The sequence below is a fragment of the Haemaphysalis longicornis genome, unplaced genomic scaffold (genome assembly GCF_048455015.1).
Source record: "Haemaphysalis longicornis isolate Haplotype H1 unplaced genomic scaffold, Haemaphysalis longicornis Haplotype H1 scaffold_2, whole genome shotgun sequence".
In the NCBI taxonomy this organism is placed as follows: Eukaryota; Metazoa; Arthropoda; class Arachnida; order Ixodida; family Ixodidae; genus Haemaphysalis; species Haemaphysalis longicornis.
In genome coordinates, this window is record NW_027526295.1 from 65,348,298 (window position 1) to 65,409,245 (window position 60,948).

A 60,948-nucleotide genomic window follows, 5' to 3' on the forward strand; every position below is an offset into this window, starting at 1 on the left:
CTGACGTTTCTTGTCTGTCCAAATGCGTCGCTGTGTTCTCGAGGCAATCGAATGTGAGAGGGTTGCCGCATCCTTTCTTGTAAAAGGAACGGGCAGCGGTGGACCGAAGAGGCTGTGGGCCGATGAGGCTGCAGAATCAGCTGCAACATTTCCGGGGACTCCGCAGTAAGCAGGAAGCCATTGCAGTTCGACGCTGTGCCGCTGTTGTGTTGCTTGGAGGTGCAGATGATGTACCGGTAGTGATCCTAAGTATACTAGAGCGGCCCGGGAATCAGTTAAAAAAGCGCATTTAGTGGGTGACTGCTTTAAGATGTAGTGAAAAGCAGCCCGCAGCCCAGTGAGTTCGGTAGCCATCGTTGACATCTTGTGGCTAAGTGGAACGCGAATGGTGGTTCGCGACGAGAGAATCCAAATCCCAATCGCCGAAGAGGTACCCGTCATTGATCCATCCGTGTACACATGCGTATGGGCTCTATAGTAATAATTAGTGAGCTCCAAGGCAAAACAATTCAAAGCTGGGGCCGGCATGGGTGCTTTTCGCTTGAAACCAGGAACAGTGGTTCTGATTTCCATGGCAGGGAACATCCACGGTGGGTGAAAAGGGGCTGGGGCCTCGAAATGTGAAGGTAGGACCTCCTGCGCCCTAGACGAATAGACCGCTGCTAGTGGATGCCCACGCTGTCTAGCTACAATGCGCAGTTGCGTCCGACATAGCTCCAGTGCCTGCAGAGTAGGAAACGCGAGACGTCTAATTTCTGTCATGGTTCCCACAGTGGATGTGGTCTTCGGAACCCCAAAGCAGATTCGTAGTATTTTGGCCTGTAGGCCTTCTAGCCCTCTACAATTCCCTTTGGAGAGTGGGGTCAGTGCTGGGAGGCTCAAGCGGAGGAGGCCTTCACAGAAAGGTGTCATATAGCCTTAAAAGACAGCTGACACTGCGTCCACCAGCGCTGTTGGAGAGCATACCAATAATGTGCGCAAATGATGTCAGCTTCTGCTTTAAGCTGCGAACGTGTCCATGTGAGATGACGGCCAAAGGTGACACCAAGAAATTTGTGGAGATCGACAAATGGTAATGGCACGCTAGCGGCCATTAAATGGCACTTGGATACATCCCGTTTAGTGAAGGCCATTGCGGCGCACTTGGCGGGTGATATCTCAAGGCTGCGTATCGTGACAAACTTCGCAACAGAGTTAATAGCGCGCTGCAATCTCGCTCGAATCACACGCCGGTTGTGGCTTGAGAACCAAATGCATATATCGTCTGCGTACATTGAGATTTTCACCGATTGCGGCAGGCATCTCTCAGACCGACGAAGGAGAAGTTAAAAAGAGTTGGGCTTAGGACGCCGCCCTGGGGGACACCGCGGGTCCCCCAGGGCAGCGTAATCACCGGTAATCACCGATCCAATCGTACATGCGTCCCGAAATACCTGCAGACATCATAGTTGTGCAGATAGCTCCATTGCGTACGCAGTCATAAGCCGATTTTATGTCAATGAAGACTAGGATGGTTCACTGCCATCGAGCCTTTGCCTGCTTAACATGTGTTGCAATGGTAATCACGTTATCGATGCTACTCCGACCCTTGCGGAAGCCTGACATCTGCGAAGTATATATACCTATCACAGTGACATCCTAGTTTAAGCGCTGCAGTACCATCTTCTCCATCAGTTTACCAATGCAGCGGAGGAGCGCAATTGGCCTATACGAGTCAATGTGCGTGAGCACCTTGCCAGGCTTTAAGACTGGTACAATGCGGGCGCGCTTCCACTATGGTTAAAGGTGGCCGGTTTCCCAAGAATGGTTAAACACTGAGAAAAGCCACCCCTTCGCATTAGCACCAAGATGACTCGGAACCACGTAGCTAATGCCGTCAGGACCTGGGGAAGAAGCTTTCTGAACTGAGGCCAGGGCGGCCTCGAGTTCCGCCACACAAAAGGGTGTGTCCAGGTAAGATGTGTTCGCCGATGGGGGGCTCAGTGTTCCTACGATGCTTGTAGGAAGTGACCCTTGCGTGGCGGTGATTTTGGCACAGAAGGCTTCAGCTACGTCCAGGTCAGTTGTCTTCATTCTCAAGGCAATTGAGGCGAAGGGATGTCACTGAGCCCGTGCACGGTGCACGAAGACCCCGAACTAGACTCCATATCCTCGTGAGGGGCTTCCTGGGATCCGATTTGGAGGAAAACGACATCCATTCAGGCTTGGCGAGCTATTCCAAATGTCTCGGAATGAGCTTTCGCGTGCGTCTGGCTGCTCGTACGTCTTCGATCGCTAAGGTTTGACACGCACGTCTTTCCGCCCTTCTACGGATCGCCAGAAGATTGTCATATTCAGCGTCAGCCACAGTATCCTGCTTTGGAAGCAAAAAGTTTAACTTCTTTACGCATCGGCCGAAAGGCTAAGCTGTCTAGTTTTTTTTGGCTTGTTTACCAGGGGTTCCTGAACCGTTCGAACCCAGCTCATTGCGCCAGAAAGCAACCTTTTCAAAATACTGTTTCGTAAAGTGCGCCGAAAAATGAAAATTTGTAAAAAAGGGCCACCTTTCGGCGGCATTTAAAAAAACGTTTATCAATTTTCGCGATTACATGAAATGACACTCAATAAAAGAGCATTTTAGAGAGTATGTATTGCAATATTTATCTTGGAACTTGAAGAAATAAGGTTACATTCAGCACATTTTTTGTCCGATCAACATTTGAATGGCAGTACGCAGTTAACAAAGGTAAATAATTATGTCTGTTTGTACAGATTTTAGAAAAATAAAGCACCTGATATAAAGAAAAAAAATTAAACTGATCACAGTTGTCATTTTTACCCATTGTTCAACTTGGTGGTTGCGGAAGTTAGTTGTTCTGCACAAACCCACAGGGGAATTGAAGAAATACGAACAAATGCCTTCGACGCATACTGCACAGTCTGGCGCAGTTCCTTAACAGCGTTTGAGTACGGCCTGCTCTTACGATGGGAAATGCTCGATCAAAAATGGACGCCGGTCATTTATTCTGATGCAGCTTTTAACGCTCTGCCACCATTGAGCGGTATGGGAGTACGTGCCTGTTATCTACTATATACAGTAGCAGACAGATTTTTCGGACCTGGAGGGAAACGAAAAATAGTCCGAATAAAAGCTAGAAACCCGAACAATCCGTGAGTCATTACTACTTTGGGACAACTGGCGGTTCCTCGGGAAAGTCCGAAATATCCAGCAAACCCGAATTTTCAGAGTCCGAAAAATACTGTATTGAGGAGCCAAGTGCAAAGATGGCTGATTGCAGCTAGCATGACGCCCTTCAATGTTCAGTCCGCTCTGGGCGGCGTAGCGTGAAAAGGCGCCTCAAAGGAAATGACCGGCGTCCCTTGCCGATCAAACACTTGCAATGAAAACGGGCCACACTCTCAAACGCTCTCGGAGAATTGCGCATGCGCGAAGTTTACTCACTTTGCAGCCAGATGGTGCGGCATGCATCAGAGGCTGTGCGCTTCGTTGTTCGTATTTATTTTAATCCTCCTTGTATAACTCTCTGACGCACACGCAAAAACGGGTGTACATAGACGTACCCGATTCCACACACACGTACCCATTAATGACGCCTACGCATACATTCGATATAGATACGTCCGCCGTGGTTTCAACACAAAGATATGTACGCATGAGCGCGTATACGTATCTCCGTCCGTGCGTGCAAACGGACTAACGTGCGGATCTGTTTTTTGAAAAGGGCAACCTCTGAATCTGTGCGTCGGTCTGTCCTCACACGCGCATGTATAACACACCTTCACCATACGATTTTGTCGAGGCCCTGATGCTAATTAGAACTTTCGCGCGTTTCTTTCATCACTCGAAATGTCATGATGAGTATGGTGGCTCTGTGCGTCTGCAGAACAAATGACGAATAAAGAAAGCGTCCCTCAGCCTCAACACCTGATTAACGTTATAAGAGTCATTTCTGCGTATACAACAAAATGTTCAGAACGGTGGACTGAGATGGGTCTCAGTCACTGGCTGACTTCGGGACCGAGAAGCACTCCACGTCAGAATCGTCTCGAGACGCGGGTGCTTTCGCTCCCCCACAACGCGTCGCGAGCGATGTGCCAGTGCGGACGTGGGCTGAGAGACGCATCAGCCCAAAAGGGTGTCCGCCCTCTGGACCGAAAAATACCCCGCGTCAGAATCGTCTCGAGACGCGGGTGCTTTCGCTCCCTGGCGACGCGTCGCGAATTGTGCGCCAGTGCGAACGCCACTGCAGTGTAGAGTTATACGGCTGTTATCTGGCGTTGGTAGTGGTAAACATTTTTTTTTTTTTGCCTCAGGGAGGCCAGCGGGTTTTCAATAAATTCAGTTGAGAGTCAGCAGCTGTCTTGGGGTTATTCTTCTGTCTGTCTCGTATTTTGCGCGGTGATTAGTTACAAAAGATGGAGAAGGTCCCTCTCGAGATTGCATTCAGGCAGTCAGAGCTCCGCGTGGCTCCAAAGGGGGCTCGTTTTGTCGCGAGGTGATCGGCAGTCTTTGTAAGAAACGGACGACAGGTGACTATCACCGGACAGCCGCGCCCGTAAGCCGTGTGTAACGTGGTGCACGCTGGCCTTACGACAGCCGGCATTACTCTGACCATTATTGTGTCTGCGAGCGGCATACGTGCGCGCACGCACGTAAGCCGCTCGTGTTGCGGTTGGAACCGGCTATTGTGCAGCTAATATTGCTGCGAGTGAGTTGAAGGAGCCCTGCCTGCTTGACGCTAACGCAGCTTTGCCGAGTAGCGCACACAGGCAAAGAAAATTCGATTTGGAAGGCAACACCCGTATTAAGTAAGACGAGCTGCTTCCCGCCAGTGACAGGAGTTGGCGGGAATCCGCTGCTCCCTTCACTCGCATCGGATGGTGAGAGCAAAACCCTCCGCACACGGACGGCACGGTACGTGGTCACGCCAGTTGCCAGTCGTCACCGCCATGGACAGCGACGACGGACCAGCTGAGCCACCCGGCGGGGCCGGCCAGGGGTGCCGCAGCGTGTTCAGCTGTCGCCAGTTGCTGCACCCTCCCCTCCGGGGGCCACGGCCTGCGGGGTAACCCACAGAGAGGACCAGCCGCCGAGGCAGCCACGGAACCCAGGAGGTGGAGGCACCCGCCATGCATTGGAGAGGACTCCTCGAGCTGGGAGCGGAGGTCGCGTCAACATGCGATTTCCGCATTCTTCGTTTGCGGCTCCTGGCTTCTCCTGTTCCTGCCAACCTGCTGTGCTTCGCAACCGTGACACTAGAGCCAGTGCACCGCGTTTGTAGACGCATCAGGCGAGCTTCGCGGATACGGCATCATAGGGCGAACATTTGGGGTGAACTGGGATGGGGGTGACATTTGTTGGTGTGTTTCGTAACTTGAGGTTTGGGACCAACTCTTGGGCAGCGCAGCGCCGTTTGAATTCATGTGGCGTCCAGTATTCAAGGAGGAGGAGCGTGGGAATTGTGGTGGGAGCTAGGAGCTGGAGGTGGATCAGCGCCAGGCCACCCGCCTTTGCCTGGGCCCTGCGAGCACATCCTCGGTGGCGGCGAACTACACGGAGGCAGGTTCCTGGCCTATCCAGATGCGGGCCCTGCAGGTGGGGCTCCACCACATCCACCGCCTGCAGGGCACACCGGACGGCGCGGCACTCCCCCAGCGCTACCGCAGCCGGCCCAACTCTCGGATGGGCATGCTCATCAGTACCTACGAGAGCCTCATCGCGTTGACGCAGCGGCCCCGCCTGGAGCCCCCAGTCCCAGGCACGGGGCAGGCTCTACGCATCGCCACCACATTGCCGGATGTCCGTAGCAATTAAGAGGTCCAATCCACCCTATGGCATCCGCCAAGAGGTGGACGCCCTGCAGGACGGCGCTGCTGGACTTCTGCAGGTAGACAGGGATGGCTCAGTTCAACGTCGACGGCCAGGTCCGGAGCCTCCTGCACGTCCCTGGCACTCGGCACCAGCTTGGTGTGCAGCCTGCCCTCCACTTGGCTGTGGATCTTCTTCTAGAGCAGGGCACCCTGGTCCGGGGGGCCGTCATCCTGACTGACTCCCGGTATGCCCTATTCCGGCTGCGCACCGCCGACCAGCCAGCCAGCTCCAGCGGCTACGTAAAGCCGTCGCTGGTGGCCAAGCTCCATGCGATGGAGTCCTAGGGGTGTCCACTACGACTTCACTGGCTGCCATCGCACGTGGGAATCATGGACAACGAGGCTGCAGACGCCTTGGCCAAAGGTGCTGCTCGCCAGGCAGGAGTCCAAGCCTCCTGGGATGTGGTGTCATTCAACGCTACGAGGACTATCCTGGCCCGAGTGGCCGGTGGAGGCCATGCATCCAGATGCCCGAGCGATCAGTGGCCACGCCCCACGGATCCTGCCCGGCCGGACGCATCAGCAGAGACGCCCGGGCGCTCCTGCTTCGCCTGCGACTTAATTGCTGCAATGCGGGAGCCCGCCTGCACCAACAGGGCCGCCGGGCGTCCCCCACCTGCACCGACTACCCAGAATCCAAGATGCTCGAGCACTTACTGTGCTCTTGCCGCCAGCATGACACAGCGAGGGCGGAACTCCGGGCCCCACTCCAGCGACTCGGTGCGCCAAGCCACAAGCTGGAAGACTTAATTCCTATTCCCCACGGGACCGGATACCTAACGACTGGAGGTCTTACAGCACTTATTTAACTTCCTGGTCGTGGCAGGACTAGAGCAGCGTTTGTAGCCGTCGAGCCATGGACTTGACGAATGCGACATAGACTGTCTCCCACTCTCCTTCCCTCTCTTCATATCTTTTGAAACCCCCCTCCCCTTCTTTGGACTGGGTTGTATGCGTATGAACTCCACGTTGAGTTCAAAAATATCGCCCGTTTTTTTTCTCTTCCCTTTCTAAATAAACCACCACCACCACCGCGATCCCGAGTCGGTACGCGGTATATAGCAGACGAGGCGCGTGAGGCGCTCCGAAACGACACCAGCTAGGCGCGCATCGAGGCACCCTAGCACCAGCCTTGTCGGAAAGTAGTGGCAATAGGGTGGCAACTACGGCGGCGTTCGCTTGCGTCCCGTGAGATGACGCCGTCGCATCGGCGCGAGCGCGCAGCTCAAGGGATGCGCCGGCATGGAGAAGAGACTTCAAGTGGCTGCTGCGATCGGAGCAACATGTGCCTGCACCAAGTGGGACGTTACGGCGTCCGGTCGTCCGGTGGCGTAGCAACGTACCCGGCTGCATTCTATTGCGCCTGCAGCCGACCATCGTCTACAGGTCGCCGGAGTCGAACAAGCGACGCCGGAGCGCTGCGATGGTTTGGGGATCACCGCGTTTGGCGTCGGTTGCCTTTGTCTTGCCTGCCTCCAACGCCGGCGCCGTAGACGCGGCAGCCGCGTGTAGAGGATCATCTGAGTCAGAACCGTACCCATAAGTTTCCTCACCTCCACAGCAGTTCTCTGTTTACATTGTCATGTGCCCCCAAGCAACCACGGACGTCCGTGGGACGTCCGAAATACAGCCGGACATCCAAGGCCAGTTTGGACGGCCACTGTAGGTCTATTTTCGGACGTACAGTGGACATCCAGAAACGGATGTACAAGTCCGAATGACATCCGCGAACAGACGTAAAAAGTTATCATGAAGCATCAAATAACGGCGTAAATTGAATATAAAAGCAAAAACGAAAAAGCTACTGTGCTTTTCAATTAAAAAGATTTTGTACATCAACACCCTGCCTTGTAGGTTTCAAGTTTCATCTGCATAATTCTAATATTAAGCCTAATTTTTTAATTGTTCTGAAACACTTCACCAACTCCAACGACGATCTCTTTGGCGAAGGATATATAAGAATTGAGAACCGCTAACGAAACGTGAAGCAATTTCACTGTGTTCATGCATGCCGTCTGCCTGGTAGTGCATTAGCCTTGCGCGGTGTACTGTACTATTCATTGTAAGAGCATTAGCTTGTTGTTATGTGATTCTGGAAATTTTTACAGAACATCCAAAATACAGCCAATTTCGGACGTCCTACTGGTCGTACGGAAGTGTTAAAACCGGACGTCCAGCGGACGTACATGGTACGTCCATCGACCCTGAAACGGACGTCATACGGACGTCCGGTAGAGCCGGAATGGACGGACGGCCGACGGACGTCCGGCGGTTGTTTGGGCCCTTTAATTTCCAAAAACGTAACCCACAATGGTCTATTCCAAGCTTTCGCAATTTCTATGCACTGTGTTATCACGGACAAATTATCATCAAAGCACCTGAATCCATTCTGCGGTTCCCCTAGGATTTTATTTTCTTCCATCCATGCTTGAATTTCTGATTTTATCGCCTGCAATACGAATCTATACATCACTGATATGTTACTGTTAATGGTCTGTACTGTTACGATTGAGCCCGCCATTGGGCTTCGTTTCAATACTCCTCGGCTGTGCGGCGAAGCCTCCACTACGTTCGCCTTTCAGACAAGCCCCACCGTGTCGGTGACTCATGTTTTTTACGTCTGGACAAGCCCGGGTCAGACGCTTCGCTTCTGGCGCATTTCAAACTTCGACGGTTACCGACGAAGCACGTCTCAACGCGCTTCAAGGACACAAAGGCCCCGCGATCGCAACGGAGTCCTCCTCTCTCCCCTCTCTCGGGCTCAGCGCGCGCTGCTGCTACCCACTGCTCAGGAACTCTGGAAAGAGTGTGGTGTGTCTGTAACGTTCGTGGCATGTGTACAATCTAGAGGGAACGCTGTTTTGACCGTTGACGCATTTGGGTATAAATACGACCCCCGAAAGCGCTATAACCAATTCCTGTTTGAGCAGGGAATCAATGCTGTCACTCTGCTCGAGTCCTGTACTGTTACCTCGCCCGTCGGGACATTGTTCTTTGGCTTCGGCTCACCTCTCGCTATGAAGTAAACAGTTACGCTAGCCTACGGCTTCTGGACTTCTTCACGGCTGCAACAGCGGCTGGCCGCTCTCTTCACACCACGCTACCACACGTATGTCGGAGGTGACGGAGCTCGGCTCGGGTCGGCCCTCCCGGTCGCAACAGTACCAATACCGGATTTGCTGCCTCTGCCTTTATATATTAAATTCATCCTAGTTTCCAGCCGACCTTATTTATTGCCCTTATCAATGATGCCTTACTTTTTGGTTCAAGCAGGTTTGTCAGCTGCCTTGGCATTCCGTCCGGGCCCACTGCTGTTTGGGGGGAAACCTTTCGCTCTGCTTTTTCCAATCAAGGTTTCCAAATTTATTTCCCTTTACACCGTCTCCTGTGGCGCTGTTGTCATCGGTGTAGGCTTCACTTCCTCTATTTCCCTAAACTTATCACTAATCACTCGATCAATATGCGTCAATGCCTGCTCTTGTCAAAATGTTTACCCTCATCATCCATCAATAATTTTTGATGGACATCGCTTTTTGAGCCTAGTGCTTTTACATGATGCCGAAACTACTTGGATGCGCTTTTGACCTCCTTTCCTGTTTCTGCCATCCCTTGGTCACTTTTTGCTTGATCTTTGCTTGCGCCATTTTTTGCACTTGCAGTTTGCTGGCCGTAATGTGTACGGTGTCATCAAAAAACCCTGGTTATAGTTACTCCGGCCGTTTACCGCGCATGTGAGCACGCGTTTTATGAGGGGCACCAGGCGTCGTCCAGACTTGCACATAGCGCTCGCAAAAAATAGCAAGAAAACAGTCCACGTGCACCCGATCGTCACGGGGGGTATACAAGAGAGGATCGTGCTACAGACGCCCAGTTCGTGAAAAAGGTTGCCGCCGGTATTAGTGCATGCTGTCGCGTTCCACTATGGAAGAAATGTGAAAGCCTGCGGACAAAACGATCCGGGCCCGCCAGTCATGCATGATGAAGAGGACGATATAGATGGATATGACAATGACTAGTATCACAGTGAAAAGCGACGACGGCACGTGTAAATAAACAATTTCAAACGTAATGCAATGCATGGCGGTGTGTCCCTCAGTGCTTACATAGAAATAAATCCTGCAGCTCGTAATCTTTCTTTCACTACCTCCAGTTCCATACCAGTTCTAATCGCTTATGTTCCCTCGAAGCTTTTCTCCGCTGGTCAATCGCCTTTTATTTCATTATTCCACCAGCTTCTCGACTTTCTCTTCCCTTTAGATCGGTTGCATTGCTTGACTTCCTACATCCGATGCTTTGAGCCTACCATCATCATCATCAGCAGCAGCAGCAGCCTATCTACGCCCACTGCAGGGCAAAGGCCTCTCCCATTATTCTCCAATTACCTCGGTCCTGTGCCAACTGTGACCAATTTATCCCCGCAAACTTCTTAATCTCATCTGCCCATCTAACTTTCTGCCGCCCACCGCAACGCTTGCCTTCTCTAGGGAGCCCTACCATTTCGTCGTAACGCCAATTTTTGTCTGCGTGCTGATTGATTTCACCTTCCATCATAGCGATTATGCGCTCATTGCTCAAATTAGCTCCTCCGGCTGTGAGCAAGGCATCCCGAGCGCCACCTTGCGGCTCCCAAATCCCTAGAACCGTCAGGCGCTGCTCCAACAGATGTGCGAGCATGTTGTTGTTGTTGTTGTTGTAGTCCTTTATTAGGCGAGGGAAGGCCATGCGGCCAAAATAGGGGTAGGGGAAGGAGGGTAAGGGAGGAGTAGCCCAGTTAAAAAGATGATGCGTCCATGAAGACGGCACAGGGGTTCCCTTCAGACCGCGGAGGTCAGGCTAAGGTGTAGATCTACCACTAGGGGATTTTCACGACCGGAGTAGGCCCGATTCTACACTAATCTTGAAAGACCACTCTCTACGCCGAACAGCCCAAGGGCTCTGATAAAATTCGGATCATCAAATGGAGGATCATCTTCTGAGGTATCGGGAGGCATAGCATTGGTGAGGATAGGCCGGTACAGCAAAAATGCGGAGCAGCGCCAGATTAGGTGGTCAAGGGTGGCGAATACGGTCATTCGGCAGTGGGGACAGTAAGGAGGTGGAGACCCCGTTGGGTAAATCCATTTTCTTGTGATGTGGGGTGTGAGAGCTGCGTTGGCTCTAGCTTTGTTGACGAATACTTCCGCAGAGCGAGGCATCGGGGGAGCCAGAGCCAGGTAGCCAGGAGGGGTGACGGAAGAAAGACGGCACTTCCGTGCCTGGCGTGCGTGATCAAGTTGAAGGCGAGGGCAGGGGGAGGAGGGCGACGCGTTGTCAACCAGGGGAGGTGTACTATCAAGGCATGAGCAAAATACCAGATGGTGAGGCTTTGGCCAGCCGTTGGGCTTAGTTCCCAATTTGGCGCCACTTCTGTTACCATTGATTTTGTGCAAATACCCTGGCAGCATATTATGCGCCCTTTGGTTTCCGCCTTCTCTATATGTGTGCGCAGGAGTCCAGATCACCCACGTATCTTGGATCTACTGAGTGAGGCCTCCAATTTTGCAAAGAATGTCGGTGGCCATAGAATTGGGCGAGGAGGTCCTGTTCAGTCTTCTCAGAGCAGCCTGGGAGTGTGTGATGAAGTGGAATTCGTGGGCAGTGGTAGATGAGGACACATTTTGTATGGTCTGAATAGCGCCAGGGTGCGGCATTTGATGGACAGATTTATTCCATGGTTGCGCAGTGGAATGCCAATCGCGGCAGCCGTGTAATTTGTCTTCTTCCGCGATAGATGCCGCTAGCTTGACCTGCGCCAAGTGCTTGCGACGTAATGAGAAGCGAAGTTTCCACTACCCTTACCACAGCTCGAGGGTTTTAAGAGTTGCCTCTTCTCTGCCTGGATACATTGGTGGTCGGCGCTTTCGGTCGCTGGGAGAGGAGTCAGTGGCCTCATTATGGTCTGTTTACCTTCTTTCTCCAGTTTTCTTTTCTTTTTTTTTTTCTTTTTTTTGCTGCACCTGTGCTCTTTGGCTACAGCCTGGTTTGAGCATCCGAAAATGGTGGCAGGTGGTCTGGGTTTTGTACCTTTTCAAGCGAAGCGTGTATTGGCTGACTTGCGCAGTCAGTGGTGGTTCAACGCCTTGCGGCAAAGGCAACTTTACCCACGTACTCTAACGGCGATGACGACGCCCTTGAAGTGATTTGAACGGTACATACCTGTGGTGTCGCAATGGCGACGGCCCCGAAGGCCGATGAAGAGACGTACATCGCTCACGTTGAAGCGGTAGGACCAGAGAGTTTATTCAAAATGGCATTACCTTTTATAGCTTTGGCATAGCCCCCTGGTGGTAAATAACCGAAGTGCCGAGATACAAAAACCTCGATACTTCAGTACCAAATCTGGGGGAGATGGTTGGCAGGGATAAAGTGTTGGAGCTCGCCGTTTGCAGCGGGCGTGTGCGCAACAGGGTCGTGCTATATTATGCCGCAACAAGAACCAATCAGCATCGTCGCTCACAGCACGCCACATTGGAGGTGAGGTCGATCACGATGGGCAGTTAACCTTCTAGTGCGGCATGGGTAGGCCACACGTGGTTTTCTCTGCGGAAGAGCGAGGTGCCAGCAAAGAATGTAAAAGTTCCCAATAATCGCCGGAGAATAATCTACAATAATGTATGTATAACAAACATTTCCATTCACGTAAAGCTCAGTGAAACGAAAGGGTTTTGTTAGCTCAATCGGTGGTTTAGCATTTTCATTTCAGTCATTGTGTTTTCATTTTGGCAAAAGTGTTTACGTCTTCGTTTTGGGGACACTGCATTTCGATTTTGGTTGTTTTCGTTTTCACTGAGGTCAAGCTTCGCATGCACCTTTGTTTCCGGAGGGAAGGCACTCGCTTTCTTCTTTTTTTTTGTTCCCCTTTTGCAGCCACTCTCTTGGCTCAGTCCCCAGTCCAGTTTTTACCAGCGCCAGGTGCCACACTACACACCACTGCCTGCCATGAACGAGCCTACATTGTGGGCGGCTGCAACATCAACACATGACGGTACCACGGCACTTGCCGCTGGCAACTTCGAGGTGGCCTACCCTGAGCCACAAGGCCATCTGCAGCATGCCTGGGCACTCTAGTTGCACCACCCTGGTGCCTCTTTTCCACCACAAAGTCACCACCGCTTTCGCCAACTACGATGGCCTGCCCCTGCAACAGCCCACCGGGCCCCTGACTGCCAGCTTCCCCACAACTGCCCTCGCTCAAACACCTTGCATGTTCCTACCCTGCGGCCTGGTCACTTCGGTTTCAGTGATTGAAGTGGCGTGTAGAACTTGCAAAGGACAAGTCTTCGTGTGTGTGTGTGTGTGTGTGTGTGTGTGTGTGTGTGTGTGTGTGTGTGTGCGTGCGTGCGTGCGTGCGTGCGTGCGCGCGCGCGCGTGTAGGCGTAAGATTGTGTCACGAGCAAACTCTCACACGGACTTCTCGGACTGGGGACCTGTTATAGCCTTGTAGGGTATGTGCTGTACTTTGACCTGTTGGTTATTTTACACAGGGAGTGCTCTGCCTTCGAGAGGGGGAAGCTGGGTGAGGGAACTGCGTGTGTCCCCGGGCCAGCACTGCCTTTGGCTGCAAGAAGCGCGCCGCATATTGGAGACTATCGCTCAGCAGGTGACGCGTGTTCTCCGCTGGCCGACGTGGCGGCCGGTCCCATCAGCCTGCTGCTCCTCCAAGCACCCTCATCTCCCCGAAGACCCTTCTCTCCCACTACCCATAGCATTGAGCTCCGTGGGGTGGTTCCCTTGGGGCTTTTCTCCGCAGATGGTCTAACCACACAGTGGCCCAGAAACAAGATGTTCCCGACCACAAAACTACGCGAGTCTCCGCTTAGAAGATTCCACTCCCACACACACACACACAGCCACTCCCCTCGAACATACAGAGAGTACATTTTGAACAACTGCACATTAAAGCTCGCTCTGTCGACTTCGTCCGCTTTCAAGCGCATCCTTGGCACCTTCCCGTGACTGAATCGATCCTTCTGCGCCGCCCTGGTGATGCCGCATTGTGGATTGCAGCCTCAGTTCTCATGCTCTTGCTTGGTAGCCAGGCATTACTGCCTCTTTACAGTCGCAGTCCCCATAGCTGCAGTGTGAGAGCATCACATAAGCCAAGTGTGGGGTGCTGCACAAAAATAAGGCCAATGGTGGAACTACAAAAAAGAACCTCTGCTTTTGCTCTTAAAAATGGGTGTCAGAACGAACAGCACCTGCTCTATTTCACCCAACTCTCTGCGTCACTTCCAAACCATCCTGTGATCTGGAAGGCACCTAGATGCATGTGCTTTAGCCCGTAGATATCACGTTACTCCTGTGGACATTTTAAAAGCACTGCGCCAAATTGTAGCAAGAAGATGCAGGCTGTATAAACAATGATAACGCAAACCAAGGTTTTAGTGCCACTCTACAAAGTAAAGAAATTCCGCAGCACATAGACAGGACACGAGAGCAGTGAGCTCTCATACCAAAACCAACCGTGTAAGCATAATTCGCTCGCTCTTGGCTTACATGCTGCAACTTCCTTCAAGGTCTCTTTTTTTTGCCTGCTCAAAGCAGCTCTAAGCAGCTTCAAACAGCGCAAAACTGCTCCCACCATAAATCTTCTATGGGAAAATAAAATACGGAGCTGCTTGGAGCTGCCTTGAGCAGGCAAAAAAAAGACTATCAAATTGTTGCCAGGTGAAAGCGTTTCACATGGGCGTGTGAAGGCCACAATACTGCCTTTTTTCCTCCAATAAATGGCCAAGCTCTTGGCACTAAATCAAAAGCAACCTGTTAACACCTCCAATCTCAGTGCTACCTGCAGCCCGCCACTGGATCTCAATCCTGTTCGAGACACTGGTCAGGGGGCATCCATTTTTTTATTCCGCTCTAGTCATCATCATCATCGTCATCCTCTTCCTCCTCGTCACTTTCCTCTTCCGCTTCCTGGAGCCACTGGACAAACTTTGCCGCCTGCATGGAGAAGGGAGAGGACCATCACCCAGTTGTAGGCAGAGGTTTAAATACCGTTTCGATCTTCCCAGGCACAACTGCAAGTAATTTTAATTTGTTATCGGTATAGGTGTGTAGGCTGTGAGTCGAATCTTTTCGAATATTTGCTCAAAAGCTTCTGAACGTAGCCATAAAAAAAAGTGGGGGAATTTGGGCAGCCAGAGCTTCACACAACTGTGCATACATGTGCTAGTGCTCGATAAGGAGAACGGATATTAATAATCAAGAACAGCAAAACAATGCAGGAAAACATGTTGGCAGACACTGTCATGAAGAAGAATTCCCCAATGTGCTCTCCCCAACAGGGAATGTCTGACAGGTGGCAGACCCTCCAGTGACTACTGTACTCGCACGTTTCTAATGCGCACCTTTTTTTTTGCTAAAAGTAGCCCTCAAATTTGTGTGTGTCACAATCAGGCTAAAAACTGAAATTGGCTTCACGCAAGTGGCCACAAGCACAGCCGCGGACACAAACTCTCTGCAAAATCCAACTCAACCCAATGCAAAACTATACGTCAGCATCGTTAGTGAATTTTGGGCGTACGTTAGCCAGCTGCTGCATGTATTTCAGGTATTGCAACCAGCACCTCGTTTCAGTCATTACGGCTATGCATAAATACCACTAACTCTAATCCCACTACAACGTATTCCACTTCAACGAAATATTTCCTATTCCCCGTCAGTTAGCCATAGAAGTCAATGCAACAAAGTCCTCACTACAACAAACCATTTGTCTGGCTTGCATTCGCTTCAACGAAATTTTCGATGATCTGGGCTGGATTTGAACAATTATTTTACAATAAAATAAGCATAGCGCCAGCTATCTGCAACTTTTTATACATTCAGGACGCTTAGTTTCACCGAAAACCTGCGCGGTGCGCCCAGATGGCCACCCAAAACAAAACCATTGTTTGATGGTGATAACGATGAGGCGATCCCTCGTTACATGAGGCGCAAGCCGGGTTCGCCAAGCTGGAGCTATAGCCAGTCCGTATCCAGTTGAAATCGCGCAAATATGGCGCAGCACCGTCATGTATGTGTTGTGAGCAGCTGTCCTTGCAGTGTTCCTTCTACAATTCTTCAAAGTTACAAGCAAAAATAATGTTTTCGTGTTTAGTCTTGAACCCGCGTCATCCTATCCTATCTTAGCCAGTCTTAGTCACGAGCGCGCGGTCGCCTTAAATGCAAGCGTGCGCGGCTTGCCTGCCAAGGTCAGTTGCTGCCGTGCCTAGTCAGAGGATAAAATAACGGCGCCCTTCTTGCCACAAGCGAGAGGGGGGCTTCCAACCGCATAGCAGCTATCTGCGAGTCATCAGCTCAGTGGAAACGCCTTGTTGTACAGCAATACACTTTGTACCTGCATTTCGTCATTTCTTCACCTCTCCCCTCCTCCTCGGTATCGCGCTCTTTGTGTGCTGGTAAAAAAACAGATAACCATTGGCATGTTTGTTATCTAAAAAAACACGGCGTTACTGCGCATCACTCCTTTTTCTAAACATTGTATTATGCTGCCAATGATGCGGAAATATCCAGGGCCATTTTTCTTGCCCTTTCGTGCTGTGTTGGAGCAGATTTCGACTCAACGAATTTTCGCTTTAACGAAATTTTTGGCACGTCCCGTCAATTTCGTTGTAGCGGGATTCGACTGTATAGAGCGTCCATCAAGCGCAATGTAATGTCCCCTGCCGAAAGTGAGGGAACCAAGCAGCACCACCTTGATTGATTGATTGATTGATTGTAGGGTTTAACACGCCGATGCAACGCAGACGATGAGGCGCGCCGTAGTGGAGGGCTCCGGATCAATTTTGACCACCTGGGGATCTTTAACGTGTGCCGAAATCTCGCACACACGGGCGTTTTCGCTTTTCGCCTCCATCAGAAAAGTGGCCGCCGTGGCCGGGAATCGAACCCGCGACCTCGTGCTCAGCAGCGCAACGTCTTAGCCACTGAGCCACCGCGGCGGGTACCACCTAAATTGGGCATCCCGGAGACATGAGCGCAACATTGATGTAAACACTGCACACCGATATTTTCATGCAAGGCAAGAACTAGAAGACAAGGTGTGAATTAATAAACTAGCAGCAAATGAACCAACTGCCGTCATGAGAAGGTCAAGGCACTTGAAATTGCAAGCACTTTGTTCCCCGCTACAGTTGGATATTCAAGTTTAAGATGCACAGAGGATTTTTGCTGCCACAGTTGCATGCATCAAATAAAGTGTCTTCTGCCAGGCACTTAGTGCCGCGGCTTTTACATCTGTGCAGAGAATCGGCGTCGCGTATTTTTTTCAAATTTTGCTGCAAAAACTTACCTGCGCGTTACAATTGGGGGTGCATTAAAATCGTGCACACAGTAATACGGTAGAAAAGAGGCGCTTGTTAGACATGGTACCAGCTGGTAGGAGCGGGTATGTTTTAGCAAGGATAGCCAGAAGCATAGTCACTCTCACCACTATGGACAAATATATCACCTTTCAGCCTTTAAATCGGAGCCCGCTTGCTCGTACACACGTGCTTATTGAAAGTCTTATTGGCAGGCTAGTCTTATTCTCGGACTACAATAAGCCTGCAGATAAGATTCGGGCTAGTGCGCTTTCCTGAAACCACACAGGATACGTAACAGAGCCGTCTTATTCAAGGGAAGCGCATACCTAGACACTACAGAAAAGCGGGGACCGGTATAATTGGAGATCCATGGGAAAGGCCTTTGCCCTGCAGCAGGCATAGATGATGATGATGATAATGACAAATCCGCTATAATGACCCGCCATCCTTGGTAGGCCACCTCCCGCAGCCGGGCAGCCGTGTTTTGGTTGCCCTGATCACTGTTGTGAGTCAGAAACAAAGACGGTCTGCTACATGGCATGCGCCCGAGACACCCACTACGCTGACGCATGAATAACTCACAGTGTGCGTACAATTACTCATGAGGAGGCCAGAATAACGTAATGCTGTAGGAGTGACATCGAAGTCATGCTTTTCGTCTGGCCATGAATTGGCTTCAGGATCATCGTAGCTGACTTGGATGCAACGACCAATCGAGGGCCTGGCTGCCAGCTATGTTAAAACTCATGCTGCTGGGAATGACAACACACCCGCGAGAACCGTGAATTGCAAGCCCACGTCGTAAATACTATTGAACGATACAAAGGCGTAGAGTTTTCATTTTCCCAGAGGGGTCAGGAACACGGTGAGCAATTTATATCTACACGACTTTCTCCGGACTGTGAAAAAGCGTCGTAAAACCCAAACAACAACAATTATGCCTATAAAAAGTGTCGCGCGACGGATTCGCCAGAAACTTCAATGTACCATACTTACCCGATTCTAACGCGCACCTTTTTTCCGCAAAAATAGGCCGAAAAATCGCATGCGCGTTAGAATCGGATACGAAACCGAAACTGCCAAAACAGCTGAAATTTTGTTCCACCCATCGCCATCACCATCTCAAAATGGCGCCAAAGCTTTTAGCAACAATTTTTCGGATCTAGGTGCCTAGGCTTCTCTTTCGGCGTTCACACAAATCGTCAACTTATTCCACTTGCGTGCTTGATAACAGCAATGGCAGCAGCAGCAGCAACGAAGGTGCGCCGCTTCCGCGGCTTCCGAGTGGCTCCCACACGTTCATAACGAGCGGTTGGCTGAAGCGTATGCCTCTGGAGAAGGTCGCGGGATGGGCATGCGAGGCGTGGGCCACGATTCCATCGAACATGGTTGAACGTTCGTTCAGAAGTGTGGCATCGCGAACGCCCGTGACGGCACCGAGGACGAGATGTTGCGGTCAGCAAAAGGCGACAAGGAGCTCTCGGAGAGCGACGAGGAGTGAGATGAGTGAGATTACTTTGGGGAATAAATCGCCCGTTTATCTTGCTCACAAAGTTCCTTGCGCGTTACAAACGGAGGTGCAAGTTTTTTCAGTTTTTTGCCTAGAAAATCGGGTGCGCGTTAGAATCGGGTAATTACGGTAAACTACAAACTACTGGTGTACTGGGCTCAGACACCCAAATCACCAGGGAAAAGGATAATGCAGTGCAGGTGCCAGTCCCGCTGTATTAAAACAACCCTTGTAGCGCACTTCACTGCCGCAATTTCTGCCAACCAGCGCAAACCATGACACACAATCACGACAAACACATGCGGAGGCCAAACCCTGGCAGCGTAACCCCGTTGACGATTCACTGGTAAGTGGGTAAAATGAAAGCCTGTACACTGCTCCCACAACCGCTGAGCAATAAGAGGAGACGCGAGTGAGGAGAGCGGGAAAGCGATTCTGCAGAGGAGCGAACAACTGCTGGTGGGGAGAGACCAGTTGCTACTAGCATCGAACACTGCTGGTTCCAGCCCCTACTGGTTAGACCCTACTGGTCTCAGTAGTACTGGTTTGCCTCTGCTAGTTCCAGTTCTACTTCTTTGCCCCTACTGGTTCCAGTAGCTACTGGTTTGGTCCTACTGGTTTTTAGTAGCTTCTGGTTTCATCTGGGAATAGTCCAATAAACCAGTATTGCACAACTGGTATGGACAGGTACCGCATACAAAAGAGCTGGTCCCGGTACACAGTCCAATGATGCTAACGGCTTAGGCTATTTTGGAGCAGCTTTCGGAGCAGGCGAAAATGCGTTTCAGAGCAGCAAAACCAGCTTTCGGAGCAGGTGTTGATAGAAGCAATTTTAAGACACGTATTGCATTCATGATAGATAATCACTAAAAGAACTCCCTTCAACGATAATAAAAAATTAAAAGAACCCTGCACAAGGATATTTTGTCCCCATTTTCATCAGTCTCCTGAAGAATGTCTGCACTGGGCTTTGTGCAGCGGCATGCACAACAAAAATTAAAAAAAAAAACGCTCTCATTTTTACACAATAGAAGATTGATTATGAGCAAACTAAAAATTGCTCGTCACAATATGTAAAATCGAGCACGATTGGAAGGCTACGTGGGAGCACTGACCAATAACATCAGTAGCGCCACGGCTTTGACTGCATAATTGAACATCGCGCTCCTCCTTGTGTTGCAGATGCATCACTATTTAGCAGCGTCAGCGCTGCCACCGTAAGGGTCTAAAATGACATGCCGCCGATAGCAGCGCTATTGTTTACAAAAGGCAGTGGGCAGCCACTTCTGTCAACCAACATGCAGAACCAGGCCAACCAGGTCAACCAACATGCAGAACCTTCATGACACGTTTGCCGCAAGCAACCAAAACGCCTCCGTTAACGACAAGGTAGCCCACTAGTCCCCCCCACCCCCTACCCCGAGACCATCTTAATTTCCTGCGAGGCCACATGCGCGCATTTCACCTTCAATTTCCACGTATGTGAATTCTATGCCTCTATGAACTCTTACGTGAAATCGAAGATGGGCGTCGTCATATGCGTGCCGCACTCGTTAAGCTCGAACACAGTGTCAGGCGTCGTGAAATTGCCGTACTCGCTCACCGGCGCGCGGCCTGAACTATGTAACCGTTTCCTGCCCTTGCATACTATTTTCTCCCTCCTGCACTTTGTAAATTCTCATCTGTTTACAGTAAAATCTCGATGATACGAATCTCGCAGCACCGCGAAAAATATTCGTATCATCCGAAATCCGTGTGAACAACACAGACCAAAAAAGCACTAAAACAAGTTTTCAATTATTTCTTTTCTTTACTTTCGCGTGACGAAATCCGTGACGTTTTTCTGCTTTTTTTTAACCTCCATGTCACCGAGCGGTTCTTTCTGGACTTCCGTCTCCTCACTCGCAGTGCCCAAGCTCACTCACTACAGGAGCGTTTTTGCACGCGATGCGTGCACGTCGGCGTTGTGCATGCGACATTTTCACGCACGCGTCGGCGATTTGGCGCCCGTGGTCAGAAAATTACGCGCGACGCGCATGGCAGTGGGAGGAGAATGACGACTTGCGCCAATGGAAAGGCGTGCGCCTCATGGCGGCAGTTACAAAGCGCTCGAGACAGCCGGCTGGCTCCGCCGGAGATGTTTAGGCTTAGCACCCTGACAGATATTTCATGGGCGCTTTCACTAGCGGCGCGGATGATGTTTTATAGCACCGTTTTCGCTCACATTATTAGCTCATTCACCGCACAAGGAACTTCGTGTATGCTTTGAGTGGCATTTTAAAGAGTGGTTACAAGCAGACTCTTGAGCGTCCCGCACCACTTCGCCACCGAAACCTCCACCATATTGCTGCGGCCGGCCACGCCCCGTGCAGCGTGCGGGCGGTTTCGCGGCGGTGTCAGCGTGCCTGTGGAATGTGCGGCGCGTTTTCGCGAGCAGAAAACAGAAAGAGCGACGAAGAGGGCAGACAGCCCGTATGTCGCCGTAGCTTGCTCGCTCGGCAGCCGGGCACCTCCCCGACTCCTCCTTATCATCCGCCGGGCACCGCAGGTCCATTCGTAAGAGCCAAAGTTTTTCCCATTTCAAACAGTGCGATTTCGCCTGAACTTTTCAGAAATTCGTATCATCCAGATTTCACTGTAACTACAACTCCTGCATCCTCATCTCTTGCCTACTTTTCTTCCAGCACAACTCCGCAGGCACTGGTCGACGCGTACGCTGTCTGGGCGCGTTGGTGAGCGAGTACGGCAATTTCGCGACGCCCGACGTTGTTGCCGAACTTCACGAGTACGGCACGCATGTCACAACGCATATCTCGGCCTGAAGACCGCGAGGCAGACGGTCACGACGGCGGCAGCCGGTCTCGCGAGTCCAATAGGTGCGAGGCTCACTGCACGGAATTTATAGTCTCGTGTGGGGGGGGGGATTTCACAATGCCTATGAGGCGCCAGCCGTAAAACGCATCATTGCCGTTATTGCAACAAGGGCCAGTTTGCCTTGGCTTGGCTCGGATTGCGTCCTGAAAACAGGTGCACCGCGATGTCACTTTCAATGGGGAAACTCAAGTAGTTAGTTTCGTTTCTGAAAGTCGGCGTACACCCTTGGGCACAGGTTGGGCGCAGAATCGCCAAATTTATAGGAAATGTAGCAGGATGTAGCAGCCAGAGCACTTGGGCGCAGTTTGGCGCAATCGGCGCAGCGGTAGCATCACTGCACAGTCTGGTAATCAATCGATGACACTCCTACACACGAACAGTCCCGCACTACCGCATACTGCACCAGAGCCGATTCTCTGGTCTGCTCTAACCTTCCACAGGCCTGCACACTTTCCAGGCAATCAGTAAGCGAAAGTCGGAGGATTTGCCGATCTGCTTGAACTTTACGGGCAATAACAGGGCCTGCTTTCTGGCGAGCCAAATTTGAGCAAAAGTCGACAAGCGAGCAAGCGACTTGTTGGGCAGGGCACGCACCGCTTTCCTGGCCAGTCCAGCCGCTGGGGAGGCGCTCGGGTCCTGCTTGTGGAACCAGTGGATGATGGTGTCCTCAGCGAGCACCTCCTGGTCGTACAGCCACTTGAGGATGAAGCCCGTGGCTGACGTGTATCGCTCATAGCTCGTCACAAACTCCTGCAACGACAGCGGAGAAGTGGTGGCGCGGTAAGTGCAGTGTTTTTACAGCACTGCCGCATAAGTCTAATCCCCCCCCCTCCCCTGTTCTCGTGCCCGCGTGGAATGAAAACTTGACATGTGGAAGGAAAACTCGGGAAACTGTTGTACAGAGTACGAAAAAATTTGTGTTTGAAGGTGAAGCTGACTTTACGGAGACCTACGTGGTCTTTGTAAGCTGGCTTTTCCACGTTGCGTGTTGCGCAGTGAAATATGGCTATTTACGGAGAAGAGAGTAAAGTTACACCCCACTGCATACTCCTTCTCCTCTCCACCCCTGCTGCCTTCTTGTTTTAAGAGTGAAGCCCCTTAGAGGCTGGGGCTGTTGGTGTCACCTGTCGTCATCGTCGTAATCATTGTCGTAATCGTCGTTTCATGTAGTCATGGTACTAAAACGCCGGGAAACTCGTTGACACCTCGCGTTGGAACGTAACGTGTGCCACAGAAACACTGGGACACTCGTTTACGCCTCATACTAGAGAGTTTCATAACACGTACTAAAAAAACACTGGGACACTCGTTTACGTCTCGCACTAGAGAGCTTGGTGCTTCAAAGACAAGAGACAGCAAAGTTGCATACCTCTACCCCCCAACGGTTTCATCATCTCCGTGGGCAAAAACACCAAGGCGCCAAGAATACGCTTATACCCTGCATGCTTCACCCCTCCCCAGGTTTCACGTTAGTGAAGATGGCCCGGGATTTTTTCTTTGCACAATCTGCAGCAATCGTTGGAAAATCCCAAACAACAAATTTCAGGTGCAGGTTGTGCACAAATTCTGCCCCACAGTTTTACTCCCCTGTAATGCAAGCCACGCCCATTAGGGCGCGTCATCAAAGCAGCCATTGAATTTTTCCTGCTGTTCTATTCTAGCCAGATTATTGTCAGAGGCTAAAAGCAAGTTTTGCTGTCGATAGTTGGACAACGGCGTCGCTGTATCATTGTCGGAGGCATGCTGGCCATTCCAAGGTCCTGTCCCAATGTGTGTGGTAGTGAGAGCATCCGAGGGGGTCAGATAGCAGGCGCCAACCTTGAGATCAAGAGGGTCGGGAGCTTCTTACAACCTAGCAGCTATCTACGAGTAATGAGCTCAGTGTCTTGCCGTATGAAAATATAATTTTGTTTGCATTTCGTTGCTGCAAAAGTAAGTGAAAAAAAGGCAGGAGAAGGGGCTGGCTGGCACACTTTCCCGCAAGCCAAAAAATAAAAAGTGTGGCGACCACTAGACTAACCTCGTTATTACGAAGTAGTATCGGAGCAGTAAGTTAGTTCGTTATATCCGATATTCGTTGTAACAACAGAGATAAAAATTGGCTCTAACAAATCGACAATCTGGCTCATGCAAAAATCCCAGATAAGAAGCGCATTATTGTAGGCTTCGAACCCGCTATACAAGAGGTAGGTAATCCTTAGCTGTCCCGTTTTGGCATTTCAAACTACCGTATTTACCCGATTCTAACGCGCACTTTTTTTCCGATAAAATAGGCCGAAAAATCGCATGCGCGTTAGAATCGGATACAAAACCAAAACTGCCGAAACAGCGGAAATTTCGTCAGACCCATCGCCATCGCCATCTCAAGTTGGCTACAAAGCTTTTAGCAAAGATTTTTCGGACGCAGGAAGCCTAGGCGCCTAGGCCTTTCTATCGGCGTTCGCACAAATCGTCAAATCGTTTCACTTGCGCGCTTGATAACAGCAATGGCAGCTGCGGCTCCCACGCGTTCAAAACGAGCGGTCGGCTGAAGCGTGCACCTCTGGAGAAGCTCTCGGGATGGGCGTGCGAGGTGTGGGCCACGATCCCATAGACCATGGTTGAACGTTCGTCCAGAAGTGTGGCATCGCGAACGCGCTTGAGGGCACCGAGGCTGAGATGTTGTGGTCAGCGGACAGCGACCAGGAGTGAGATGAGTGAGATTACTTCGGGAAATAAATCGCCCGTTTCTCTCGCATTCGTTTGTCTGGGTCACAAAGTCCCGTGCGCGTTACAATCGGAGGTGCAAGTTTTTTCGTTTTTTTTTGCCAGGAAAATCGGGTGCGCGTTAGAATCGGGGGCGCGTTAGAATCGGGTAAATACGGTAAATGAACTGGAACGTGGCAACATGAAATCGCAACACAACGAAGTATGTTTCACAATTCTAATTCATTTGAAGACGGATGTGATCTTTACCTAGCGGCATTTTACAGCCCTGCTGGATGAAGATTGACACAGTGTCCACACGTAAAAGTTAGGGTTGCCACCTTTCCCCGAAAAAAAAAACCGGCCCTTCGGTGGTGGAGGGGGTATGTAGAATGTTTATTAATGTGTGTTGAAAAAAAGACACCATGTTTTTGACATATTGTAGCGTTTTCTTAGAGAGAAATCAACATAACATTTGTACTGAAAGTGATTGAGAGCTTCGTTATTGCTCTGTATGTGCTTCACTGCAAAGTAATTGCAATTGCTGACCACGGCGGCGGCATTTCATTGTTTTGTTCCTCCCTTAGGTTCCCTTCCATCTCAGGCAGCATGTGCACCCACGTATTTTCTCTGCTCGCGTGTCTTTGCGCAGCTTGTCGACACGCTTGACATCTTAGTTGCTGAATTGACGCTTATAAAACGCCAAAACAGACATAATCACGGCACGAGGGGTAGAAAACCGACCAATGACGATCGGTTTCAAGTATGGATTGGCAACCGGCCCGCTGATTAAAAAACCGGTCGGGCTAGTCCAAAACCGGGCAGGTGGCAACCCTACGTGAAAGAGCCTTTTCTACTTTTGTAGTTTTAGTTTTACGAACTGTTACCTTCTATATTTCATATTTTGCTTTTTAACCTAGCCATCGTGTTTAAAGCCTCACATGAACAAATTATTTTTGTTATAGCCAATATCGAGCACGGCTCTCGCGGTTTTCGCTTCATTATAAAAAAAACAAGTGTCGCTAAAACAAAGCGTGACCAACCACAGTTCGTATTCCATTCGCTATAGCCGATAATTCCCTATATCAGTATTCGTTAAAACAGGGTTCGACAGTATGTGCAAGGATGTAACATAACTGCACAGTGCTCCTTTGCTAAGAAGACTGAAAGGTCGCGCTGCACAGTCAGTTGTGCAGGAATTATGAAAAGACATTTTTTCAGTTCCAGAGTTATGCATATGCCAAAATATGCACAAATATTTCTTTGGGAAAGTAGCTAGCAGGAATAGCAGAGGTTCCTTTGAAACTAGATAATTTCCCCACGGGCATGACAAACTTGTTACAGTTCAGCGCAAACCACCAGTGTACTTTTGGGGTTCCTGCTGCTAAAAAGGAGTCTTTTGTACCTGTTCCAGTACTAAAATACAGACGAAAATTCTGAATTTAGTGGGAAAAAAACGTGAATTTGGCAGCACACATAAACAAGCAGGTCGCGCCGATGCAACGCACGCGATGAGGCGCGCCGTAATGGAGGGCTCTGGATTAACTTTGACCACCTGGGGATCTTCAACGTGCACCACAATCTGACTCATGTTTGAAGTGCAGACAGACGAAACACAAGAGGACAACACGAGCGCTTTCTATCAACTGTCGTGTCGTGAAGCGCTCGTGTTGTCCTCTTCTTGTGTTTTGTCTGTCCGCGCTTCAAAGTCAGATCCAACTAGCTCAACTTTCCGTTCTACTAAAATCTCACACACACAGCCATTTTTGTTTTTTGCCTTCGTCAAAAAAAAAAAAAAAAAAAAAGCAGCGGCGGCCGAAATCGAACTTGTGTTATCGTGCTCAGCAGCGCAACGCCTTAGCCACTGAGCCACCACGGCAGGTGGGGGGAAATTTCATCAGCCCTTCCACTCTGTGAAGAAGGATGAGCAGCGAAGCTGTGGTGTGTTGTACCTCAATCAACATACCTATGCCCGAAACAAAACAAACTTGTAATTTGCAAATCAGCATACTTCCTAGCTGATTAGCTCAATTAAACTTGGATGAACTTGAGTTTTATTCTATGGGGGCCAAACATGGGGCTGTCCATTTCCCTCTATTAGAAGCCCATGTATTAAGAGATGGTAATTCTGTAAACTTTACAACCTCTCTGTGAAGTTAGTAATTATGAAAAGTGAATGAAACTACGTGTAATGTTAAAGATCGTCCACACAGCCAATTCTCACGTAATTTGTTTCAGGATAATTTCGATATACCAGGAGTTACAGCTGTTTCCTGTGACCACACTCCCTTTATAGATGGACGCGTACTGACAGCGGACGGGCATTCTGTGACGTTTACAGCTTTACACTGAATTACCTAATTATGACAATTTCTCTCCTTGCAAGTACAACATATATTTTTCTTGCTATTCTTATCCTGTGCTTATCCTAACATGACTTAGTAATGAAAATGATGTTGCGATATGGCCTTTGTTTTCAATACACAGCAGTGTCTTTTTATTTTGTTGAGAGTGTGTCAGTAGGTGAATCCATTTCCTTGTAAAACATTTTCTTGGCATGTTCTGCTTTGTGAATTAATTGGCATGTTTTGTTTTGATTGTATGAAAATGTACCTGCGTGTCAACTGTGCTTGGAGGGAAGACCTCCGTCAGGCTAGCCACTTTTTGCCTTCTCTCCGTTTTTCTGTATTCAGAAAATAAATTTCGATTCAATTCAATTCAATTCAAATAAAAATTGGCGTATTGGAAGAGTCGTCTTAGCCGCCAATTTTCAGTACAATTATATTTTGAGGTACCTACATTAGATTGAAAGCTACAGATCATTTGACATTAGCTCTAAAGTGAGTGCATGCGATTATTGGTCGACACAACCTCATACAAGCATGAAATTTCGGTCTTCACTGTAAAACGTCCAACAGGAAGAATTCTGCTTGTATTTCCAGCTGTGCCAGCTTTATTATGCCACAGATAAGTCTTTGACAAAGGCTGCTAGCTTGACCCCTACCTACCGTATTTTAGCGCTTGTAACCCACCCCCACATATAACCTTCACACCCATGTTGTGCCCAAAGATAAAATAAAGAAAAAGACATCCAGGGCACCCAAGCACTTCGTATCATATAGTGCATGAGAACGCATTAGTATTGAATTGTGAAACAAGTATGTTGGTATTGCGTGTGCCACCATATTTCACAGCTGTTGCTGATAGAGGCAGTTCAGAGTCCATTGCCACTTACATTGCACCGGTGGAATGTGTAGACCAACTGCTGCGTTCATTGTGTTCAGTGTTCATTGTATTGTATTGTATTCGCCGCATCGTATTCATTGCGTTCAGCGTGAGCACTGTAATGATGCGTTGCCTACAGTGGCATGTCGTATGCAGTGGTATGCATACATTCCCTCATTTTCGCCGTCATCCTTTTCCCTTTGCAACATTGTCCTGCATGTTTGGCTGTTCCCCCAACTGGTGATCCTCCCCTTCCGTGATGATGCATGGCCCGCTCACCTCGAGGCCCAGGAGGCAGTCGGCCATGGAGTCGGGGTCCCGGACGTAGTTCCGCAGCAGGGCGTGGAACTGGCCCAGGCACTTGCGCAGCCTGGTGCCGTACTCGGCCGCACTCAGCTCCCGGGACGGTGCCGCTTCCTCGGCGCTCAGAAGGATGGGCATCTCCAGCACCACCCGCGTCACCACCGCGATCACCCCTCGCATGGCTATGTTGTACGCGTACCTGCGAGGGGAGGGGTGCGTGCCACGTTAGGCTTAGCAATCACCCCATGCATGTCTAAGCTGTACGCGTACCTGCGAGGGGAGGGACGCGTTTACGTTAGGCTTAGCAATCACCTCGCACATGGCTATGTTGTGCGCGTACCTGCGAGGGGAGGGGTGCGTGCCACGTTAGGCTTAGCAATCACCCCATGCATGTCTAAGCTGTACGCGTACCTGCGAGGGGAGGGACGCGTTTACGTTAGGCTTAGCAATCACCTCGCACATGGCTAAGTTGTACCTGCGAGGGGAGGGATGTGTTTACATTAGGCTTAGCAATCGACCTGCACATGGCTATGTTGTACGCGTACCTGCAAGGGGAGGGGTGCGTGCCACGTTAGGCTTAGCAATCACCTCGCACATGGCTAAGTTGTACCTGCGAGGGGAGGGATGCGTTTACATTAGGCTTAGCAATCGACCTGCACATGGCTATGTTGTGCACGTACCTGCGAGGGGAGGGGTGCGTGCCACGTTAGGCTTAGCACGGTGACGAGAAAAACTGAGAGGGAGCATACACTCGCGCAGATATCCCGCACCCCCAACGTTGCACCTTGAGGAAAACAAGAAAAATAGCACCCGCACCATTGACGACATAATGCAGCCTTTGAATATTCCTAAGAAAATTTGTAGGAACCCTGGTGTGGGGATGGTCACAAAGTGTGTACGTAAGCATTGTTACCAGGGGTTCACATCTGTGCACACATGTACACGTACTGTAACAGTGAAAGGGGCATTTATTTCTGGGACAGGACAAGGAATCCTGCACAGAGACCAGACCCGGCTCTACAGGGACCACGACAGCCCAGGGAGCTTCTTCTCTTCCACCCCAATTCAGGCATTGCCCATCATACTGTGCATTTCCAATTGATGTCAGCAGTTATAGTATATTTGCCATGGAAGCCTAGGGCCTTTATTTAAGGGGTGTTTTATTAAGATAAAGGTAAAAGGCCACAGGGCCTTTTATTTAACACTTTGTATGACCTGTGTGCAAATATATAGCACATTTTGTCACAAGTTGCAGACAGACAGATGAACAGCTTTCTTTTAACAGAAAGTCAAGAAATTGTGAGCCGCTATTCTCTCCTTTCACAGGGTCGCTGCTATCTTTACCAAAGATGCAAATAATGAGCTTGCAGATCAGTTTGGAGAACCAGAATGGGGGGGCAGTAGGGACACCACGGAAGCATCAGTACACCACTCGCAACAGCATGGGCAGGCACTAGCACCGCATTAGGCTCCACCTGTGGCTCTCGCCCTGCAGGGGATGAACCAACTCAGCTATGCTGCACTGAGCAGCTGTTGAAACCAGACGCTGGTTTCCCTCCTGTATGTTGCGTCCACCTAAAACCAGTTACCAATCAGAATGCCTCCTTTTTGAACACATTAGGAGGGGTGTTCTCTCTCACTTTGATCAGGATAAACCGTTTCTCTCTTTTGTATTGTTTTCTTTTGGGGGAAAGGGGGGAGGGAGGCCACACAACCGTCAGCAGGCCAAGTGTGAATTTCCACAGTCTCCCCCCCCCTGCATTGTCTGCTGCCATAGTTGCCACTAGTGGGATGAATTGTGCGTGTGAAGTTGTCTCCGCAAGAATCGGCATACTACACCTCTATGTCGGACAATAAAATGAACCAGGGTTTCAAGGCGGAACAGAGCCACAGATGAACTCTTCGTGGATGCATTCCAGAAGTGTGCTGCGCCTAAACAACACCACGAGATGCTTCTCTGATTTTTTTTCCTGACCACGTTGGGTGGTAATTTGACTGTATGTAGCTACATCTTACCTCCTGAGGCTTTCAAAAAAGTTGCTTTTGATTTCCATTACAGCACCATTTTCGAAGACCAAGCTTCGACATTCTTACACTTTGGGCAGCCTGTCTGGTGGGAATGTCTGGTTCAACTTTAGCAGGCAGAGTTCCCAATGCTAGCCTCGTAATGTTGCGGTAGGCCTTTGTTAATAGCGATTTTTGCCTTTTAAACCGATGTTGGTCAAATAGTGGCAAATCGAAGTGATTACTTTGGAATTGCCAATACAGAAAGGGAAATTTTAATTTCTCAGGTAAGCTTCAGTAACTGGTTATATTTAAAAAGATTAGTCGGAGCTAAAAAGATTTGTAATAATTTGTAATTCCCAGCGCTTGTTTGTGGTCCCTCTTCTTTTCGTCCCTGGTCTTTTTCCGCGCTGTGTGGCTCATTTGTAATAACTTCTCAGCCCCATAAAACAAACACAGCAACAAACACAAACAAGTAGGCTCGTAGCATGGCTGACAGTTAAGAGGACACTTCCATTTCCTAGCTTAGCTATAAGAATGGAGTATTAGTCGAGGTACATTACTATTACTATCCTTGTCACAACTGCTATGCCATCAGTGCTCCCTCTCGTTTTTTTTTTCTTTTGCTATAATTTCCACAACAGCAACAAGAAATGTCTTAGGCACCAGCATTATGAACTTTAATTTTTAGGAAGGAAACTAAGTATAATAATAAACGCATGCAACGCATAATAATAAACGCATGCAAAACGTATAATAAACACATGCAAGACACAAAACATTTTGCCACACTTCCGGAACCTCCAAGGTGCTTTCCAAATCATACCTACAGTAGCAAGGGGTGGTACATAGTGCTCTTCCCTTGTGACCTTCATGCATGGGCTTAGCACTGACAGCGCATCAATATTACATTTTGAAGAGTTAGTGTTTAGCACAGAGGGCAAAGTAACCTGAGCCTCAACATTTTGTGCCGCAATTTTTTTTTGTACCCTCGAAATAATCCACAAGACGTATCGTGCACGACAGGCATTAAGTCAGGCACGTGACGGACGACACAAGTGCGGAATCCACTTGCCTCGAAGAGTTGATCTCGAGGATGAGGTTGTCGCACTTGACGTTCTCCTCGACGCCGCGCTGCAGGCTCTCCACAACCTCATTGTAGAACACTGCACAAGCGAAGCCCGCCCAGTGAGTGCGATGTCGCGGCCAGCGCGTCTGTCTGCCGAGACATAAGTGCCTGCTTGGCATGCTACGTGCCAGCAACGGATAAAATGCAAACTATGATGTCGCGACGTCTGCGGGGTATTGCTGATGTAAATATACCTGCTAGAACGTAGACCCCAATGCAGTGTGAAGATCATCGTTTGCTGACGTGAAAACGTTCGACGCCACACACTGGAGGCCAACAATTCTGTCCGAGGACTGCGTTCATTGGACAGATCTTCCCCAGCATCCGCTCCTGTTGCAAAATGATGCCGCAGCCCTCAGCGACACTTTTCTAATGTGCTCCTCAGTGCAGACAAAAAAGAAAAGCTGGGGCGAAAAAGTGACAACAAACCACCCACAAAAATGAAGGAAGCTTGCACTGACGCGTCAGACTTGAAGGTAGCGAAGCTGCACACAAGCTTCCCAACCACCACAAAGGTTTATGGCGGGACACTGGTCTTAAAACATCTTAAAACAACTTATTTTTTTTGATGCGAAGCATCTCATGCTCGGGGCTGTGTCCCTTCCTCCCTTGTTGCCGTTGTTGTCCGCCGTCCACACTCTACTGCGCATGCGCGTCTCTTCAGCCTCGTCAGCGTTTGGGCTGACGTCAGTGCAGTCCACTATAAACACTATAAAAAGAAATAGTTAGGCGGCGCCCGGTTTCGATCCCACAACTCTCTGGCCGCAACGGGAGGTATGCGGCGCTCTTCCCACTGCACTACAAACCGAGACGGGAGCATGTGCTACGAACGCGCCTTATGTCCTTAACTCATTCAAACTACGTCAAGGAGCTACTGATACAACGAAGGCACGCGAAGCTGAGCGTCAACGGAAACGACGAACTGAAAAAAAAACTAATGGGAACTTCAGTCCACCCCATGGCTGCTTCGCATACTACTCAGGGTTCCCCTATGGGAAGAGGGTGTAATTTTTTTCACGTAAACTTTGTGAAACTTGTCAGTCTTGCTGCTTTTTTCCCACTGATTTCGAATATTCCAATATTTTTTCAGTTGGTCAACTAGTTCTCAAGATAGAGATAATTAGCCATTCACGGAGGAACAATACACAAAACAGTATTGATCATAAAACTGCAATCTTTACATTTCCTAACAAGTATTCTAACAAGTATGAACCCTGGTGAATGCAATAGGAGAAGCAGTTTTTGATGCCCCACTTAGAACTAATTTTACAACTCATTAAACTTTGGTGGCACCAGGGGCAAGGAACCGTTTTGAGTGCCCATTTCAAACACTGATGTTTAATGACTGAAAAGACATTTTTTAAAGTCAATATAAGAAGTCTGATACTGAGGCATAGGTGACCATAGCACCTTTTATTACATACCTTCATAAGACGCTATTTATCCCGTGCCCCTTAATTAGCCCTTTGCGGTTCGTTGTCAGGCCCTGCCCGAAAACGCAACACGGCTGTATGGTCCGCTATTATGGTACGCCTGACTTGGGTGTTCAAGGTTAAATTTCGCATTTTTTTCTCACTGCGATGCGCCCACATTCTTTGTGCACACGATGACCCATCTACTGAGGGATAAGGAAACTTTGCTGAAATTTTCTTCTTTTCGTAATAGGGCGCAGCCATAGAGTCTCATACTAATATACACTAGAGGGAAATCTGGCGCCACTGTCTAGGGAAGCCGCGCTTCAGCAAGCGTTCCGTCGTGTACCGGGCAGGCACGTTCCGCTTGTCCTTGGCATGGCTCACGAACAGGCTGAAAAGCTGCCTCTGGCTGCAAAAAAGCAACAATATAACTGAAGCAGATTAATCGAATTTGTTTTGTTATTATAAAATTAAAGCTCCAGGAAGGTGTATTTATAAGATTATTTATAAGCTTCATGCAAGATGAACAAAAAAAACAATGTTACCCCTTTTTATTGATTTCGGCTTCAAGACAAAAAAGAAGCCATGTGGCTAACCAAGCCAACGAGGTGAAGAACGTCGTTAGCTGCAATGGCGCCGCCCACGGCGGCCCGTGAATGCAGCACCAGATTTTTCTCTAGTATATATTAGTATGAAACTCTATGGGCGCAGCACAATGTTCAGCGCAAGCCCTCTGGATTTCAGAGCACTTTCACGTGCACGCTGTTTGCTGAGAAGCATGGCCACGGCCTCATCGTGTGCAATCTACAGTGGTGCACTCAGTGAAAGCGATGATGACTTCAGTGAGGACGAAAATTGCGTGCCTCCATCAATTAGTGATGACAGTGATTCTAAAGAAGCGAGTGACAAAGACCACGATGGCGCAGGAGACAGCAGCGTGTGGATCATAACTCCGTGAGCTACACTGTTTGCCGAAAGACAGTGAAACGGTGGTGGAAGCTTTTTTTTCTGACCTCTTGCGGTTTCCGTTGTCAGTAGTTTTATTTGGAGATGCAAACAACTGCAGAATCATGGTGAGAAAGAGCTGAAAAAACCTGCAGTACCGCTGCAACCTCATCCAATGGCTGGTTGGTGATCTGAGGGCTCGAACCAAAAAGCGGCGCCCATCTGCACGTATGGAGTGTGAGGAAAGGCTACATGGGACGAGCCATTTCATCTACAAGTTCCCAGGACAGAGCAGCAAGGACTGTGTTGTTTGTAGCGATAGGAAAACAAAAGGAGGCAGGAGGGAAACTGTGTTTTTCAACAAAACCTGCAGTAAAAAAACCCGGCCTGCACCCAGGAGAATGCTTCGAATGGTTTCAAACGTTGCTCAAATATCGGTAAAGGAGTTGCAAACAGAATGCAACAGAAAAAATAAATAACTAGTGATTTTTTCTTGCACAGTTTGTGTTTTCCTTCGCGGCGCCAGAAATTGGCAAAATAGTGGCGGACTGGAATGGCTGGAAAGTGGGCAAAAGTCCCTGCAAAGGATTAAAGTTGGCTTCTGCTGCTGTACACAAATTCACTGGTGGGTGGGAAGACATTTTTCTAGGTGCAATATAAGAAGCCTACATAAAAACACCAGAGCCCTAGGACCTTCGATTATTCCATTAAAGCATTTTTGTATGCAGCGAAAGTGTGATACATCGGGCGTTACAGACGGACACACGTGGGTTCCCTCAATGCGTCCACACAGAAACTGTATGCATTAAAAAAAATTGGGACATTCGGGTGGAAAAATGTCTTCCACGAGGGTCTGGATAAAATATAAACAGGGGCCTGACTACCAAAAAACCTTTTTTTGTCAAAGAACAGAATCGACAGAGTAACACCGCTGTTAAAAATGCGTCTAAAGCCTGAGTGCATTCTTTTGTCTTGTAGAATCATGTGAGTCAGCCATGTAATGTTTGTTCCATTGATATTATTATTGTTTTTTCTTATACTCTTCTTTCTCTATTGTACACATCTCCCTTTCCTCTCCTCTCCCCTGTTTCTTCTGTGCACCATGCTGAAGGCATGATGCTGTTTGTGGGCACTTATCCAAATAAGTGAATAAATAAATAAATAAATGAAACTGCTAAAACAGCCCCGCAAAGAAGTATACCACCTCACGTAGAGCCATGCTAACCTTTCTCCACACACTCAATCCGTGGCTTGTTCCCCCCACACTCTGTTTAGCTGCCTCACAAAATGTTGCCCATTCAGTGCCAAGGAGCAAAAGCGCTGCAGCGATTCTCGGGGGACACAGACAAAGCCCTGGCACACTACGCTGCATTGCAAGAAAGGGAAGGAGAGACAATGCATGTGCACTGACGCTTGGTGTCGTCCACGGGAGACGCGGTGCCGTCGGAGGAGAGGTCGTCCTCCTCGGGTCCACTGTCCTCGTCCTCGGAGGCGGGCGGTGCCTCGCCCCAGGCGTCCTCGACCTCGATGCGGAAGCCGTGCCCTTCCTTGCCCACCAGGGACGCGTCGCACTCTGGGCCACACGCACGCACAAGGGGAAAAAACATGTTTCCAGGCAGGGCTTACCAACAACCCCAAAACAGACGCATTGCAGAGAGGCAAGGGGCAACTGAACACCACAGTAAAATGCATTGCCGGGCGAGCTGCTGAATGCTAGTTCTATAAATTAGAGAGTGGTACACACAACGACACAGGAGAAGCAGAACGGGACGAGTGCCCACGAATTAGCCCGAATATATTATTTATTTATTTATTTATTTATTTATTTATTTATCTAATACCCACAGTGCCACAAGCACAACCACAGGCACAGCCACAAGTGGTTGTGCTTGTGGCACTCAATTTATTCGCTCTGAATCACTCACTCGGGCCTCATAGTGGAAGGGTTCAGCTCCTCCGTAGCAAACATCCCAACCAAAGATTGAATCTCGATAGCATTTTTTTTTTCATTTAATGGTTTGTCATACTTGAAGATTAATATTTTTTATCATGCATATAATATATGTATTTGTGACACATTTATGCATTATAAATGGGATTTTAAGTAGTTTCATAACATTTAGGTCAGTTTCAGCTACTGTTTTTTGTACATTTTTGTGGTTTCACCTCTTTTTGTCAGTTTTGGCTTTTTTTTCTTTTTTGAACATTTTTAAACACCGTGCTTTTTTTGGGGGGGCGGTGGTTTCGTTTTTTTTTTATTTGGGTGATTTTGTTCGCTTTAGGTTAGTTTTGACTCTCCATATAGGTCACCAAACAACTGGCGAGGTAGCTGCACCAAGCATTTACGCACATTATTTTTTAAAATTGCGTTGTTTCATCTATTTTAGGTCCATTTTGCGGTTATTTATTTCAATGTGAATGGTTTTGTGTGCTTTAGGTAGGTTTCTGCAGCGATAAAACCCCAATAGCAGAAAAAAAGTTTCTAAGGCCAGTGTGCCCCCTTAAAGAAAGCTATCCCAGCATGATAGCGGGCATTAGGGCAAGAAAAGTCAGTGTGTTATGGACTCTGGCTTTATTGGAATGAATGTCAAGTCTCCACAGCGTTGAGTCCACTCATGGAAAATCGCACGAGTGAGCTCAGCACTGGCTGCATTCCAATTCGCAGACAGCTTGGTAGACAGCCTACAAAGCAGTCTAACTAGATGTCTAAAGGAATAAAATTGGAACGGCGCCGCAGTCCCAAACGCAACACCAGCGCAGACGACCGCCTCGTAGCCCACATGTTGAAAAACGCAAGCCGCAGGTTTCATAACTAACATTACCATTGTTATTACAAAAATTACGTAAGTTACAAATTAAACATAGTCATCTTCACCACTAGTAAATTATACTAAATATTTCAACTAAAGAACAAGTGATTTTGTTTCAACATTAATACACAAAAAAAGGTGGCGCTGATGTCACCTAACAGTTTAGACAGGAAGGTAGCCTGCATCATTTCTGACTTTGAAGCTGCCTCCTTGAAGCAGTCTTCGTTGACTGCTTCGTTCGAATTGGAATGGGGCTCAACATGGCGGACTGACCGCGAAGACGGCAACGAAGCCGTCTAAAGGGTAAATTGGAACGCCCCCTCTGGGTAAGCGAACTCTTGTTGATGGCAATTCTGCAGAGTTAACGATGGTCCGCTCAACTTGGGGATGGTGTGGCCAAAAAATTGCACTTTCTCAGCTGCACAGTTCAACATGGGCGAGCCACTCACCTTCAACGTCTCCAGGCTCGTCCTCAAAGCCGTCGGTGTCAGGCGTCGACTGTAGCAGGGTGCCTTCCTTGAGCTCAATGTCAGGGCCCACCACAACCTGGGGGAGAGAGAGGGGGGGAGCAAACTGATGCACTCGTGACTCTATCCACCCCAATGGAAGGTACTCAACCTAAACTTCTAAGCTGCTGCTGTTCATACAAGCAATAAATTTCTACAACCACTTGGCGTGGATTCAGCCCACCTTCCACAGCGGCAATGCATTCAAAGTTTAGACCACATTACACAACAGTGCCCCAGTTCCACTTCGAATGATGGCTAGGGGGAGCAACAGGAATCGCAGTCAGAACACCAAAAAAAAAAAAAAGGAAGAGAGCCCCTGAGTGTCATGCAGGTCAGCTACATGGGAGGGCAGTACTGCCTCTTAGAAGTGTGTTAATTGGTGTGAAAACCCCGGGCATTTCACACGCAGCATTTAGGTACTACGCATCCACAAAGCATAGTTCCACAGCGCAGAACCACAATGCCCCCTGCATACAAAATGGCGCTACATCTCTTGGAAATGACTTGGACTGAAAAAGCACCCGAGAGCCACACTGATGTGCCGCCTTGTTGCTGGCCCATGGCTTTAGTAAACAACTAGAGACACCCTAGTGGCGATGAAGGGCAAGCTGCAACTTTGACTTGAAAAATAAAGGCGCAAGAAACACCGAAAAGGCAGCAACAAGTGCAAAAGTGTTTTTCGTGCCTTTATTTCTTACGTATGCCGAATGAACTCATCCACATTAAGCTTTTGGACCTCTAATTTCACACCTGTTTCAATAGCTCGGTGAGCTTCATGACAACAGCAACTGCCACATCCCTGCTGTCGGTTGACCCAGCCTGCACAAGATGCAATGAATGAGCGGGCGGCTCACCCCAAAGGAGAGGACGCAGTGGGGCCTGACGGTGACGTTCTTCTTCACCACCACCCCGCTGGCCAGCAGGCAGTTCTGAAGGTGGCAGCCGTCCTCCACCACCACGTTGTCCCACAGGTAGGCACCTTGCAGCTTCACGTCCCGGCCTGGTGGTCGCCGCACAAGGGTTCACAACCATTATTCAACCGTGCAGGGGGGCTGTTGTTTACAAAAGCCCATTACTCGACTAGGCAAAGCAGCCCGATCACTTGATTCAAGTAAGCAAAGGCGGTGATCACCGATTATTATCGCGTACCCTTTACAAGGTTTTCTAAGGACCACCTAAACTAACATGGCCCTGAAAACTATAAGGAAATACTGCAGGTTTCAGCTCTTTTTTTATGAGCCTGGGCTAAAGAAGTCTTCTTTTGCCAGAATCCTTTTTTTAAGATTCTTTATTGATGACCTCTGGTGCAACCTTAACTGTCTCCATGTGTGAGGAAGAGAAGGAGAGAGAGAGAGGGGGAGAGAGGGGGAGAGAGGGAGGGAGGGACTTTATTCAAGTGGGTGGTCAGAGAAGCGCAGGGGTGACCGGCCGAAGGCTGGATACACGAATCATAGCCATTCTTCAACAAACTTTTCAGTGACTCCTCTCTCAAAAAAAAGCATTAAGGCAACATTCACAGTTGCCTCATTTGAAAGAAACAGCCTCAGACACCTCCCTCGACTTCATTCTGAATGCAAAGAACATTGTTCTCACAAAAAAGAAAAAAAACAACCACTATCAACCAACTTTCCAATTTCCTGCTATACAACGCCAGCAGTGGCATCATTGGTGACGCACCAAAAACAGTGCACGCACTCCATGATAGCGTTAAAACGACACAATCAGTGTCACTGCAACTATCAGAACTTCTACATCATACCGAACGCGAAAGAACAGAGACACAAAGAAGAGACACTAGCGCCCATCCTGTCTATAGGTTGTATTCACTGGCGAGGCACGCATTAAGGCAACCATGTGAGTGCGCCATCACTGGTTACGTCAGGCTCCACGGGATGGCGGTACTTGTTTGTGCCAAGTCCATGATGTCTGTTGGACGTTCCAAACTCTACACCACCGAACGCAAAGTAATGCCTTGACTCCAATTTGAGTGCGATTAATAACCTATCTGTTGACACCCCCCATTGAGAACCGGGTTGAAACGGAGCAGACGACGCACTGCGTGCGGGCTCAGTGGCACAAGCCACGCCATGTCCGTAGCGCTTCGGCCATGTTCGTGACCATTTCCAGTGTTGCCAAGTGAAAAAATTGACAGTTAAACTTTTCAGTGAACACCATCTATATGTCTCTTTTGTTGTGTGTTCACGTTCTTTTGCAATTGGTAGGATGTCGAAGTTCTGTTATCCCCGACTAGCTCAAATTTCTGTGCTGCACAGACTGCTATTACCAGCAAGATTCCTTTGTGGTAGTTTTGTCGGCAGCCGGAGTCACTAGCCAGAAATCACACAAACAGACCCCGTGACGTCGCAAGAAGAGTGCGACAATGTGGCTTGCGAGTCTATCTAGCCCAGTCGGTTATAAATTTGCGCCAAAATTTACACTATTGTAACATCTAACATGACGACCATTCAAACAAAGCAATCTCATATTCACTCTCCATGATCCCTCAGAGCATTGACACCTTGTTAGCATTTCCTATCCCTCTCTCACCAAGCAGGAATAAAACAATAAGCAAGGGCAAAACAAAGCCACAGCCTATGATTTCACTTACATGCACGATAAAACTTTTATTCAGTGCAGCACACCACCGACCAATCACAACGCATATTTAGGTGTGTTTTAACACTATTCAGCCCAAACTACACCAGCCAATTTTCGTACTCCCTCATGCACACAATTAGGAGGAAGGCAGCACTGCTCTGTTGAAACTAGTGCCTTTTAAACATTTCATGTCTTGCCTCACTAGCACGGAGCTATCAACCACAATTGTCACAGAGCAACTTCAAACATAACAGGCTGTGTACAAGTGGCAAGAGTGCTCACTGAGAAACTGGCTTCAATGAGCAAACACTAAATGCAATTTGCACTTCGATACCAAATGCAAGACATATTTACCATTCAAACTCCAACTTCACCTCTTGTGCTTCAATTGGTGGAATAACACACCGTAAAATTATTACTGACATTTCCGTGCAAACCGTCTGATTAAATGCAAACGATATTCAACAAAAGTTACTTTACAATGAAAAGCAGGCTTCAGTGAATCGGTCAAGTCCGTCATGTTTAATTATTCGGAATGAATGTTGAGAAAGAGTTTTGTTTTCGACAAGGAGCCATCACGCCTATATGCAATTCCCAAAAGGAGGCGAAAAGGTGGGAGGTTTGAAGCTGGCATGAAGTTGGAGCTGACTAGAATTATCTGCCACGGTGGAAACCCTTTGAGCTAGCACAGAACCATGTAACGTCTGCTCATGAGCACCCCACTCAACTCTACGAACTAGTGGGCCACCTTGAAAGAAAGACTAGAATCGCACGGCAGTTTGCACTGAACCAAAGTTAGTGTGATGTTGCGCACATTTCTTCGGGTTTGGTAACAAAAACCTTCATCGTCTCAATTTAACTGGCAGCCACCGCATATAAAATACAGGTAATGTGAAAGATAGGCTCCAAATGCTCACCAATGGTGCAGTTGTTACCAATCACTGAGTCCGACACAACAGACTTGTCCCCAATCTTGGTGCCAGTGCCGACAAACGTCCCGGGCTCCAAGACGCAACTCCTGCAAGCAACAGAACACAGAGTGCTCATTCTCAGGCACGGGCGTCGCCAGGGGGGTTCAAAAGGGGCACGTGCGCCCACCCCCAACCCCCAAAACACACCAGAGCACAATTGCCCCTACCCTCCACCCTCTCCCCCCCCCCCACAATGAAATGGGTTTGCCTCCCTCAAGACAAACTCCTACTGACGCTCATAGCAGGGACTCCCTTGCACTTGTGAACCCACTTCCTGTAACGCTACACTTGACAACAGCTTTGTCCGGTGATCCTAGCAAAATTATGTGACCAGAGCCCTGTTTACATGTACTGTAATGCAACCAAATAGCCCGGGCTGCTCCGAGGCCAGCTCCCATTTCGGTTGTTTTTATAACTTCGATTCCTAGCAGGGAAAATACGGTGGAGCTGAAGCAAAAGTCTGAGAAAAGAAGAAGAAGACCGCAGAGGTGCATGTCTGAAATTAAATCTGCTGTCTGCTCAGAGTCTACCGTAAAGTTTTGAAAGGACGCCCACCCAAAGCACATAGATATCAAGTGAAAAATACGGAATGGGCGATCTTCTGGGTCCGGCGCGAAAAACTAGAAAAAAGCGGCTGCACTGCCGACCAAAACTGGGGAGATAGTATCAAGGAAAAAACACCAGATGGGTGAACTAAAGGCTCAAGTGCGGAAAGCACAAATACGTGACCACATCAAACATAAGTATAGGTAGATTATTCGCGTTTATTTTGTTCACTCATCACCGCTAAAGCCATGTATTTTAGGGGGTGGGCAATCTTTGGGGTCTTTTAGTAAATTGAATATTCCACGCCTAAAGGGGTTGGGCAATGTTTCGGGGGTGGGCGTTACGCTCGGAACTTTACGGTATATGCACGTCCAAAGAGAGGCAGGGCACGCCACCTTTGAAAGCCCCTTGTAAACAAACTGCTGTGTGCTTAGAAAAGGTAATTGAAGCTGCTAATGTTTTCAGTTGAGCCCTTTGAAAATCGATCCGAAGTAAGCTGAACAGAACTATGGCTGACGCAGGCTTGTGCCGCACAGTACTTCAGTGCACTGTGCACCCCAAGCAACTAACAACTGCGCCAGTATCTCCCAGCGAAGGCAGCTGCGGGCATACCGGGAGAGTTGGAGTCCCGTGGCGGGCTTGTAGATGTTGTGCCGGTAGTAGAAGCAGGCCTGGCTGCCATCGGAACCTGCACACCGGTCGGGGGGCTGGATCCACCTCTGCAGGACGTCCCGGCTGCAAGGCAGCGGGCATGGGGCAACAGGCCATGGGACAAAGAGGCCACGGAGACAGCATACAGCTTTGTTCAATTTGAAAGAACCAACCTTCAGTAACTCACTCAGCTCTCCTCCAACCACGAAAGACTTTTTTTAACCGAAAAAATGCAACAAATATTGAGAAAAACCTCCGAATTTCACACTATAGTGACATAATATGCGCTGCGATGACACAATATGGCCAGCAGTAAAAACTTTGTTAAAGGTGTGTTAAACACACGCAAGCATTCAGCTGATATGACCAAATGGAACTGGAGGCCCCACTACGACCTCTCAATCGTGTTTCTTGGCAGTGGATTTGGTCAGCGGCCAACAATCTCACAAACACGATTCTGTGATGTCACAGAGAAATTGCTGTAAGGTGGCTGGGGAGTGGCCTGGCCACTGTTTCGTATGCAATTTTTTTTTGATATCCCATTTATTTGTTTGAAGTTTGCGATAGTTAGTACCATTGTTATCAGGACAAGAGAGAGAGAGACAAAACTTTTGTTGCCCCAAGGGCTAATTCGGGGGAGGGGTGGTGACCGAGGGAGGGAGGTCCCCGGTGACATCGGCAGCACGAGCGATGATGGCTTCTTGCACCACCGAACCTGAGCTGCCTAACGCCCTCGCCCAGTGCTTCCATGGTTTGGACCACCTCGCAAGCGGGGCAGTGGGGTAAAGAGTACAGAGCGGGGTACATGCGGTGCTGGTGGGAGAGGCAAGGAAGGGTGTACGTTTGCACTAAGCGCCATAGGCGTTCTTCAGCGTGAGAGAGTGCCGGGTGTGCAGGGGGCAGTAGACAGCGGGAGAGGCGGTAATGAGACGTAACCTCATGAAAGGAAAGGAGCCGATCTCGAGCTGACAGGGCTCCATGGAAGAAATCAAGGCTAGGACCCGCTCGGAAGGTGAGCTCTCGAGCAGCTCTGTGCTGCCTCATTCCCTCATTCCCTCCCAGACCCGTGTGGGCTGGGGTCCACACCAGCTCAGTGGGGGAGTCAGGGGGTTTTTGAAGAAGGATTTTGAGTGCCGGCGAGGAAATAAACCCCAGGCGAAATTTCTAATGGCTGTCTTTGAATTGTAGATTATGATCGCAGGAAAAGGCCGGAGTGTTAAAGCAGCAGCAATAGCCACCTATTTTGGGACCAAAGAAAGCACTTGGAAGACAGGATAGCATGTGTCTTGCCCTCTCTTGTGGTGTTGCTTTGCACCTTTTTTTTTTGGTAAGGGATTGTGGTGTGTGCCTGACACCAGAGAAAAATTTTCGTCATGTACTTCACAGAGTCGCTTGGCACGAGAGAGTTCCCCTGAGGTGCCCAAGTTTCTCAGGGAATCTCACTTACAAGGCACTAGTACAATGGTGGTGGAGGGAGAGAATGCTATCTTTCAATACAGACGCATGCTTGGACCCAAGGAGAGATTTCCTCAATCATGTGTACATCCTAATGCGTTATTCACAGCCAACATCACGACTGCCCCCCCCCATCCAAGTGGCATGTCACCCCCTCCTCACCAATGTGGTGGTGATGATGGTGGTGGTGGTGGTAATTGGGAGGGGATGAGGAGGAGGGGAAACAAGTCATGTGCTAGTGAGCAGTAGACTCAAAAGAAGAGCTTGCTTGTGCATGCATGGTCTGGCTGAACGTGTACAACAAACACAGCCGCCATCACATCCCATGTCCTAGCCGCTTCCCTTAAAACCACCAACTCTGCCCCTGCCTCCTTGTAGAGAATACCCAGACCTGCCAACCTAGCAACATGAATATTTGGGAGATTGCAGAGGCCGAGAAGAGGTGTATTTTTTTAGTTTACATTTGGGGAGACTGCCACTGGATAGCGTTAAGGGTGTTTATTTTGAGCTGCTTTGTTCTTCCATCATGAGACAGACAGACGCAAACGTTCTGATGCCTTTTCCCTCATCTTCCTTCAGTACAGTGGCGAGCGCATTTCGGGGCCGGACTTTGTAAGCTACCATCACCATTAAGGCCGTGCCCAGATGCACGGTGCGTGCGGTACTAGGGTGTCCAGAATATACTTAGCAGCACCCTACGGTATGGTTACAAGGAGCAAAAAGTATGTGCCGAGCGCCCTTCCCCAGCACCTCAAATGTCGCAGCAGGGAAGCCAGAAGGACGCTTGTGATTAACCAACTACTTGTTGGGAGATCAGAGATAGCATTCGTACAATCGGGAGATGTGGAAGAAATTTGGGAGTCTCCCAGACAGTTCGGCAGAGCAGGCAGGTATGAATACCGGTTGTACAAGATACGTCAGTCGCACAAAGACCAGTCAGTCACCTTTGCTGCTCCAATTCAGCCATACAATGCCATCACTGTTGTTCCCCGAGGTACAACAATGTGCACCCTGTCAGGCAGGCAGGCAGACCTCCCCTCCTTTCCACTTAGGGCCCTGCTTTAGGGCCCCCCCCAATCAGTACTCACCACCTTTCTACATGAAGATACGTGTATATTCCCCCAGTCTCACCAAATACCTATTACGGAAAATCTTTTAGCTACCTTCTACACACTGTTCCAGATAAAGTTTGATAAAATGGGGGAAAAGGGGGGAGGGGGGAGCTCACCTGATGGCGTCGTACATGGCCAGGTTGCAGGCAGACGCCGCGTAGCAGCTGTCTGTGATGTGGGTGTAGATGGAGTTGCCCATGATCTGCAAGCAGTGTGCCAACAGAAAGAGGGCACTGCAAACCATCAGCACATTGCTTTTCATATCATGAAGGGTAGGTGTAGGTACAAACTCACAAACATGAAGGTTGTGCTAGAGCGAAATAGACACTCAGAGTGCTTCTAGAGTGCCCTGGGCTTTCTCAAAAATGCCCCTGCTTAGTTAAAGGAGCCATGAAGAGAAAATGCAAGTCGGTTTTATTCGAAAGATTTCGTGTTTTATAGTGCCCCCAGCGCTTGTCCGGATACAAACGGTGCTTTATTCACTGAGAAATTAAACAATTTAGGTTAAAATTTTTATTTTCCCGCTCAATCGTGCGTTTTCGTGATCCCAAGTGACATCACGGGAACCGACCGCTCTGCAGCCTAGAATACCTTCATTCACGCATCCGCCGTACAGGGTAGAGACACGTAACGCTGGCGCCGCCATGTTCGGTTGCTCGCTCGCCGCCGAAGCAAGTCATTGTGTCAAAACCGCGCTAAAATTATCGCCGCAACGCGGTTTACTGAAGAAGTTTGAATCATATTGTCTGTTTCGCGTTGCTAGGTCTCGTGGGAAACGAAAAGAATAACGCGTTGAGCCCGTTGGCCCAATTGCGGCGGCACAGGACCGTTCAAAGGTTGTCTCCACCCTGTAGCAGTGTTGGTTTGTTCCCGCGTTTCTTTACGTTCCGTAACCTAGATGGCGCCACCATACCGTGGCAAGCGTTTGGTTTGTTTTTGCCCGCATTTAAACCTGGCTTGTTTTTATTCTGGGAGAAAATATTCGTTCCCTGAAACAGTGCTCGCTCGACAAATGGGGTCACGTAAGACACCGTTGCTTGCGTCAATCGGCCAGTGTCGTCTGAGACAACCCCAAGCCCCGTAGTGCTGTGCAGCTAAACCAAAGCATGCTGTGCGCAGTACGAACAGCAGAACGCATCAGTACTTCTATGTTTACATGTGCTTTCGTAACTTCCACTGTTTGTCCCATCATTCTTATTGCTTTGTAAAGAATGTGCCCTAAATTTAAGCGCAAATCGCTCGTTCGTCTAGTTTGTAAGCTCTACCTACCGTATTTATTCGAAAATAGGTCGAGCACGACTATAGGTCGACCCCCTAAAAATTGAAGTCGCCGAAAAAAAAAATAATATATTCGATTATAGGTCGACCCATACTTTTAAGAAAAAACTTGAGGAAACTTTTTAAAACTCCCATTTATTTACAACGCGGTCACCTCACTGGTTGGAGCCACACACTGCGTCGTCGTCGGAACTTGCGCCGCATGCGCCGCAGTTCATTACCCACCCCCGCCCCCGACTGGCTTTGAAGGCTGAACGGCCAATCCTGCCTCGCAGCGCTAACTGTTGAGCTTTGGTCTGAATATCGCACGCTCCTCTTCCACGGGCAGCCGGAGTTTTTTCTCGAGAGCATCGTGCCTTCCAATTGTAGGGCCACGAAACGCACGACGCAGTCCCCTACAAGCAAAAAGTTCGTCCCGCTGTTTCCGCCATCCCCTGATCAGCTTTTCATTAACGTCTAACTCTCGCTGAGCGGCGCAGTTGTTCAAGTTCTCAGCAAACAGGATCACCCGCCGCTTAAAGTCCGACGTGACATCGCGAAATGCGCACGAGAAAAACGTTATGTGCGGAAATCACAACGAAGCAAACACAAAGAAAGCGCATGAAACGGAGAACGGGAGATAGTAGAGACAGCGAGCGAAGCAGGCAACGCCGTTCCATTCACGAGGTGGCTACGCTAGGTGGCGAAAGTCACCTTTACCCCCACCTCGCGCTAGCCGCTACCGCGGCTCCGAAGACACCAAGCCAAGCCAATCTGGCTCTCACGCCAATACGTCAGCTCGCTTATAGTGCCTAGAATATACTAGGCACTATAGTTCGGCCGCAGGTAATGCGCGATAGCCGGCAGTGACTGTGGGTGGTTTTCTTACGCTGATTGTTTTGTTATTTTTTCCCTTATTTTCTTGCCTGTCTTTGTTCTAGATGCTCCGCGCTGCCGCCTCAAATTGAGGAGCGCCGGACGCGACGGAGAAACGGATCACTCGGTGCGCTCGCCATTTTTGATCACAACTATAGGTCGAGGTTCTTCGGTCACGATTATAGGTCGACCCTCAATTTTTAAGCACATTTTCGGAAAAAAAAGGTCGACCTATATTCGAATAAATACGGTAATTTGCGTCTGCTTCTGCCAGCCTCCGCCAATCGCAGAGCTTAGCCCATGTGACATCACAGGTTCTGTTGCGGGAAATGAGCTGGTGGGTCGCATGACCATTCCCGTTTTTCCTAATTATGTAGCTTATTTGAGCGAAGTTTACGTTAAAAGTGGTGTCAGTATGATTCTAACGAGACAATCTTTTGAATGAACCAAACTTGTGTTTTCTCTTCATGGCTCCTTTAAAGAGAGCTGACCATGACACAGGCCCAGCGACAACTGTAGCAAATGAAGCACAGTGGGATTAAAGGGGTCCTGAAATACCTTCCGCCGATGCATGGATGTACATGTAACCAAATAAGACAATGTATTAGCAATCTCCTCCCGCAAGAATTTTGTTAAAGCGATGAGTATTAGCTGAGAAATCGTAAATCAAAAACCGCGCATTATCGTCGCGCCGCGTTTCCTCCTCTTTTCAACTGTTGACCGCACGCGAGCACTGCCTCCCATGATGCTGCGCTAGTCAGCGGTGACGTACTTCCGCATTACGCTCCTCCGACTGCCGTCTGCTACGGGCAAGTTTTGTTGACACCATGAATTCCGCACTCCGCTCAAGGATGGATAAGCGAACGAAAAATCTGACCGCATGTGCACATGTGCGGTGGCCTGGCCTTGCCCTTTCGCGGTGTGCGTTGCTGCAGTGCAGCACGTGACTTTTAATCGGCGGCGAACTCGCACTCGCAGCCGCTCGGGGTGGATCGTGCGCTCGGTCCCTTTCATGCACCGCGCACTGTTTATCCAAAAAGCGCCGTATCAGATGTGGCCCCGCTGGTGCCGGGTCTTATTTTGCGGTGGTGGTAATTCCTGCCGGCGCCATGTGAAAAAGACATTTTAAACCGTTACAGAACCCGTGCGCAAAACGCTTCAATCATGTGACCAGTTCAGCTTGGGGCGACGCGTGGTGGAGAGCGGCAACGTTGGCAAAACATGCTCCGGCGCGGCTCTGAGCTTTCTAGCGCTGGAGCGATCGCCTTTCTTTGACGATCTCAAACATCGGTTGCCTTGGCAACAAGGCACAAACCGCCCCAGAGGTCAGTTACGCTTGCGTGATCCCGGTTCAGCTCGGGGCCCCACCTCGCGACATGTGGGCACTGCAGTCGTACCACTCACTCTCATTAGGAAGTGTGAGATGCGTTTGGCATTACAGGAGGCGATGGTGTGTGGGTTGTGGACGCCTTTGTTTCGCGATGAAATGCGACGCTGTGCTTCTGCGGGTGGATAGTGCTTCCCATGGTCTGGATTATCTTTCTCGAGCGACGTACGACTCAACCTCGCATGGGGTATGTGAAGTGTGCGTGGCTAAAAGCCCTCTCGGCTTGCGCGCCAGAGTTAAGTGACTTGCTGTTCGTCCCCGCCAACCGCGCGCGAGGTGAGTGCCGAATTTACGACGGGCAGGAGAAGGCAACCCATCGTCTGACAATCGCGGTTCAGACTTGCAACGCATGTTGTGACGTTGTGTTCGTTCGAAACGCATCTCTGGATTGTTTTGAAGTGGAAAAAAATGTATCCGTCAAACCCGGGCATTCGGCTCAGGGCGTTCTCTGCGATTGCACGAAAGAAGTGCCACGGGGCTTCAACGCTTTCTTTATGGAACGTACTCCGGTAAGAGAATATCCATGTCGTGTTATGGCCGTGTTGCATTCAATACGAACGGTTAAGCGTTTGTTTACACTTGTTTCGTTTGTCGTAAAATGTCCAAGCACTCCGGCACTCCACTCCGCTGGCAGATCAGCCGGCGAGTCGACGCTGAGCAGACGACTCATCTCTTTGCCGGAAGTGCGTGAAAAAGCCGCCCAATAGCAGGATGTCTAGCTCATGACGAACATCGGGGAATCGATGATGTAGACATGTGAAGATGGCGGCGTCCAAAAACACGAAGGAAAGGGTGAGAAAAAAGCGACAAACTTTGCAACAAAGGTGTGAGCTTTCCGCTGCTCGTAAAAGAGTAATACCTGGCCCAGATGACCTTGACGACCCAATCTAACAATTGCGCTACTTCATTTAGTGTGCTCAAAATGCCTTTCAGGGCCCCTTTAATATAAGGGAGTCACTGCGGCAAGACCCTTCTATGTGCCTCACAAACAAGGCGAGAGGAGCAACAGAAGGAGGAGGGAAACGGCACAGACCTCCTCATGCTCCAGGATTCCACGCACAAAGTCGAGGCCCGTCTGGTAGTCGAAGTTGTCGGCGAAGATGGGCGGCACGTGGGGCGAGCATATGGCCACGTGGCAGTCCTGCAGGTCGTGCCGCAGGGACACCCGCGACTGCTCCTGGAACACGCTCTAAGAGGGGAGAGTGAAAAGGAGAAGGGCAGCGTGAGACATTGTCCGCGTATCTGCTCGCTTTGCTGCAAATGTTGCCGAAAGACGACAGTTTTCTGCCATGTAAATGCGTCTCTTCCCCACCCCACCCGCCTCTCACACTCTTTCCCTCCCATCTTGCTCTTCCCACGATAAACCCAGTGAAGATCTGCTCAATTTCATCCAGTTTCCTGCATTCCACTGCTCACATGCCATCTATTGAAACCTTTCTTTACTGTTGGTCTTCTTGGAATGCCACAACGCGGTCTCAACTCAGGCGCAAGCTCTCTTTGTATTTCTGGTTCGGAATATTGTTTTGGCACACGAAGTCTCACAGTGGGAAACAAACTTTCTGACGTGAATTTTCGTTGTGTCCCGAGTAAAAATTCTACTATATATTCGATAGTTGATTGAATAAGCAAATTTTCTAGCTACAATTTGGAAATCGTTCAATTGCACCCTATTCTCACACCTCTATAACTTGCCACTCTGTGGTTGCAATTAACGCCTTTCAGGAGCAGCTCTTCCAATTGTGTCACACTTTGGGCGTCAAGCATACTCACGACCAGCAGAATACCACACTCGTTTTTTTCTTCTTTTTTTCTGCTTTTTGCAATATCAACGACCAAAAATAAGAAGCTTCAGCAGAAAATTTGAGGCAGAAAAAGACACCCATCCAAACAAGGCAAAAATGTTACCAACGCTTCTCATAGAACAAGGGCTGCAAATTGAACAGATGTTCTGCTTTCAACGTCAAGTTCTACCCTATCTTAGCAGAGCTCTTTGGCATTGCAACTAGATACTGCAATTCAAACGTGCACTCCTGTTAGGCAACGCAGGGCAGGCTAGAAGAATACTGGCTTTTTGAAAAGCCAATTTAAAAAAAGAAAATGAAGCAGCCAAGGAATTTCAACAAACTCATCTATTGCAGAATGCGCAGAACAGCAGGGTTAAAGAAGTGGCCTTGAAGACAACATAAAAGTTTGATCTTAACAAAAAGACTACTTTGTCCTGATTGCAGTCGTACCAATTTTATTACAAACTTTATTTGTTAGGTCGGCTGTGCAACCGGAAGCAGCCGACTTAAGCCCCCACCAAGAAACAGGACTAGGCGATTGCAGTGGGGCGCCTCTGGTTCCCTTTGATCGTAGAACTTAAATGCTAACCTGCAGGTAACACACAGATAACTGTACATTTTTAGCGCCGGCCTGTATCGTACTGCGTTACTGAAGCCCAGATTACATTGCTGTAACGGGAAATTTTAAGTTTTTCAGTCTCCCTTGCATTATTTTGTTTAAAAAGGTGCCCTTTGTGGCTGGAATGAAGCTGGGTGAGTTAGTCGTAGTATTCTGTCGTAGTATCCTGTCTTCATGGCCCGTTTAAGGGGGGACATGGCTCCTAAAACAGCTTCCTTTAATTTTTAAGTAAACTCTGCGAAACTCGCCAGTCTTGCTGCTTTTTTCCGACTGATTTCAAATATGTCCTTATTTTTTGAGTCAGTCAATTAGTTACTAGGATAATTACTAAGATTAATTACTAAGATAAGTGCAGTAAGAGAATCGATTTTTTGATGCACCGCTTGGAACCAATTTTACAGCTCATTAAACTTTGGTGTTTGAAATGGGCATTCAAAATGGTTCCTTGCCACTGGTGCCACCAAGGTCCAAGCGGGGCACCAAAAAATCGATTCTCTCATTGCATTCATCAGGATTCATAGTATTCTAAAGTATAAAGATCACAGTTTTATGACCAACACTGTTTTGTCTATTGTTCCTCCAAAAATGGTTAATTATCTCTAGTTATCTCGGGAACTAACTGACTGACTCAAAAAATGATGGCATATTTGAAACCAGTGGGGAGAAAGCAGCAAGACTGGCAAGTTTCACAGAGTTTACTTAACAATTAAAGAAGCTGTTTTAGGTTCCATGCCCCTCCTTGACCTTCTCCTTCACGATGGCAAAGCAGACAGGGAGAGAGATTGGAGGGTGCCTCCTCCTCCCCTCACCAGGGGGAACTCGCACTTGCTGGTCGCCTTCACGTGGTGTAGGAGCTTGCCCGTCTCGGGGTTCAAGGCCAGCACAAAGTCGTCCTGCCGACAACGACGCCGGTGCCAGGGCGGCAGCTGCCGGAACACCAGCGTCATCAGGGCACCCTTGTCCCGAGACACCGTCTTCCTGCAGCGTCCATCCGCACAAGAGGAGTTTGCTGGGATGGGCACTCAACCCGCTACCCACATCCAGTGCTTACTTAATTAGAGCAGCCAAACACTTCCTTCCTGCAGCCACCAACTTACAATACAGCGTTCATTAACTCTTTCGTTACCGCGGAAAATTGCCCGAGTTTTAGGGGTCTAAGATAACATTTTTTTTTTTGTGCTAAACATATTCATTAAGCACATTTATCAGTGACATAAAATGAAGATGATTCAATGTCCTTTCCAAAGACACCGGTTATAACAATTTTTTATAAATAATGATTGCGAAAAAAATTATCAAATTCAAAATTTCTGTCCAGCCGTCGAAGAAAATAGAAAAAAGGAAGTTGTATAGTATAGCAAACCAGCAGTAGTAAGAAAAAATTTAGAATATACATTTTGTTTGTAAACATTTCAAAAACCCGTCCTAGAAAAAGAAATTACTTGCTCAGTACGATTTGCAAGATATAAAAGAAAATGCTAGCACGCGTGGTGCCCGTGCCTTGTGGTGAAGCCCAACCTCTATTTCAAATTTCACAAGTTTGGATGCTTTTATGGTAGAAACTTGGTGGTTTGACATAATTAAAGACGTCCATTAGTCCCCACATGATGCAAAAACACCTTACCAATGATTACGGCCAGCACAAGATTCAAGGCAAGCAAGCAATGCAAAAAAAGTCACTTGGAGATGAAACAAAACTTGGTGGTGGACACTTGTTGACATTCTGATCGTCACTTATCTGTCAGAACTTTCATTTGCAGTTTAATATCATCTCCTGACGCACTATGGTAGCCCCGATTTCAGGAATAAGGTGCGATACGCTAGAATCATGCCCAGCAAGCTTTCACGAAGCAGCTATCACGCTAAGAAGAAAGTTCAGCGCTATGAGCCTCCTGCATTGCAGCGCCACCTAACTAACATTTTCGAAAATAAACAATATCAAGCTTGTTGGAGACTTTGTGAAAATAGGCAGTTCTACTAAGCAGCAAAACTAGACCTCCGGAAATACCCTCGTATGGAAATGAAACTGACTGGTAAAAAGTTGGCGGTGTTCAAGGCTGATTGGAAGCACCCTCCTTGTCTGAACTGATATCCATGACTTGATGTTATCTTTCGATTTTCAGCTGAAGCTGTTATCGCAGAAGTAAGGCGTGGGTGATGTCCAATTACCAGCGGCGTACATTTTTCGAGGAACAGTAGTGGGCGACGGAGGCGCCATGACGAATTGGATTGAAGTTGGATTGGACTACGTAGTAGCGCCAGTTATATATTTCACAATGCAAAAACAAAACCGAAACTGCTGGAAATTGGCTGAAAATGCCAGATCCAGTTGTCAGACACACGAGGGACCTTCAGAAATAAGCTGCGGCAGAATTATAAACCTACCCTTTCTCCGAACCAAAAATCACTAGTGAATAGCTGGTGTCATTTTCAAGTAATTATCACCTCTCACCGCGGTCGGATTACAAAGCTGACAACATAATTTGGTATTTCACTTGCTAGGAGCCCTTTGATAAAAAGTATTGAAGGTTATGCTGCATAACCACAAGTGGCATGCGTTTTTGCCAAGTGCAGCAGCTACACCCCCTTTCAAAAACACGCACACCTAAGCTGGCAAAAAACGCCTTAAAAAATCTCAGTGTCACCGGAGTGGGAAAATTTAAACTGATTCTAAAAGCGCAGTGCCTAGACTAACCACTGGGGTGCAGTAGGTGTATGAGAAACTACTACAACATGTCGAAACCGGCAATATAAAGCATCGATCACCAGTGATCAATTCGAATAGCCGCAGTAACGAAAGAGTTAAGGGGTAGTCTGGGCAGGGCATTCTCTAGGGACTATGCAGTACGTATGAGAGCACCAAGCGACCACACGGCAACTTCAGAACCCAATCCCGTCCCATCATAGCTTTTCTTGGCAGCCATTTACCACAGAATAGTGCCCCTGAGACTTGTATCTCCCAATGTCCTGGAAATGTTGTAACGTACAACTCAAGCAAAAGCAAAGGCAGCAGGACTTCCAGCTCAAGAAACGACAACAACAACAAAAAAAAGCATGCCCTAGAGGAACACTGTGCCGCCCCATATCATCTTGATTCGGGTGAGGGTGGGGAGCGTAAGGAATCCGAAGTGAAGTGTGGAGCCTCTGTTCGGCAACCCCATTGCGGCCGTATGCAGACAGGGTGCTTACCTGTGCTCCTCGATGATGGGCCTCAGTGGCACGTTCCCCACCACGGCTCCATCAACCAGGACAAAGTCCGAACGGATCAGGGCCTTGGCGTCCAGGTCACGGATCATGTCGCCCACCGACAGGTAGTCCTCCGAGGACAGCACGCTCACGCTCATCTCGCCATCGGACCACTTGGACTCCCTGAGAGGATTCCGAGAGGAGGCAGCCATCTTGTGCCTACTCATGGTACACTCGGGTACAGCGTAAAAATGACAACAGAAGTTCCGAGGTCAACAGAGGTTGACCTCTTCGCCGCAGCCGGCAGTGCCTCCGCGTGGCACAAAGAGTGCGTTACTGGAAGCGTTTTGAACATGACACGAGTTGTTTCCGTTATTTTTCAGACTTAGTTGACTTACAAACTACAGCAGCGACGACAAACAAACTAGGTGAGAAAAGGCAGATGTTATGCATTATGCACAATCTCCTTCCAAAATGCATGTGCGAATTGACATCATGGGCCCGTCGCTTCGGCAGTGTCACACTACATGAGCTATTGCCGTTCTCAACTTGTATCCAGATGATACTGATAATGATGTTGTTGTTGTTGATGGTGTTTGTCTAGTTAAAAATACAGCAAAATACAGTAGTGGCATCTTTAGGTTCTTCAACTGTCTCGTGTGTTTTTTCTCACTGCCACTATTACACCTCAAGGCGGTGGTGGGTACAAGAGGACCACACTTACATAAATCTCATGACCGCACTTCAACGCGAAGACAAAACACCTGACTGAAACAAACAGTGCTCACCACTTGGGCAATCGGTTTAAGATTGCTTACTAGCTGCAATTTGTGGTTGTTTGAAAACATGCAAGATACATATACGTACACTTAATTTTAGATTTTCAGATTTCTAGGTTTGTGTTCCTTTCAGAATGAGATGCATTAATCCACTTCCCCAACTCAAGCTTTCATGTCGCAAAATGTAGTGACAAACCTGTCTACATATATGTTTATAAAAAAACTTCATGCACTTTTCTGTTTTTTGGTGTTTCAATGGCCGCAAAACTGATGTTGCCTTACCTATCTATGTTGTTTTGTCTGTAGTACCCCCCCCCACTGTAATGCCTCAGGCACTGCAGTATAGTGTAAATAAATAAATAAATTACATCTGTATTCCCGAAAGCTGTAATCAACTTGTAAGGGCAAACATTTTTACATGTTAGTGACCCTTTGTGCAAACAGTGCTCAATACAAGAACACACCCCTGCCCAGCAGGCTGAAGTTATCAGCACCTGCAGGAACTGACCTGATGTAGTCTCTGATTTTGTCAGCATGGGAGCCACAGAAGATGAAGGTCTCCTGAATGCCCTCGGTGCACAGGTACTGGAGGGTGTACTCGATAAGTGGGCGGTTGACCAGAGGCATAAGCACCTGAGTCGGCAATAAGGAAAGAAAAAACGCCAGCACTGTAAAACTTCTCCCCAATGAGGCACTTAAAGGGGGACATGGCTCTTAAAACAATTTATTTTAATTTCGAAGTGAACTCAGTGAAACTTGTCAGCCTTGCTGCTTTTTTCCCACTGATTACAAATATATCCTTATTTTTTGAGTAAGTCAATTATTTACCAAGATAATTAGAGATAATTAGTCATCTTGGGAGGAACAATAGACAAAACAGTGTTAGCCATAAAACTGTAGTCTTTATATTTTACTACTATGAAGCCTGGCGAGTGCAATGAGAGAAACAGGTTTTTGATGCGCCGCTTGGAACTAATTTTACAGCTCATTAAACTTTGGTGTTTGAAATGGGCATTCAAAATGGTTCCTTGCCACTGGTGCCACCAAGGTTTAATGAGGTGTAGAATTAGTTCCAAACAGTGCATCAAAGAACCGATTCTCTTATTGCACTCAACAGGGTTCTTAGTATTGGAAAATATAAAGATTACAGTTCTTGATTGATTGTAGGGTTTAACGCGCCGACGCAACGCAGGCGATGAGGTGCGCCGTAGTGGAGGGCTCCGGATTGATTTTGACCACCTGGGGATCTTTAACGTGCGCTGAAATCTCATACACACGGGCATTTTTGCTTTTCGCCTCCATCAGAAAAGCGGCCGCCGCGGCCGGGAATCGAACCCGCGACCTCGTGCTCAGCAGCGCAACGCCTTAGCCACTGAGCCACCGCGGCGGGTAAAGATTACAGTTCTATGACCAACACTGTTTTGTATACTGTTCCTCCAAAAATGACCAATGAACTCTAATTCTCTTGGTATATAATTGACTTACTCAAAAAATAAGGACATATTTGAAATCAGTAGGAAAAAACTGCAAGACTGACAAGTTTCACAGAGTTTACTTACCAATTAAAGGAAACTGTTTTAAGAGCAGTGTCCCGCTCAAGCCAATTTGCCCAACCCTTATTTGTGACTCGCTACGAGTAATCGTCTTAGCTCTTTTCTGACACTTGGGAGGAGAGAAAGCCCTGAACGACTTTTGTGGATGACTCAAAACTACACCAAGGTAGTTGAGCAAGTTCAAAATACGGTATGGCACTATCGCAGTCTTCTCAACCCTATTTTCCACCTACTTCATGGGTCTTACCAACTTTAACATTTGTTTGGTGGGCCTCTCTTACAGGAACCACAAAGAAAATACACATTACTGTTTTATTTCAAAGGTCCTGTGACTTTCTCAGCTCCATTCTGGCCCCACAGACATTGCTTTCATGAAGAAAATATCACCAACGTTGACACCATTTTTAATTTCCCACTGCAAGCGTCAGCAGCGAAACCATCGTGTAGATATCAAAAACACAGTAACCTAAAACTTAGTAAGCAAGGTCGGACGGAACCACGGCACCAACACAACAGCAGAATCACGTCTATTGACGGCGTCTTTTGTTGGCAGCAGCTAGTCACACAGCCCATTCCCCGTGACGTCATCAGGTCAGTGCGAAAAAGCGTCTAGTGAGTTGCCACCTCAGTAAATGCGCATTCCTCGTCTTAAATTGTATTTTTTTTTTTTGTAACTTGCACTTTGATTTCACAGTCGCTTTAATAAAGCCAGAACAGGTCAGTTATCCCGCCGTAAGCAAATGGGGTGAAACGTCGCAAAACGGGAATGACACTTTGCACGAACTTCTCCCGCAAGAATATGCGTGTAAGGCTGGCCGGTAGTTTCTCCTCATTAGCTTGCTGTGGTCACGTGATTTGTGCCGGCATGCTGCATGATAACGCCCTTTGCCAGCAGACACCTTTCTTTAGCGAGCTGCTGTCGAGCGAAGAGTGCCGACCTTTCGCGCTATTATTTGCCAGCAGCTTCCGCCAAATGAAGGGTGCCGGCCTTTTGCACTAGGATAATTATTTACTGGCAGCTTGATTTAACTAAAGATCATATTCTGGGTGCACTTTAAACGCGTCGTGACGACGCAAACAATCGAAATAATCCACGCAGTCGTACTGTCACGACAGTTGTACCTTCGCAAGTAAAGTGTGCTGGCATTTTGTGTCAGAATAATTATTGGTACTGACTACAGTGACGGGGCCCGTCGCTTTAAAATCTGCACTAAAGTGACGGGGCCCCCTCAATATAACAAAGTCAAAACCAGCCGATTAGCCGCCGTTTCTCGTTCAGGGATTTGGTGTAGTGGTTCAGCCGCTGGCTACAGACGTAGTCCGTGGTTCGATTATAGCATCGTGTTTTTTTATTTTTTTTGTGTGTGTGTGTGTGTGGCCGCGTGGTTAGCGTTTTGCAACAGCAAAACAATTCACGCGGTGAGAGCAGTCGGTCTTGGTTTTTTACTCAAGCGGCCGAACCACTCCCGCTCACTGGAGCCAAGGCCGACGTAGCCATCGCCAGTTATGCCCGATCTCCTGTAATTATTACCAGTGATTAATCATTAGTAGTGACTCTGGCTAGTCAGTGAGCGGAAGCGGTTTGGCCGGTTAGGTAAAACTCAAGACCGACGTACTGCTCTCGCTGAAATATTCTGAAGCGGGGGTCGGGTGGTGGCTTGGAGATCCGTTCGGATAAAGCTAGAGTTAGTCCGACCATCTGTATTTATTAATAATGATTAATAATTATCAGTGATTCTGGCTAGTCAGTGAGCGGTAGCGGTTTGGCTGGTTGGATAAAAATCAAGAGATACTGCTCTCAACGCGAGTTGCATTTCCTCTGGGCGGAACTTTAGGGGGCCCCGTCACTGTAGTGCAGATTTTAAAGTGACGGGGCCCCGTCACTGTAGTCAGTACCATAATTATTTGCCCTGAGAGCACAACTGCCGTGAGAGCACAACCAGGTGGGTTATTTCGCCTATATGTGCCGTCACAGCGCGTTTAAAGTGGATACGTAGAATATGACCATTAGTGAAATCAAGCTGCCAGTAAATAATTACCCTTCATTTGATGGAGGATCGATGTGCCGTTTCTAAGCCAAACAACCAGCAATAATTAGACAGCTCGCGACAGAAAACTGCCGGCGACACCACAACCGGACAGCGTGTTTTCAGTAAAGCTAGAATATGCCTTAGCTAAACGAAGCTGCCGGCAAATAATAGCTCACAGCGCAAACGGCCGGCACTCTTCGCTCGACGGCAGCTTGCTCAAGAAAAGTGTTCAACTGTGTGCCGGCAAAACGCGTTCTCATGCAGCATGCCGGCACTAATCACGTGACCACAGCAAGCCAATGAAATGAGACTGCCGGCCAACTTTCGCTTGCGCGGGTCGGCCGGCTGCCGGCCGAATATCCACTCCCCGGAACATCCAACATCATAATGTTGAGCCATTCACCACAAGAGATCATTTCACAGAAGGCAAAAAACGGCGACAGATAAAGCGTAAAAACACCTTTTGTAATGCGTTCCCGAAACCGAAAGGACGGCGGAAACTGCCCACCACAGCGCACCGGGACCTTATTATAACGGGTTTGCTTTGCAGTCAGAAACAGTAGTGGCACAGCCCGATTTACGAACATGCGTCTGGCTCAGCCCAGCCCCATGTAAGGGATTACTAGATCAGTGGAGCCGCTAATTAGTGGATGAGTGGAACGCAGCATATGGTATTGTGTCAAGCAAGCTTGGTCACTGACAAACCAACATCAATTAAAGATTTTATAATGCGTTGAATCAGGGCAAAACCGTCGTATTACGAGAGGACCGGGGATGAAACAGGTATTTCACCGGAATAATCTAGAAGCGCGAGACCGCAGTTTTGACAACACGGAACTTGGATGCAACTGCGGCAAGAGCGCACTACGAAACAACAACGAAGAAAAAATTCCCAGCAAGGGATGTTTACCCATGGGTGATCCTTTGTGATGGGAGCGAAGCAGTCATTGAAGTTGTCGGCAGTTACGACAGCCTGGAGTATTTCCTCCTGCTTCAAATCGCTCTTGCCAAGTTTCTTTACCGTGGAGGCCACCATTTTTGCAATTGGTGTCGATCACGCTTGGCCTAAGCGGCCTAAGTTGGCACTCGTTCATTGCCTCCATTAGAGTGAACTAGAATATTCTCACTCTACCTCCATGTTGAGATGCGCGCAAAATTTGTGATATCTTTTAAAAATAATAAAATAAATAGCTCTAGTTGTGTCACTTACAGACTTTGGATTTTCTCCTGACAAGACTAAAGCATTTCGTCATAGAGATAATATACTCTAGAGGGAAAGCGCGCCGCTGAGCCAATGCATTGGAACCGTACGACACACGGTAGCAGACATGATACAACAATTTGAAGGTTGCCAGCTGAGTTTTTGCTTACTAAAAACGGCGAAAGCGATGGGTTGTAATCTGGCAACGTGCTACTGTGGCATTGACAGCGGGCTCTCGGGAGGGGTTACAAGAGCTCCTGGATCGGTGCACAGGGCAGGGAGAACATTTGGGGCTGCGGTTCAGTGCCCGTAAATGTGCGGTACTCCGATGGGGGGTGGCCGGAGGAGAGGGTGATGTGGAGCCGGTGATGCTACAGGACAAGGCACTACCGTTTGCATCCTCGTACAAGTACCTCGGAGTTGTTTTCTCGACGGAGGCGGACTATCTGTCAAGGTACGAACAACTGCTACGAGAGAAAGCGCGGAGAGGACAGAATGTGTTGAAGGCCAGGATTCTGTGGTCTTTCAACCGTATGGAGGTGATCCGGAGTTTGTGGAAGGCGGCAATGGTTCCGGGCCTTACATACGCCGGTGCGGTTCTATGCCCCTCGGCTGCCACAAAGGAGTACCTGGAACGCCGCCAGAGGGAGGTGGGAAGGCTGGCCCTGGGGTCGCACCGCACCACACCGAACGAAGCGGTGCAGGGCGACATGGGGTGGTCGTCTTTTGCGGCCCGGGAGGCGACAGCAAAGCTCTCATTTGAAATGCGAGCTTGGACCTTGGGGGAGACGAACTGGGTCTACCGAGTGCGTCGGTCCCTTCTTTTCACGGCACGGTCCACGCGCTGGACGAAACGAGTGCGCGCGTTGTCGGAAAAGTATGGAGTGCCACTACCAGCCCTGTGTAACCTAAAGGACACAACCATGACAAGGGCCAAGGTGCGTGAGCGTGTGTCGCAGGTGGAAACCCAGCAGTGGGCCGGCAGGGCCGCAGCCAAGCCAGCGCTACATTTCTACGTCGCCCACAAGAGAGAGATACGTTGTGAAGGCTTCTATGACAACGCAAGCGGGAGTGGCCTTCTGTTCGAAGCGCGATCTGGGACGCTGCGAACAAGGCGGTGGCAGGTGTCATGTGGGACGGCGGAGAGCGCCATCTGTGAACTCTGTGGCGAAGAAGAGGAGTCCATAGAACACGTCGTGCTGTCCTGCCCGCGGCTGGAGCCCCAACAGCCCAGTGGGGTGTCGCTGGAGCAGGCATTGGGGTTCGGACAGACTGGGCCGTCAGGGGGCGCGGCGGCTACTAGTGATGGACGTGACCGAGGAGCAGTGACGGCCATCATCGACCGGACTAAGCGTAGACTGGAGGTGTGGAGGAGCCGGACAATGGCGTGGGTGGGAAACAATAGGGGTGGGGGGCCAGGTGCAGAAGTGTAATCAACCTGCTATGACACTCACGGGTGTGCTCGGGGAGTGTCAACCCGTTTCAAAGGGGTATAGCTACAGATCCAATCCAATCCAATCCAATTTCCGCGTCCGGCTAGCAAAGCATGCCGGGATTAATTGTAACATGGCGGACCGCTGGCCAGGCGGATTTTGTGTAGGCGGCGTCGACAGCATCAACAGCATTGCGTAGTTTATCTCCTGTGGGTAGGTAACCGACGTGTTTTCGGTTTAGCGTACGTGTGACTCATATGTACTGAGACTATTTGAGCAAGATGTGGCAACGCTCAAACAACACTTGCGCGCAAGCTCGAATGCGACTGATCGCATGCGCGAGGACGCCAAGGAGTCTGCTGATCCGTACTGGGCGCACAGAAAAATGAATCTCCGTATGATCTCCGTGCATGTTTGCGCTGTGCCGCTTTTTTTGCCATTCTGTGACATTTTGCGAGTCGCTCAATGCTTTTAAAACAACGTGAAGTGAACTGTCGCTTTAGCTCAATGTAAAACCTTTGTTTACACACACACAAAAAAAACATCGCATGGGCCAACGCTGGTATTGCCGGTGAGTCGCGGCGAAGCACAGGATCGAAAGATCGCGGTCGATCGCAGGCCAACAGACTGGAAGAATGCATGCCAAGGGAGTATGCGGAATACAGTCCGCGGCGTGTCCCGTTTTCCTTTCTGTCTGTATTCGTCAAGTTCTAGCTGCTTTCCACCACTTCAAAGGGAAAGCTTGCGGGACTGAATGCGAGTATTGAATGGGCAGTAATTTACCGCACAGAGCGCGTGAGAAGACAACACTGACTTGTTGATTTATTGTGACTGATTAGAAAAGAAACCGCATTTTGTTACCTATTTTTTCGTTCTACCTTCACG

General features: G+C 48.8%; 1 protein-coding gene across 1 annotated transcript; it reads right to left on the reverse strand.

The window, feature by feature from the left end:
- Nucleotides 1-14,740: 14,740 nt before the first annotated feature.
- On the reverse strand, nucleotides 14,741-58,493 carry LOC144168940 (translation initiation factor eIF2B subunit epsilon-like). Its single transcript, XM_077697938.1, has 15 exons — nucleotides 58,340-58,493; nucleotides 54,355-54,479; nucleotides 53,071-53,250; nucleotides 50,691-50,859; nucleotides 48,512-48,667; nucleotides 44,075-44,160; nucleotides 41,353-41,475; nucleotides 40,141-40,241; nucleotides 37,480-37,625; nucleotides 36,566-36,662; nucleotides 34,718-34,879; nucleotides 30,893-30,983; nucleotides 27,790-28,012; nucleotides 22,195-22,350; nucleotides 14,741-14,853 (listed from the first exon to the last, which is right to left on the reverse strand). The coding sequence occupies exons 1-15, from the start codon at nucleotides 58,463-58,465 to the stop codon at nucleotides 14,770-14,772; spliced, it is 2,025 nt and encodes a 674-aa protein (XP_077554064.1). The 5' UTR covers nucleotides 58,466-58,493; the 3' UTR covers nucleotides 14,741-14,769.
- Between the last annotated feature and the right edge of the window lie 2,455 nt (nucleotides 58,494-60,948).

Coding starts and splice junctions, on each gene's coding strand:
- LOC144168940 (XM_077697938.1), bottom strand. CDS start 58,465: ATGGTGGCCTCCACGGTAAAGAAACTTGGCAAGAGCGATTTGAAGCAG. Junction 48,668..50,690: donor GCAAGTGCGAGTTCCCCCTG/GTGAGGGGAGGA, acceptor CTCCCCTCTTAG/AGCGTGTTCCAGGAGCAGTC. Junction 37,626..40,140: donor TGGTAACAACTGCACCATTG/GTGAGCATTTGG, acceptor GGCGACCACCAG/GCCGGGACGTGAAGCTGCAA.